The sequence below is a fragment of the Aquarana catesbeiana genome, linkage group LG12 (genome assembly GCF_042186555.1).
Source record: "Aquarana catesbeiana isolate 2022-GZ linkage group LG12, ASM4218655v1, whole genome shotgun sequence".
Lineage (NCBI taxonomy): Eukaryota > Metazoa > Chordata > Amphibia > Anura > Ranidae > Aquarana > Aquarana catesbeiana.
This window is the reverse complement of record NC_133335.1, coordinates 62,637,653-62,700,614: the sequence shown is the minus strand read 5'-3', so window position 1 is coordinate 62,700,614 and position 62,962 is coordinate 62,637,653. Positions and strand designations below refer to the sequence as shown.

The 62,962-nt window shown below is 42.2% G+C and overlaps 1 protein-coding gene across 1 annotated transcript; it reads right to left on the bottom strand.

The window, feature by feature from the left end:
• Positions 1-2,325: 2,325 nt before the first annotated feature.
• LOC141113342 (keratin, type I cytoskeletal 19-like) lies at positions 2,326-20,934 on the bottom strand. The gene is made up of 7 exons (XM_073606402.1): positions 20,446-20,934; positions 15,152-15,234; positions 12,576-12,732; positions 9,471-9,632; positions 6,774-6,899; positions 3,692-3,912; positions 2,326-2,368 (listed from the first exon to the last, which is right to left on the bottom strand). The coding sequence occupies exons 1-7, from the start codon at positions 20,932-20,934 to the stop codon at positions 2,326-2,328; spliced, it is 1,281 nt and encodes a 426-aa protein (XP_073462503.1).
• Between the last annotated feature and the right edge of the window lie 42,028 nt (positions 20,935-62,962).

The following is a 62,962-nucleotide window of genomic DNA, read 5'->3' as shown; positions in this document are numbered from 1 at the left end:
TGTGCCCTCGATGATTAGCTCTCCATGGCAGCAGTTCCCTTTTAGGCATATTCTTGTTATATGTTCAGGTGTGTTGCTAGTGCATGTTACTTTTGTGTGAAGGTTGTATTAACTATAACATGGATATGAGCTGTCCTATGTGTGATTATGTCCATTGAGACCTCCTAGTTTTATTTGTATTAGAGTTAGGGTTTACTTGGGATCTTATGATTTAAAAACACATGTAGTATGGTGATTGCCTGTGATTTGGTCTACTCTGGTGGCCATAAATAGGTTAAAGTATTTGGTTCAATTATGTTTAGGCCAGTGGTCTCCAAACTGTGGCTGGATGTGGCCCTTTGTTTGGTATTATTTGCTCTTGGGGCACCACTCCTCCCACTGTTACCAACAATGGGGCATAAATTGACACCAAGAATGGGGTACTATTTCTCACATTGACACCAGCAATGGGGAACTATTCTTCCCATTGTCATCAGCGATGGGCAGGGCCGGTGCTACAGCTAGGTGCACTAGGCAGCTGCCTAGGGTGCAGCCATGGCAGCCTGTTGGCCTGCTCTGTAAATGTGAAGATACAGTAAAGGGGGAAAAAAGAGAAGCGTAGTGTAGCTTGTAATATAGTTTAATAAGCTCATAATTGTAGCAACTCACATAATGTAAAACACAGGAATGCTCATCAATGATAAAATACATCTCCTCCCCAGTGATGTCACCATGCTGACGGTGCGGTCCACGGAACATTCCAGCCCCTGATCTCGATGACAGACAGTCTTGGCTGTCTCCACATCCCTGACAGCATTGTACATCTGGAGTCCTTCAGCATCCCCCATCGTGCAGTGGTGACCATTCCATCATTGATGAGCCTTCCTGTGTTTTACATTATGAGTTGCTACAATTATGAGCCTATTAAACTATATTACAGTAGTCTACACTTAGAGGCGCTTCTCTTTTTCCCCTTTTGTCTTCACATTAATAGAGTAGCTTCTGCTCTTGACTCAAATTCGATGTTTCAAGTTTTGAAGTTTTATTTTTCTGGGGGGATGCAAGTAGCTGGTCTAGCACTGTCCATGGCGAGGGGGCACTATTCTTCCCCCAATGACAATGATGGAGCACTGTATACTATCACTGATGCCAGGACAATTTCTACTCCCATTCTCCACAGTCCAGCCCACTTAAAGTCTAACATACAGTAAACTGGCCCTTTGTTTAGAAAGTTTGAGACCCCTGGTCTAGGTATAATATAATTTCTACACTCCTTGTGAATAGATTCAACCATTCTGATTAAGGTTAAATAATAATGGAAGGCAAAAAGAAGGGGTGGTGGGAACTGGCCAGCTTGTGTAAGTTATCAGTAAGGAACAGGTCCAAGCTTGCTTAAAAATCCCCCCTCAATGTGGTAAACTAGAGCTTCTCCATTCTGGCTATTGAAAACATTGCCCACTGTCAGTAGGCTTGAGAGCATTTCCGGTTTGGGTTCTTCTGGGCTACTGAACCTGAATATGAGAAATATAAATTATCGCAGTCTACGCAAACCATATCTGGAGTTGGCATTGGAGCCAGTATATGTAAATTAGTGTCATATGGTCTAACAAAAGTCTGAACATATAATATAAATAAACATAGAATGGTGTGCTATAGTTGACAAGGGTGATTTTTAGTCCCTTTCAGTATTGGAATAGGTCATTGTTTTGGCAAATTCATAAAGTAAGAAAAAAAATACTATAATAAGAATATACTTTTACCAACACTACTGGAATCACTTTCTGCAAACTAATATATACATTATAGTCTGGAATTATATACAGTATATACAATCCGATAGTCATAAACTAATGTACACATACACATGAAAATCTTATGTACACATTTATATCCTGTAGCACACCACAGTTAGTGTACAAGGGGTGCTTTATTAACAAGAGAACTTGCCCTGCCTTGGTCAGAGATCCCAGGGGATATAGAGGTTTACAGTTAAATTGTTTCACACAGCATTTGTTAACTTCCTTCTGAGTGGCAGAAAATTCTTTATAGGTGTGGTAGCCAGCCAGTCAACAGAATTCCAGAGGTTATACTGTATAACAGAGGAAGTGTATATTCTTCAAGAGAAAATTTAGTAAAGTAGTCATGTATGTTCACCATAATCTAAGTGACCAGAGGCTGAGTTGTGGAACAACGCTTTCACTCACGTACCCATGAATGAAACCTGTTTCTTCAACTACATATATCACTTTCTGAACCCCTGTATATATTTAGGAAAGGCAAGTGAGGATCGGAAGAACAAGTCTTAGATGTGAGGTGTGGAAGTCCAACAGTTGTACCTTCTTGACATCAGATCTGGTGACCAACTTCTCCAGTAGACCAGAAAGAATGCCTAGAATAAGGCAGATATTTGTGTCAGCACCAGTGGTCAAATGCATCATGGTAGTTTTAGAAGAACAACACGAGAACTAACCCATTTACAAGATTTAAAGCTTTTCCAGGAATTCATTGTATTGCATACTTACAATGATCTAACTTGGCACAATGTAAGCATTCATTATTCATACCGGATAGCAGTGGCGGCTGGTGCTCCATTTTTGGGGGGGCGGCAAACAACAAACCACCCCCCCAAGTCACTCGTCTGTCTGCCCACCACCCCGCACTTACACCATCTAGGTCATCTGGGGCTTTCCCCTGCATCTCCTCCTCGGCGGCTAACCCCCTGCCTCTCCTCCTCGGCGACCAATACGGTAATGTCTGCCTCTCAACTTAGGACCCGCTTCCTGATTGGCCAGGAGGATAAGCAGGAAGACAATAGAGAATACTAATTGGGTGGGTTCAGGGCACAATGCTCTTTTTCCCCCGAGCCCACCCTTTTTTGAAGCCAATTAGAGCCTCAGGCACTAATTATGTGATTAAAAAAGAAAAACCCATTGAAATCCATGCTTCCAGTACCCCGCATGTAGATTAGGGGCCGGGCACATGGATTAGGGGGGTGGCGCCCCTGCACCTCTTATGGAGCGGCCGCCATTACCGGATAGACCATTAGAGAAACTGGAAATCACTGTAGTGGTGGGTGCTGCTAGAGTGATAGCCAGGATTTTACAGGTCCTGCTCAGGTCCTATGTGAACCACTGCCCAATTGACTACCGTGGCAAACTCACTCAACACAGCCGCCATTCACAGAAGGCCTTGCATTTTTTCCAATGAGTACAGGGTGTTTTCTAACTGGATGAGGTGGATATTGTGACATTACCACCTCTGTTCTCCACTTTGTCCAATCAGTGAACATACTGAAAAAAAATACATGGTGTTCTATGAATTGCGGTGGTGCCCAGCAAGTGACCTCTATTTGGGTACACTATTGCACGATCTAGTAATTTTCATTCAAACTATCACATCACTGGAATAAAAAAAAATATATATATATATATATATATATATATATATATATATATAAAACTATGCATGTGTGCACTGCAAAAAAGGATGTTTTAAACATCCAGTTAGAATAGGAAGGCCTCCGACTGGCTGTTTGAGTACTGTACAACTACCAGTCATTGAGTGGTTAAAGCACTTGATTTGTGGGTCAACCTTTTCAAAAGTGAGAAGTAAAGGGACCCATAAATATCCTGGAAATCCTATTGGTACCACACATAGCTATACAAATTGTAATACTGTACATTACAGAGGATCACTTGGCTGTTATACGTACTCAGTGGTCTGTCCATTAAGAAGCTCATTGTATTTGGCTATTTCATTCTCAAGGTAGTTCTTCATATTTTCATGGATTCCATACTCTTCAGATAATTGATTAAATTTAGATTGGATTTCTTCCACCTGATGTTCAACAATATCTAGAATATCTTGCAGTTGTCTGAGTTGGGAACTATAATCTCCATTAATCTCCATCAAATTTGAATTGTAAACTGATGCCTAAAGCACACCAAAAGTGTATAAAAATATGTACAACATGTCAAAAGAGAATCCTCAATCAAAATAAAAACATCACATTTTAAGAAGAGCAGCCTAATCCCTAAGAAGTTAATTTTGTGACTTTGATACTCCTCTACTTTACCACTCAATCCCTCTCCCTTTCGTCTGCAATTTGGTGATCCTAGATCATACCTACTGATGATGCTAGAACACCCTCCTTGCTGTGTCTAACACACACAGAACCCCTGTTGAAAAAATAAAATGGCGGTGTTTAGCAATTTCTTTCAGCCACCAATCAGAGTCAAACCTGCCTTGGAAGTTTGAATGGTACAAAGCACAAGCTTCAGGAAGTAAACTCTTACTGTCCTCTACCCATCCTTTATAGAGGTGTGTGCTGCATGCAGGAGATTGGACAGAATTCCAATTTACATTTGATGTTTCCTTACATATTATTATTATATTATTATTATACAGGATTTATATAGCGCCAACAATTTGCCCACCGCTTTGCAACGTAGGGAGACACTACACCAACAGTACAATTCAAAACAAGAGGATTAGAGGAGCCCTGCTCCTGCGAGCTTACAATCTAAGAGGGTTGGTGAAACAAAAGGTAGGCACTGTGAGGGATGAACTGATAAGGGGAGTAAAAGATTTGGTTGTTAGCTGGAGGCATGATAGGCCACCCTGAAGAGATGAGTTTTCAGGGATCACCTAAAAGTGGACAGAGTAGGAGATAGCCAGACAGAATGGGGACAGTGATTGGATTTGGGGCTGAAAGGACAGAGTCTAGGATTACACCTAGTACCTAGGCATGAGGGGAAGGACTTATGGTTTATTATTGATCTTGATGGAGAAGTCAGGGGGAGGGGCACGGGCTGGAGGAAAAATTATGAGCTCAGTTTTAGAAAGATTGAATTTGAGGAAGTGGTGTGACATCCATGTTTATAAAGTCATAGGAACCTAGGAATGTTTAAAGCTGAACTCCAGACGAACAGCTACATACATAGATGTAATGATTTGCATTTGTGTGTACAGGCTTTCCTGAACCTGGATAGCTTTCGGAACAATGACGGCGGCGCACGTGCAGTTGACATGTTGGCTCGGGCCCACAGCCATATTTTTTACGGGCGCTGCTGCCCACAAAGCGGCCCCAGGGTGGGCGGCTTCGCCGGCCTACTGGCAAATTTCCCACTATCCCGGTAGGCCAGTCTGGTCCTGTTGTTAAGGAGTCAGGGATTCATAGCTGAATGTAAAAGAAAGGTATGGGGTGGTGACTGACATCCCTGACCAAATATGGTCATGGCTATATGTGGTCAATGACAGTAGGCACCATATCTGCCTCTGGGGTTGATTTACTAAAGCTGGAGAGTGCAAAATCTGGTGCAGCTCTGGATAGCTACCAATCAGCTTCCAGTTTTTTTTGTCAAAGCTTAATTGAACAAGCTGAAGATAGAAGGTGATTGGCTACCATGCACAACTGCACCAGATTTTGCAAACTCCAATTTTAGCAAGTCAACCTTTCTGTATCCAACTCACCTGTCAACTCGAGAGATGTCATTAAGCTTGAGCAGCTGTCGTGATCGATCATGATCCCAGTGTGGTCTTTATTTCGGCCAGTCGGCAGCCATCATTCATTGTGATTGACAAGGATCTGCATCGCTGGACAAAGTGATTGCCCATAGATTTATATTGTGTGATTTAAATAAAGGCAAGGTGCTTTGCTAGGACGGTCCCCCTTCCCTGTGTTGAGGCCATATGGCCTAGCATGGTTTAGGATGGAGGTGGCATACCCTTTACCCCCTCCTTTCTTTGCCAGCCATGCTGCAATTTTGTATAAACATCTGGTATAGATTTTTTTTTTTTTGTTGGGAGGGGGCATATCATTTTGTTTCAGTTTTTTGTATGGAATTCCCCATAAAATCCTCAAATCTATAAAATCGCCTATATCAAGGATATGTGTTCTGGTGTAGATTTTTTGGGGGACCCCATTTTCTTTTCTTTTTTTTTGTAGGAAATACTACAGCAAAAGGGACATTTGCCCAAAAAAAAAGCTAAAAAAAAGCATATAAATTGGACATACTTGAAAAATGTCGGCAGATATGGGCCCCCTGGAGGGCCTTCAGGGAATCAACAGGAAACTAAAGGTTTAAGCAGTAACTAGAATAGAACCTAAATATGATCTAATAGGGCTTCAATACAGGATTTATATATGTCAAAGCAAGGAAAAGGGAGAAGAAAGGAATATTTTTTTTGTTTGTTTTTTTTCTTTTTGGTTTGTTTATGTTAGTTTGTATACTGTATTTGTAAGATGTTTTGGTGGTATGACAATACCATTGATGTATGTATATATGTTATTTGTCTAATAATTTTTCAATAAAATTACGATTGAATATTAAAAAAAGCTATTACCAGCTTTGTCCGATATATGATATTTCCCTGCCAGTCTTTTTTTAAGGGTCTTGTATGTGTTTTGGGGTGTTCCCCTTACAATTTTTGACAAAAAAAAAAAAACAAGCAGTTAAGAAAATGTAATTTACCAGCAATTTAAAGGATATTTTTTTCTTTGTAAATTACACTTTTTCTGTACATTGTATATATTGTACATATGCACACCTTCACAAGCAGGTATAGGTCATCCTTAATGTTTCACTAAGCATTATTAAAAGGAATATTCCCTGCAAACCTGCATTTTTACACTTTTTTTTTATTAGTACACAACTCCTAGGTGAGTAACCATTCCCACAAGCCAGTTCCCTGCAAACCTGCATTTTTACACTTTTTTTTATTAGTACACAACTCCTAGGTGAATAACCAGTCCCACACGCCATTAATTTGACAATTCCTTGCCTAAGACTTACCATGGCCATTTGTGCGCTCAGTTCAGCCTCCAAAGTTTTCTTCTGCAATTTTAGATCAATGGTCTCATTACTAAACTGCTGCAGTTGTTCGATACCACTGGACATCTGATTATTCAATTCAGAGGTCTGCAAAGTATAGAATTTTAAGTAAGAAAATTACAAGTACATGGTGATATTGAGTAAGAGCAATACGTTAGGAAAGATCTGTTTAGGCAATCAGTGGACTTAATTAATTGGTAAGGATCTATGACCCTGGTGACCAAAACTTAGCATCTGGGCTGCATGCGGCCCGTTGGTCCTCTAGATGTGGTCCATGATCTGTTTTGGCACCCAGAGTGGAAGTGCCAAGCACTGGAACTGCATCAGTGTTTAAGCTCCTGGCACTAAAAGAGAGACTGTACTGTGGATGGTGTTATCTCTGCATGTATTGGGTAAGTGATCAACAATGGGGTAGGGGTCAACCCTTTCAGTACCATGATCCCCAATACGAGGGGGGTTAACACTTTCACTACCATGACCACCAATATGGGGTATTTACTTTCACTTCCATGATCACCAATGTAGAGGGGGAGAGGGTTAACGTTTGACATAACCACCGATACGGGGGGGGGGTGGAGGTAACACTTTCACTGCCATGGTCACCAAGGGGGAAGGGTTAACTATTATTGCCATGATCTCCAATACAGGAGGGGTAGAAGTTTAACACTTTCACTGCCATATAGGGGGTTAACTTTCATGCCATGGCCAACAATTCAAAGAGGGAGGAGAATAACTTTTACTGCCATGACCACCAAGACAGGAGGGATGGGAGGGCTAATTTGCCATGACCCCCATTTCCGGGGGGGGGGGGGGGGGGATGGGGGTTAACTTTCACTGCCACGACCACAAATGTGGGGGCAAGGGGTTTAACTTTCACTGCCACTGACTGTCAATGCAGGTAGGGTGAGGTTAAGTTTTACTGCCCCTGAACAACCGCAAATGCAGAGGGGTGGGGTAAAATCTCACTCTCACTGACCACACCAATGCAGGGGAGGATGAGTGGTTAACTTTCACTAACACTGACCACCATTGTTAGTTAATGTTAGCAGTAATAATACCAATTCTGTGAGTTATTATTGTGGCTAAAGACACCAATTCTGGGGGTTATTAATGTGGCCAATGACACCAATTCTGGGGGTTATTCTACTCCAACTTCTTCAGTGTGCAGCAGGGCCAAGATCTTTTAGCTTGTGAAAATGCGCTGCAATTGTGTGCCCTCCTGGAAATGTTGGGGGCTTGAGACCCTCTATAATTTTCCAGTTGACCACCACTGATCTAGGACATCTTAGTCCTAGATGTCTTCCCCTCTGAGCACCTTCCCATGAATATAGCTTCCGGGATCTGCTATCAGTTTGACAGCTAAGGTCCTGATCTGTGCAGAACTGCTATCATTGGCTATTTCAGCACCAACAGGCAGAAACAGTTGTTACACTGATACACTGTACTTAGCTGAGACTCTCAGGAACAAGTAGTTATAGTTATGTACAAGTAATTATAATGTGTCTATTTTTACACACTGTAAAAGGACCCTATCATTAGACAAAAGCTGCAGAAGAACCTGTACCTGCAAAAATTGCAAGCCAATACTTACCTTTACCACTGCTCATGGTGCCAGATTGCCATTTCATACAGTAGAAAGCTTTATTTGAATCCTGCAAGTAAACCAACATTTCTGGGTGTGTTGATCTCCTGGGTCCTCTGCAGGAGAGGACTGCTGACCTCTACTCAGTACAGGTTACAGAATACACTTAATTTCTCTTATTAATCTTTGCAGAAAAATACTATGTTGTCCAGTTCCTGGCATATATATTTCCCTATGTACTCCCTCCCTTGCCCCTGACCTCTCATAAATAGCCATTGTATAGCACAAATATCCCCTTGGTTTTCACACTTTTCTACAGGACTAGGTGGAAAGCTTAGAGCAGCCATTCTCAACTAGTTTTCCATGGAACCCTAGCATTTCTTCAGAGCTGTGGCTCACTCACCACCCGTCTGATGGTGCCTAAATACTTCCAGGTGCAACACCACATGGCACGACTGCAAGGGTGACATTCTGCCCACCACTGTAATAGGGGCATTTTTTCAATGATCCCCAATGGACTAATCTTAGTAGAGGTTCCCTGGGACCTGGAAATTCCTTCAAGGGTTCCTCTGGGGTAAAAAAAGGAGAGAAAGGCTGGCTTAGAGTGATCCGTCCTCAACATACTTAACTCTACAACACAGCTAGCAGTCATTTCTGGAACAGGAATAGAGGGGAAATCCTCTTGTTCCAGGACAAAAAGTGAACGAAAGTCCAACATTTTAAGTTGCCACTAGAATGGGTATAGAGGGGGAATTCTTTTATTGAGGACACTTGTTAACTGATAGGATTTTCCTCATTTTGGAGAGATATTCCCTCCCTTCCTCTTGTATCCATGGGACAGGAAGTCGAGAGAAATCTCCCTAATGGCACACAGATGGACTAACAAGGATTTTAACCTAGCCCCAATAAGCACAAAGTGCTGTATTTTGAGAGGGTGGGGAGAGGAAGATTAAAGTAGCAGAATGGTGAAATTATATGTACATGGCAATTACTCCACTTGCTATAAAGTGAATGTCTTACTTTTCTTATTTGTTGGAGTGCAACAATATAGCACGTCATTAAACTTATACATTTACCATCTCATTGAACCTGCTTTCAATATCACTGAGATTTCTCTCCATGAGGCTTTCATATTCCTTCCGAATATCAGATAAGGCTTTATTCAGATCTATAGAAGGAGCCATCTCAACTTCAACATTGACTTTGGTTCCCAACTGGGCTTGAAGGCTCACTATCTCCTATAAAAGTATAATAAATATAATATATATCTTAATAATTTAATCTGAGGAAAGAAACAGTTGTTATAGAAATACAAATTCTACACAAATAAATGTAAAAATGTTATAAGCCTTATAAGGTTCAAAGGCATCTTATGCCGCGTACACACGAGTGGACTTCTCGACAGGACTGGTCCAACGGACCAAGTCCGGTGGGCAATTTGACCGTTTGTGGGCTTCATCTGACCTGCAGCGGACTTTTTCGGTTGAAAATCTGATGGACTTTAGATTTGGAACATGTTTCAAATCTTTACGTCAGAACTCCACCGGACCCAGTTCCTATCGAAAAGTCCACTCGTCTGTATGCTTTAGTCCGGTCGTACGTCATTACGTACAAATCCGTCGAACTTTGGTGTGATCGCGTGCAGGAAATTCCATTTGTTCGGAAAGTCCGTCGGAAGTCCGCCTGAAAGTCTGTCGGATAGACCGTCGGACCAGTCCGGTCGAAAAGTCTGCTCGTGTGTACGCGGCATAACACTTTACAACCTGACCATATGAAGACTGGTTTCCCCACTGTACAAGCCACTGCACTTATCAAGTGCTACTATGTGACAGTGAAAGCCTCTAACAATTGTATCTTCTATAGTGATAGCTTAAAATGGAACTTCACTCTCTCAATCAACATTGACTATTTTTAATCCTTATGCTGCTAGCCTTAGTACATACATAGGAAAGTATATTATATTTGCTTGTTTTAAACCTTTTTTTTACATTTCTTCAGTTACTTCCTGCTTTCCATGCCTAGGCAAATGATGTCATACATCCCAGGAGTCTTCAGCAGGGTAGGAGGGGTTTTCTCTGCTAAGCACACCCTCCTGCCTGCATGCATATGCTAAGGGCAAATGGATTCCAGGAAGTAAATGTTACATTATTATTATTATTATTATTATACAGGATTTATATAGCGCCGACAGTTTACGCAGCGCTTTACAACATTAGGGCAGACAATACAAGTACAATACAATACAGGAGGAATCAGAGGGCCCTGCTCGTTAGAGCTTACAATCTAGGAGGGAGGGTCAAGTTATACAAAAGGGTAATAGCTGTGGGGGATGAGCTAATGGAGAAAATAGTGCAGTTATTAGATGGAGGCAGGATAGGCTTCTCTGAAGAGGGAAGTTTTCAGGGATCGCCTAAAAGTGGATAAATTTGGAGACAGTCTGACAGATTGGGGTAGGGAATTCCAGAGGATGGGCGAGGCTCGGGAGAAGTCCCGGAGGTGGATATGGGAGGAGGTGATGAGGGAGCTAGAGAGCAGGAGGTCTTGGGAGGAACGGAGATGGCGATTAGGTTGGTATTTTGAGACTAGGTTAGTGATGTAGCTGGGGGCAGAGTTATGCATGGCTTTGTAACTTATTGTTAGTATTTTGAATTTAATTCGTTGGGCGAGTGGCAGCCAATGGAGGGATTGGCAGAGAGGGGTAGCAGACACTGAGCGGTTTGTAAGGTGGATAAGTCTGGCAGCAGCATTCATGATGGACTGCAGGGGGGATAGTCTGTTTAAAGGTAAGCCAATGAGAAGGGAGTTGCAGTAGTCGAGGCGAGAGATAACCAGGGAGTGAATCAGGAGCTTTGTGGTTTCATTGGTTAGAAAGGGACGTAGTTTAGAGATGTTGCGGAGGTTGAAGCGGCAAACTTTGGAAAGTGATTGGATGTGGGGCTGAAAGGAGAGTTCAGAATCCAGGATAACACCTAGCACCCTGACAGGTGGGGACGGGTGGATGGTTGTGCCATTGCTCTTGACAGAGAAGTCAAGGGAAGAGGCACGTGGGGGAGGAAATATTATAAGCTCAGTTTTGGACAAGTTGAGTTTGAGGAAGTGGTGTGACATCCATACAGATATGTCGGTTAGTAAGTTAGTGATGCGTGAAGAGACTGATGGAGTGAGTTGAGGGGTGGAGAGATAGATTTGCGTGTCATCAGCATAGAAATGATATTGAAAGCCATGAGAGGCTATTAGCTGACCCAGGGATGATACATGAATCATTTGCCCTTACTCGAGATGGCCACAGGCTAGGGGGTTGTTTTGAATATTAAAAATTAATTAAATAGCATTTTTGGTTTGTGGTGCTCAGATGCAGTGTAGTTCCGCTTTAAATGTTAGCTCAACTCTAGATTTAAAGATCTCCTGCCATTTCTCGTTGTTTTCTTTAAATAACCTCTGTATACCAGAGGAAGGCCCCTCATGGAGAGGCGGAGGTCTACCTGAAAAACATGGAAAGGGGTGTAGCTCTCTTTTTCAAGATAATAACCCAGCAAGGCATCATTAAGAAGTAAGGAAGCTTTGAATACTTTTGGGGTCAATATTATTAAAGCAGAGTTTGGAGGCATGAAGTAGGTAATTCAGAGTTTAGCAATCAGTAGGAAAAAATTAGTTTAGTTTCATTTTGTTTTGATTTGTTAATCTAGTTATTTCGTTTAGTTAAATTCGGTTGATTTGTTAAATTCGGTTGATTTGTTAAATTCGTTTTCGAAATTCGTATTCGTAACTTTCTAATTTTCTTCAAATTTACAGATTTTTTTTTATTCGAAACGATCAAATCGATAAATTGAAATCGAAACAAAAATGGTATATTGTTTTCAATTCAAATGCAGCAAAGTGAACAAACAATTGAAAAATCTTCATCAAATGATTACAATGTCTCCTTTAAAACACCTTTGACTTAACAAAAACAGCATTATTTCCGAAATGGTACTCTAATAACACACACAGTCTTTGATTTCAGCAATATGTGTAGTGAGAATTCGACTGGAGTTCAATGTAAAATTCAATTGGAATTTCGGTCTAAATTTCCGAAAATTCGGACAAATTTTGTTAAGTTATTCGGAGCATTCGGTAAAATTTTTTACATTGTAATTCGGGTATTTGGATATATGCGAATTAATGAAAAATTGCCTTCTAACCTCTTCACTGGTTTTCTTTAGATGTTGTATCTCTTCCTCTAGGTGTTGTATATGTGAGCTGAGATTCTGTCTTTCCATGTTAATGGTTTCAAGTATGCCAATGTGTTCACTCAGATCCTTCTCAACAACTGTCCTCATCTGAAAATCCATTGCTTGCCTTCAACACAAAAAGAAACATAAGATTATAATTTTTAGTAACTGAAATGTAAGTTCATACATTTGAAAGTGAATTTTTTGGTAATAAAAGGAGTCAAATTGTTGAATTACCTATCTGGATACAAGGTAAGTATATAGAGCAAAGGAATGGGGATTTTTAATGGGCTGATTAATACACAAATATTTTTAAAATGTAACAATTTTTTATTTTATTTTAGTTAAAAATATTCAGTAAAACTGTGAATCTCATTAATATTTTGATCAACAAACATAGTTTACATATTTCATGTTGCAATAGAGGCGTCAATCTCGACATGTTTCACCAAACATTTTGGCTTCTTCAGGAGTTTATGCATCAAATTGAATTGTATGGGAAACTATCTGTTGATTTTTTAAAATGAAGGTGATGAAAAAGATATTATCAGTATTTATATCACCAACTGGAGCCACATGTATTGATGATTAAGGCCCCTTTCACACTGGGGCGGTGGGGGCGTCGGCGGTACAACAGCGCTATTTTTAGCACTGCTGTACCGTCGTTCTTGTAGCTGTATTCGGCCGCTAGCGGTGCGGTTTTAACCCCCGCTGGCGGCCGAAAAAGGGTTAAAATCCCTCATACAGCGCGGCTATAGCCGCGGTATTGCCGCGGTATAGCCGCGCTGTCCCATTGATTTCAATGGGCAGGAGCGGTTTAGGAGCGGTGAATACACCGCTCCTTCACTGCTCCAAAAAAGCAGTTTGCAGGACTTTTTTCACCGCCCTGCCTGCGCACCGCTTCAGTGCGAAAGCCCTCGGGCTTTCACACTGAACAAACAGCGGAGGCTGTTTAGGGGCGGTTTGCAGGCGGTATTTTTAGCGCAATACCGCCTGCAAACCGCCCCAGTGTGAAAGGGGTCTAAGGCAGCTGAATAGATGGCCACAGAAAGGACACAAAGTCCATAAAAGGGGCCACAATCTATTAATGAGTCATCACACCTACAAAGTGAGCCTGTAGGCAGGTGCAGTTTACCTTCCGCTCTGTAGGTGGCGCTGTGATGCTGAGCGCTGTACACAAGCAATGTAGGATGAGAGGAACTTTGTTCCTCTGCAGCCTCTGTAGGTGTCATCAGGAGATCAGTGGTCTGACGGGAGATTTCATCCCTGGGTGACCCCAACTGCCATCTTCAGTGGCGGCCAATCGGAGCCTTTGTCTCATGTAGATATGGTTAATTGCAATGGCATACAGATGGAAAAGGAAGTTAGGCAGTAGACCCCGAAACTTAATGGGACCCCATTGTAGGACAGAGGCATGTATATAGGGGACTCAGGAGCATTATTTTTTATGGCAGTCCAAACACAGATTAAGAAACCAATTGTAAATTTTGACTTTAAGCCCTGGTTCACACCAGTGCGTCTTTGAGATTGCGCTACTTCAGCATGATTTTAAATCCGCAAATCAGTGCAATTTACACCTCCCATTTCAGTGTGGCTTGCGACTTCATTTAATAGAAGTCTATGCAAGTCACAATGAAAGTTTTTCAAAGGTGCTGCAACATGAGTCGCGGTGATTTGAACGGTTCCATTGGCAGCAATTGGATGTGACTTGTCATGAGATTTGGAACTGTCAAATCGCATGACAAATTCCACCAATGTGATTTTTTTTTTTTTTTTTGATGCAATAATTTTCCTGCTGCTCTGTACAGGTTCTTGGATAAAGGACCTTTGTTTAAAATTACATGGAGTCTAACGGTTTTGGACAATGTGTTGTGACTGTGTCGTGCTTCTTTGTTAAAGGAAGCTGAGCGATAATAATTATTTGTGATGATAGCATTTTATTTAGGTGAAATTTTGACAGTTTCACAGAACAGCAACCATCTCATTCAGCTCATAAAGGAATTGATTATTTACTATTCTTCCTTTATGATTCATTATTTTGGTATATACTGCCCACAGGAAACAGTCCTTAAAGTGGTTGTAAACCCTTACCTATACCCAGTGAAATGACTGTCCTCAGGTAATAAACAGAGATATAACAAATTCTTCTTTATAAGTTATACACGTTTATCTACAGCTGTCTTTGCCCTACATCCATTCAAAGAGCTGAATTTACACAGGATCTCTCAGCTCTGAAAAGCAGGGGACTGAGAGCTTTGTTCATATTTTGTGTCTGAGGTTTACAACCACTTTTAAAAAAAAGGGACCATTGGGTTATGCCTGCCCCTCCAGGGCTAAAACTTCCCAGTCCTCCCAGCCATTATTTTTTGGAAGTAAGGTTGAAATTTGCATATCAGGCGGTCCATGTTTTAAGGGTCCCAAGTTGCTCAAAATCACATTAGAAAGTATTGTATATGCAGGAATCAGAGTCTCCTATGACTGCAAGAGAAGGATTTGCTGTAGCTCTTCACATATGAAATGAAAGGTGTAAGGGATAACCAGCTTACTTCTTTCTAAATTCATCAGCCACAATGTGGTTATTGCTGATCTCTTTTTCACGACTGGCTATATTTTCTGTAACCAGCAGTACCTGGAAGAGAAAAATAATCTAAGATTAGCACAAGGAGCCTTCCAAAATCTAAAAACAGATATACTTATGCATTTTTATGTTCATGGAGTTTACATGGTGGCAACTGGGCAGGGGGTAAAAAGATGTACAGTATGTATTAACAGGAGTAGCCTGGAAAGAAGGACTCCACATTATGTATACATTCATAAGTACAGGATTGGAATAAATAGCTTCACTGTGCTTTCATATGCATCAAATACAGGCATAGAGATAGTACGTTTGAATGACTACATAATATTTTATGCTGTGTTCTATCAGTGCAAAAACTACAAATATACTGTATATGTAGTGATAGCGGGGAAATTAACTCAGTAACTCACAAATGCGAGCCGGCATGACGACATACGACAAAACGGACGTAGGGTGGGGCAAGGATACTTTTTGACATTGTTTGTGCCAGCTCGCGCTTGTGATCTATGACAGGTCCAGAGGCGAGCGGCTATTGTTAGCTGAGTGTGATACTCCTTAGTGCCAGGCTGGCACTCTTCAAATGTGAGTGGATTACAGAGAAAAATTTTAACTTACCTAAGATGGTTTTATGCTATGGGAGCCTCCTTCCTTCTGTTTTGATTTCCCTATGATTCGCTGTGACCTGTGTAAGGGGAATTTGACCGTAAAATGGTAACTGGTGATCGTTTGAAGATTTTATAGATTCTCTTGCTGGGCTATAATTTTATTAATCCATCGATCTGTTGAGTCCATTTTGGTGAGAGCGGTGAAGGATTCACACAGCGGTGGAGCACTTGATGTACTTATAAATAGAGACGTTTCTTAAAAATTGAATATTTTGTCATATTTTATATTTTTGCTGTTTTTCTTTATTATTAGCTTTTTTTGCACTTTATTGATATTGCACAATATAATTGTTTGTTTTGCACTCTGATATGAACTAGCACTTTCATATGTTACATATATTTTGGCATAAATGCTGGTATTATATATATGATATAATATATATATATATTTTATCATATATATATATATATATATATATATATATATATACAGTATATATATGTACAGAGAGAGAGAGAGAGAGAGAGAGATAATAATATTTTTTTTAATTGTTTTCCACAATAATTAGATTAGCAGCTGTCCATTGAGGCACATTTCTGTGGCCCTGTTATTTTTGACACACTATTATTGTAAAGACTGTGTGCACCTGTACACACACATTGGTGGTCTCTGGCAAAACCCAGACACTGGGCTAGAGGCTAGCTCCATCCCACAACGCTTTGAAGCCTCTGGATTCTGGAACCAATTCGGGAATTTCAACACCTGGAGAAAGCTGAAAAACCACCTTTCTCCACTCAGCATGAATATTCTGGAACCCCGCACTCTGCATTGGTGAGAACTCTGTTGTGTGCTTTCTACCTCCATTTACACAGTGGTAGGACCTCACACTGTCACAATATTTATAGACAAATGCATTATTTGTATTGCATACAAAATATAGTGAATGTATGCATTATTCATACTTGATGAACAGCTGGGGGAACTAGATATCACTGTAGTGTAGCGATAGCTACGATCTTTGGGGTCTTGCTCAGGTTTTATCCAAGCGGTCACCCCACTGCACATTGACCACAGAAGCCACTTGCTTGGCACAACAATCAGAAAACACCTTGTAATTGTTGAAAAAAATACAAGGCGACTATTTTTATCACTATATTTGCTTCATGTGAATGCACAGTGAAGCTGTTTATTCCAAGCGTGTACTCAGTATGGAGTTCCTGGAGTCTATCTTTAAATAAATGAAGGAAAAACAAAACTCATGATGCATACTAATGACCTTTATTTTTTCTATACTGTATGTATCTTTGCAATGCTGCCTCTGAAGGCATAAAACTCATTCCCCAGTTATAGATCTGTGGGACTCCACATACACTATATTACCAAAAGTATTAGGATGCCTGCCTTTACATGCACATAAACTTTAGTGGCATCCCAGTCTTATGCCCCGCACACACGATGGGATTTTCCGACAACAAATGTTGGATGTGAGCTTGTTGGTTGAAAGTCCGACCGTGTGTATGCTCCATCGAACATTTGTTGTCTGACTTTCTGCCAACAAATGATGGCTAGCAGGTTATCAAATTTTCCGCCAACAAAACTTTGTTGTCGGAATTTCCGATGTGTACACAAGTCCGACGCACAAAAGTTCACGCATGTTCGGAATCAAGCAGAAGGAGCTGCACTGGCTATTGAACTTCCTTTTTCTTGGCTCGTCGTACGTCTTGTACGTCACCATGTTCCCACGTTCGTAATTGTTGGCCAACATTTGTGTGAACATGTGTATGCAAGACAAGTTTGAGCCAACAACCTTTGAACAAAAATCCACGGTTTTGTTGGCGGAAAGTCTGATCGTGTGTACGGGGCTTTAGTCTGTAGGGTTTAATATTGAGTTGGCCCGCCCTTTGCAGCTATAAAAGCTTCAACTCTTCTGCGAAGGCTGCCCTCAAGTTTTAGGAGTGTGTGAGTATGAGAATGTTTGACCATTCTTCCAGAAGCACATTTGTGAGGTCAGGCACTGATGCTGGATGAGAAGACCTGGCTCGCAGTCTCCGCTCTAATTCATCCCAAATTTTTTCAGGTGGAGGTCAGGCCAGTCAAGTCCCTCTACCCCAAACATGCTCATCCATATCTTTATAGATCTTGCTTTGTGCACTGGTCCAAATCATTTGGTGGAGGGAGGATTATGGTGTTGTTATTCAGGGGTTGGGCTTGGCCCCTTAGTTCCAGTGAAGGGAACTCTTAAGGCATCAGCATATCAAGACATTTTGTACAATTTCATTCTCCCAACTTTGTGGGAACAGTGGGAGGATAGTTCCTTCCTGTTCCAACATGTCTGCGCAACAGTGCACAAAGCAAGGTCCTTAAAGACATGGAAGAGTGAGTTTAGGGTGGAGGAACTTGACTGGCCTGCACAGAGTCCTGACCTCAACCTGATAGAACACCATTGGGATGAATTAAAGTGGAGTATGCGATCCAGGCCTTCTCGTCCACATCAGTGCCTGACCTCACAAATCACCTCCTCCCATATCCGCCTCCAGGGCTTCTCCCGAGCCTCGCCCATCCTCTGCAATTCGCTACCCCAATCTGTCAGACTGTCTCCAAATGTATTCACTTTTAGGCGATCCCTGAAAACTTTCCTCTTCAGAAAAGCTTATCCTGCCTCCATCTAACAACTGCACTATTTTCTCCATTAACTCATCCCCCACAGCTATTACCCTTTTGTATAACTTGACCCTCCCTCCTAGATTGTAAGCTCTAACTAGCAGGGCCCTCTGATTCCCCCCTGTATTGAATTGTATTGTAATTGTACTGTCTGCCCTAATGTTGTAAAGAGCTGCGTAAACTGTTGGCGCTATATAAATCCTGTATAATAATAATAATAATGGACTAAGACTGGGATGCCATTAAAGTTTATGTGCGTGTAAAGATAGGTGTCCCAATACTTTTGGTAATATAGTGTAGCAGTAACTAAAAAAATATGATTGTGAATATGTAGTGTTTATGCCATTTCTACCCCAAGATTTATACTCACCACTGTGTGGAAAAAAATTAGGCTCCTTTAACCTCCCTGGCGGTCTGATTTTTGAATGTCAAAGCGGTACAATGTTTTGCTTGGAAAATTGTTGTTTTATATTGTAGGCCTGTAATTCCTAGGAATAACTCACTTAAATCTGTCCAATCAAGAGTCTAGTAGACATCTCGGGTATGATAAAGTTTGAAGCACGAAATGATAAATTACAATATAAAAAATAACTCAAAATAATTATAACAAATAATAATATAATAATAATACATTTTATTCAAAACAGCGAAATTTGAGGTAGAGGGATGCTTTTTGGATGCCATGGACGTTCTCGAGTTTCCAGGCAGAAAGAATGGCAGAAAGAAAAGTGCAGGCAGGGCACTAGACAAAGCACTAGGGACAAAACGGAGTTGAAATGATTTGCTACAGTAATGTAATCCCAACAGATTACAATGTATTGTGTGTGTTATGTTTTGTACTTTTTAAAATTTTTCCGTCGCGACGCTCGCAGGGAACGGAACCCGAAACACTGATGCATTAGGCGGAGGATACAGCGGGAGGACATTGCGGGATCCTATGGACAAGGTAAGTACAAGGACACTGTGGTGTAATCCCGATTGTGGCTCGGGTTACAGCTTTTGGTACTGAAAATTAACCCTGAGCCACACTCAGGTTGGCTGTTTACACTGTTTCTGAAACTCGTATGCCGCGTACACACTGTCAGACTTTTCAGCTACAAAAGTCTGACAGCCTGTCCGACAGACTTTCGAAGGACTTTTGGCGGACTTTCGACGGACTTTCTAGCGACCGGACTTGCCTACACACGATCACACCAAAGTCTGACGGATTTGTACGTGTTGATGTACGACCGGACTAAAATAAGGAAGTTGATAGCCAGTAGCCAATAGCTGCCCTAGCGTCGGTTTTTGTCCGTCGGACTAGCATACAGATAAGCGGATTTCTGGGTCCGGCGGAGTTACGACATAAAGATTTGAAGCATGTTCCAAATCTAAAGTCTGTCAGATTTGCGACTGGAAAAGTTCGCTGAAGGTCCGGTGAAGCCCACACACGATCGGATTGTCCGCCGGATTTGATCCGTCGGACCAGTCCGGTCGAAAAGTCCGACCGTTTGTACGCGGCATTAGTTGTCTGGCTGGCTTTGTAACTGTTTTTGCACTCTCCGGTTTTAGTAAATCAACCCCACTGATTTACAGCCAGTACTTGAATAAGTCAGACTTTCCCCTAATTTCCCTGTATTTTTTTAGGTCTGAGGCTGAAAAATATTAAACCAAGGATGTGATGCCACTGCCTCACCTCTCCACCTTGTCAAACCTGAGAATGCCTTGCATTCAATGAGAAAAATACAAGGTGTCCTGTGATTGGCACCTGTGCCAAGTAAGCAATCCCTATGATCATTATGCTGTAGTACAGCTGCCCAAAACAGGACCCGAAAGACAGCAAAGATCGCTGTAGTAGTGGTGACTACTACAGTGATTCTCCACTTCCACTGGCAGGTATGGTCTATGCATATGTACGTATATTTGTCCAAGTGGGACCAATGTAACTATGCTGAACAATCTATGCCATTAAATCCATGGAATTCAGCTTTAAATTACACCAAAGCATTGTCTTACCTGTTCCTGAAGATCAGTAATCAATTGGAGGAATGGACCGAAGTCAGTATGGACCTTGCTATTATTTTTGTCATACCATTCACAGATCTTCTCCTCTAGCATCACATTTTCCTCTTCCAGTTGTTTCACATTCTCCAAGTACGATGCCAGGCGGCCATTCAGTGACTGCATGGTTTTCTTTTCATCAAAGTTGAACAGATTGCCATTGGTCCAGCCAGCGTGGCTTGCAGACCTTCTTATCTTGTGATTTCTTTTAAATCCATATGCAATTCCAACGCCATCTTTCGGACCAGAAGATGAATGTCTGATATCTAATCCTCCAGAACCTCCATAAAATCGGTGTATTCTGTAGTACGGTACATTATGAGCAATACATGGGTTTGTTTTTGCTTCTGATAAAGTTTTGTGACTTCTGTACACGGGATAACCCAAATATTCCCCACAAGTGCTGTAAACCCCATGAGGCGACTGGACAGTGTTGTAACTCATGGTGCTCCCACAGCTCACTGGAGAAGCAAGAACAATACACAGGTCAACCAGTCCTTCAAATGATTTAGCTACGGCCCAAGAGTTGCATTTTATATGAAGTGTGAGCTAAAATTAGGTCATATTTTATGTGGCTTGAGCAAGAAAATATTTTCAGCTTGTCTGGTGTAACCAGATGAATGTTTATGGATGGAATGAGCAAGCTTAAAAGAAGGCGGAATGTCTGGACATCACCTTGATTTCTCACATTACATAACACTTAGCAAAATAGTTTACATGATAATAATTCTACAATGACCTCTAAAAATACGTAATACCTTATTAGCCATCAATAAAACACACCATGTATTAAGATGCTACTCATATTGTTTGTGTTATAAATTATCTTTAAAACTGTTTAAGATGAATGTAGCCTTATTAGTACATTTGTAACAGTACTCAACAGTGTTTTTACAATATGCAAATCTTAAAATCATTGGTTTCTCCTGGATCCTTAAAGGAAACCCTACCTAAGGCCTTGTGGACATTAGGTTTAAAAAATATTGCTTTTACAGGCGTTTGGGCAGGGCAAAGTGTATAAATGCATCAAACACAGAGATACAATGCACCCACAGCCACACCCCCGTGGGTCGTTTGGGTCGGGTCACCAGCACCCCACCCCTGGTCGGTCGATAAGCCCCGCACTTAATCCCAGGCAGCGCTTCCCTCCGGGTGGCGGCTTCGTCCTCTGCTTCTTCACGTCTCCTCCCTCCTCCTCTCTCCTCGTTGTGGTCCAATAGGATTGCCGGGCATTTTGGCCAATCAAGAATAGGATCTCAGGACCTGCTTCCTGATTGGCAGGGAGGAGATTCAGTGTGAAAATAGCAAATATTAATTCGCTATTGTCACATAACTGGGTGGGCTCGGAGCGCAGTGCTCTGCGCCCCAAGTCCACCCTTTTTTGAAGCCTATTAGAGCCTCTGGCTTAAAAAAACTACCCCCCATTGGAATCCATGCATACGGCTCCATGAATGTAGATTAGGGGGCCGTGCGCATGGATAGGGGGGCGGCTGCCCTGCGCCCCTAATGGATGGACCGCCACTGTTAGTGGCCATTAGAGAGTTTGTTAGAAAGTGTCCCTTCCAGGTCCCATTAGAGACTACAAAGGAGTAAAATGGGACCTGGAGGGGGCCTCTTTCTAATAAAATGTACAATGAACTCCTTCTTTCACTCTGGTGCTCACGGGACCCCATCCTTGTGCCATGACTCTCACCCCCGCCCCAACCTCTCACAAAGTAGATATAAAATTGGCACTGTGTTGTGGCTGGCTCCTGAATCCTCTGTGGCTGGCTGGCACCCTGGCCCTGCTGTGGGTTGGTCACTGTGGCTAGCTGTCTCCTGTGGGTGGCTGGCTGGCACCCTGCTGTGGCTGGCTGGCTCTCTGGTGTGGGTGGGTCACCTTGGGTAGCTGGCTGGCACCCTGGCCCTGCTGTGGGTGGGTCACCGTGGGTGGCTGGCTCCTGTGGTTGGCTGGCTGGCACCCTGCTGTGGCTGGCTCCCTGATGTGGGTGGGTCACAGTGTGTGGCTGGCACCCTGGCCCTGCTGTGGGTGGGTCACCATGGGTGATTGGCTGGCACCCTGGCCCTGCTGTGGGTGGGTCACCATGCCTGGCTGGCTCCTGTGGGTGGCTGGCTGGCATCTTGCTGTGGCTGGCTCCCTGGTGTGGGTGGGTCACCGTGGGTAGCTGGCTGGCACCCTGGCCCCGCTGTGGGTGGGTCACCCTGGGTGGCTGGCTGGTACCCTGCTGTGGCTGGCTCCCTGATGTGGGTGGGTCACCATGGGTGGCTGGTTGGCTGGCACCCTGGCCCTGCTGTGTGTGGGTCACCATGAGTGGCTGGCTGGCTGGCACCCTGGCCCTGCTGTGGGTGGGTCATAATGCCTGGCTGGCTCCTGTGGGTGGGTGGCTGGCACCTTGCTGTAGCTGGCTCCCTGGTGTGGGTGGGTAACTGTGGGTTGCTGGCACCCTGGCCCTGCTGTGGGTGGAACACTATGGGTGGCTGGCTGGGACCCTGGCCCTGCTGTGGGTGGGTCACTTTGCCTGGCTGGCTCCTGTGGGTGGCTGGATGGCACCCTGCTGTGGCTGGCTGGCTCCCTGGTGTGGGTTGGTCACCATGGGTGGATGGCTGGCACCCTGGCCCCGCTGTGGGTGAGTCACTGTGGGTGGATGGCTAGCACCCTGGTGTGGCTGGCTGACTCCACGGTTTGGGTGGGTCACCATGGCTGGCACCCTGACCCTGCTGTGGGTGGGTCACTGTGGGTGGCTGGCACCCTGACCCTGCTGTGGGTCACGGGTGGTTCACTGTGGGTAGCTGGCTGGCACCCTGGCCCTGCTGTGGGTCACAAGTGGGTTACTGTGGGTGGCTGGCTGGCACCCTGGTCCTGCTGTGGGTCACGGGTGGGTGACTGGCTGGCACCCTGGCCCTACTGTGGTTCATGGGGTGGGTGGCTGGCTGGCACCCTGGCCCTGCTGTGGGTCATTGTGGGTGGCTGGCTGGCACCCTGACCCTTCTGTGAGTGACGGGTGGGTGGCTGGATGGCACCCTGGCCCTACTGTGGTTCACGGGGTGTGTGGCTGGCTGGAACCCTGGACCTGCTGTGGGTCACTGTGGGTGACTGGCTGCAGTGGCTGGCACCCTGCCCTGGCCTTGCTGTGGGACACTGAGTGGCTGGCTGCAATGGCTGGCACCCTGCCCTAGCCTTTCTGTGGGATACTGAGTGGCTGGCTGCAGTGGCTGGCACCCTGCCCTGGCCCTGCTGTGGGACACTGAGAGGCAGTGGCTGGCACCCTGCCCTGGCCCTGCTGTGGGTCACTGTTGGTGGCTGTCTGCAGTGGCTGGCACCCTGCCCTGGCCATGCTGTGGCTGGCTGGCATATCCTCTGACTCCTGTCCTCTTCTCTTCTGTCATTCTGGGCAGGCACTGTTTACCGAGGCGAGGCATGGGAGGGACTCGGTGGTATATCTGGGTACACTAGAAAGTTTGCAGCAGTAGGTGAGCAGGCCCAGTGTGAGGAGCAACACGTCATGACATTGCATGGGCGTGCCCCACGGCTCCGTGCACTGGGCCTGCTCACCTGCTGTAAAGCATCTTCTACCCGGGCTGGGCCGAGCTGAGTCCCCTTCCCTTCCTATATGATCATCATGCGCGCTGCTGTGGCACGGCTGGGCCCAGAAAAGATGGTCCCTGCCGCCGCGGGCCTTGCTGAGAGAGTAAGTAGTGACTGGACCGGCTCAGTGAGTTCCAGCAGGCGGTGCCGGTGGGCCCCCTTCTGTGGCCGGGATTTTACAGCTGCTATTTTTTGCATCAGACTTTTTTTCTGCAGCTAGTAAACTCCCCAGCATGTTATCCTATGTTTCCATGCTCACATAGGCTTTTATCAGCAGTTTTTGGCAGGGACGTTTTCTGGCTGGAAAAAAAAACAGAACTAATGGGTCTGAAGAGTTTTTCAGCTGTAAAAATGCTCTAGCTCTCAAAAAACACTAAAAAACGCAGAAAGAAGCTGTAAAATTCCTTTATTCTGCATTTAAGAGCATTTTTGAGCCATAAGCTTTTGTGGTAGTAAAGTTTTGCAGAAAAATACAAATGCTTAAAAATGCTAATGCAAAAATGCTGCAAAACGATAAAAACCGCAAGTTTTTAACGTAGCATTCTACAGCTAAATCTACTTACATAGTTACATAGTAGGCGAGGTTGAAAAAAGACACAAGTCCCTGGAATGGTTAACACTCTCTCAATTCAAACTTATGATCCAACTAATAATGGCTGCAAAACAAACAGTGGCCAAGGCATGGAAATCTCCTACATTGGTACTAGCAGAAACAATTCACAGAATGAATAATACAATGTCCCATGCTAAGATGGTAGCCATCGATCAAAATCAAATTCCAAAATTTAAAAAACTTTGGCATCCTTGGATAAAACAACAGTTCCTGTCAAACTTCAATGACTCGGTCCTGTTGCCATGGTAACAGATTAAATGACTTACAGAGACACCCATTCTAAGGCTTCAAAGAGAACTAAAAAGAATAATAAACTGACGAGCGGGACAACCTTGTGGACCATACCTCTACCTTTCTACCCTTTTTCTTCTTTCTCTTTCCTTTTCTCCACCTTACGATTAAAGCTCATTATCAGAATCTATTTGACCTATATACACTCTACCTGTAAACAATATGTATAGTAGGTATAAATCATTTAATTACCTACAAAAGTAACTAAAGAAATGATATATATCTTTAATTTAGGTTTACGTGAACCCAATGTTTAATATTTGAAATTTCATGATATTTACCTATATAAACCCTACTGTAAAACAATGAGCTTACTTTATAAATCCTTGTAAACTTACTTTATGTATCTTTATAATATTGTATACTCAATAAACTTCTTTTGACAAGGAAAAAAGACACAAGTCCAACCTATGTGTGTGATTCTATGTCATTATTACATTGTATATTCCTGTATGTTGTGGTCGTTCAGGTGTTTATATAATAGTTTTTTTTAAATTATCGATGCTCCCCACTGAGACCACCACCTGTGGAAGGGAATTCCACATCCTTGCCGCTCTTATGCCCCGTACACACGGTCGGATTTTCCGACGGAAAATGGGCGATCGGAGCGTGTTGTCGGAAATTCCAACAATGTGGGGGCTCCATCTGACTTTTTCCATCGAATTTTCCGACACACAAAGTTTGAGAGCTTGCTATAAAATTTTCCGACAACAAAATCCGCTGTCGGAATTTCCAATCGTGTGTACACAAATCCGACGCACAAAGTGCCACGCATGCTCAGAATAAATAAAGAGATGAAAGCTATTGGCTACTGCCCCGTTTATAGTCCCGACGTACGTGTTTTACGTCACCACGTTCAGAATGATCAGATTTTCCGACAACTTTGTGTGACCGTGTGTATGCAAGACAAGTTTGAGCCAACATCCGTCGGAAAAAATCCTAGGATTTTGTTGTCGGAATGTCCGATCAATGTCCGACCATGTGTACGGGGCATTACACTAAAGAACCCTCTACTCAGGTTAAGCACTTCCCGCCTGGCCTATGGCAGATTGACGGCCGGGAAGTGGTTCTGTTATCCTGACTGGACGTCATATGACGCCCAGCAGGATAACATGCCGAAGCGCGCCCGCATGGGCGTGCAGCGCGGCGATCGCGAGTGCAGCGTGTCAGTCTGACACGCCGCATCTCTGATCCTGGCAAGGAGCCTCTGACAGAGGCTTCTTACCATGTGATCAGCTGTGACCAATCACAGCTGATCATTGCGTGAACCAGGAAGTGCCAGTAAACGGCATTCCTCGGTTCACGCTGACAGGGAGGGCCGATCGGCGGATAATCAGCACATTGATCATTAGCACAGCCCCCATCAGATGTGCCAATCAGCTGCCTATCAATGCCCAACAGCTGCCAGTCAGTGCCCCCTCAATAAAGTCTCTCAGTGCCCACCACATTGCCAATCAGAGCCCACTACAGTGCCAATCAGTGCCCATCACAGTGCCAATCAGTGCCCAGCAGTAACACCTGTCAGTACCTTATCATCAGTGCTGCCCATCAGTGCCACCTATTAGCATCCATCAGTGCCATCTGTCAGTGCCAATCAGTGCCCATCAGTGGCATCTGTCAGTGCCAATCAGTGCCCATCAGTGCCACCGGTCAGTGCCCATCAATGCCACCTGTCAGTGCCCATCAGTGTCACCTGTCAGTGCCCATCAGTGCCGCCTCATCAGCACCCATCAGTGAAGGAGAAAACTAAATTTATTGACAGAAACTAAGAAAAACCTATTTTTTTCAAAAATGTTGGTCTTTTTTAGTTTGTTTAGCAAAAAATAAAAACCCCAGAGGTGATCAAATACCACCAAAAGAAAGCTCTATTTGTGGAAAGAAAATTATAGAAATGTAGTTTGGGTGCAGTGTTGTATGACCGCACAATTGTCATTCAAAGTGCGACAACGCTGAAAGCTGAAAATTGTCCTGGGCAGGAAGGGGGGGAAGTGCCTGGTATTGAAGTGGTTAAGGTTAAACCGCTTTTCTTCTAATTTTAATGAATTAATGAATTTTTTTAACATAAAAATGTTATATTTTTCAACATAAAAATAAATGTTAATTATGGTAATTTACTTTGATATTTTAAGTACCTTACTTAATTTTCATTAGTTCTTAAAATGCACCTTTTACATTTACAAAAATAATGTATAATATTGAGTAATCTAGACAAAACTTTTGAGGGATGTGCATTTCAATATTCTAATTGAGTTACATTTACTTAAAAAAAATTATTTTTCATTTGACTGAAATTGCGGGACGCATATGTTTACCAAACGTGCAACAGCACAAGTTTTGATGCTGTATATTTTAAAGAGTTTGACGTCTTTTGTAACTTTGAAAGCCTGCGCAAGGCAGTTCCCATACATTTGAGGCCCATCAGGACAAAAGAGCGCCACCAGTGACATGAATTTTTCCAAGTCACTACAAAGCCATGCAAAGCCATTGAAAGGTAAGAGTGAACATTGAACAAATTATTATTCACATGCTTTAAATGTTGCTTAACATATCAACCAAAATGTTTATTTTATTTGCAGATTAAAATATTTATAATAAATGGACATACGTCCGTTGTATACACCTATTGGGACTCACATGTGCGCACGCAAAGTTTGCGCTTACTACATGCGGCAGAATGCAACCAAGATGCAGGGTGAGGGACCGCCAGCTGTTAAGCTTAAAAACTATTTTGTGCCACAAAAATGAATGTTTTAGCCGGTTCGGTTTTTGAGATATTGGAATTCAGATAATGTAACATCAAGCCCCGCCCACTTTGCACCCAATGTTATTAAAATTTAAAGAGAGCATTAGTTTGCACTGCATCTGTGCCAATTTGTGCTGCAAAAACAAACGTATGGGCTGGTTTGGTTTCCGACATATTGCGCATTATAGTTGATGAAACCTCCCCCACTTTGCACCACATTATTACATTTTAAAAACAATTATACAATTTTTTGTGCTGTGTTTGTGCTGATTTGTATCACAAAAACAAACTTTCTGTTTGTTTGGTTTTTGAGATATTGGACATTCAACGTTAGATTATGTAACCTAAAGCCCCGCCCACTTTGCATTTCAAAAACAAATTTACCGTATTTATGCTGCATTGGCTGGAGAAACAAGCATATTAGGATCGCGGTATACAGAGGCAGAATGGGGATCTGCCTATGTAAACAAGGCACTTCCCCGTTCTGCCAGATGACATGTCAGAGATCTTCAGTTCCTCCTTGAGGACTCGGTGTCCACCAGCGACCCACGATCGCGATATACAGAGGCAGAACGGGGATCTGCCTATGTAAACAAGTTGCTTCCACATTCTGCCAGATGACATATCAGAGATCTTCTGTTCCCAGTGATCGGGAACAGCTATTTCTGTCATGTCCCTGGTAGCCCATCCCCCCTACAGTTAGAACACACCCAGAGAACACACTTAACCCATTGATCGCCCCCTAGTGTTAACGCCTTCCCTGCAAGTGTCATTTTTACATATTCAGTGCACTTTTATAGCACTGATCAATGTAATAATGTCACTGGTCCCCAAAAAGTGTCATTTGGGGTCAGATTTGTCAGCCGCAATGTCTCAATCCCGCTAAAAATCGCAGCTCGCCGCCATTGCCAGTAAAAACAATAAAAAAAATTAAAAGTCCCTAAAGCTATCCCATAGTTTGTAGACGCGATAACTTTTGCGCAAACCAATTAATATATGCCTATTGTGATTTTTTTTAACCAAGAATATGTAGAAGAATATATATCGGCCTAAACTGATGAATAAATTATTTTTTTATATATTTTTTGGGGGATTTGTATTATAGCAAAAAGTAAAACAATATTGTGTTTTTTTTAAATTGTCGGTCTTTTTTTGTTTATAGCACACAAAAAACTGCAGAGGTCATCAAATACCACCAAAGGAAAGCTCTATTTGTGGGAAAAAAAAGGACGTCAATTTTGTTTGTGTACAGCATCGCACGACCGCAACGCAGTTAAAGCAACGCAGTGCCGTATCGCAAAAAATTACCTGGTCATTAAGGGGGCAAATCTTTCCGGGGCTGAAGTGGTTAAAGTGCAAATTACTTACTTTTAGTTGAGAAAGAGGCATTTTTTAAAAAATGTTTTATGTTTACATTTACATTTGATGCTGCTTTAATAATATTACATTTGTAACACTTTATAAATAATTAATGTTAATTTGTTTTGAAAGCCTGTTTCATGAGACTATTCCTTTTTTTTAAAAACATATTATTGTATTATTTTTATATAAAAACCTTCAAACATATATCAACTACATTTGGAAAATAAGTTTTACCAACAAAAATGTAGTAAGTTACAAGTTAATATCACTAAAAACAAAGTAACTAAGTAATAGGGCAGCACAGTGGTTTAGTGGTTTGCACTTACACCTAGCAGCAAAAGGGTCCCTGGTAGGGATGAGCTTCGAGTTCGAGTCGAACTCATGTTCGACTCGAACATGGGCTGTTCGCAAGTTCGCCGAACAGCGAACAATTTGGGGTGTTAGCGGCAAATTCAAATGCCGCGGAACACCCTTTAAAAGTCTATGGGAGAAATCAAAAGTGCTAATTTTAAAGGCTTATATGCATGGTATTGTCATAAAAAGTGTTTGGGGACCTGGGTCCTGCCCCAGGGGACATGGATCAATGCAAAAAAAAAGTTTTAAAAACTGCCATTTTTTCGGGAGCAGTGATTTTAATAATTCTTAAAGTGAAACAATAAAAGTGTAAAATCCCTTTAAATTTTGTACCTGGGGGGTGTCTATAGTATGCCTGTAAAGGGGAGCATGTTTCCCGTGTTTAGAACAGTCTGACAGCAAAATGACATTTCAAAGGAAAAAAGTAATTTAAAACTACTCGCGGCTATTAATGCATTGCCGGTCCGACAATACACATAGAAGTTCATTGATAAAAACGGCATGGGAATTCCCCACAGGGGAACCCCGAACCAAAATTAAAAAAAAAAAAAAATGACGTGGGGGGTCCCCCTAAATTCCATACCAGGCCCTTCAGGTCTGGTATGGATATTAAGGGGAACCCCGTGCCAAAATAAAAAAAAAAACGGCGTGGGGGTCCCCCCAAAAATCCATACCAGACCCTTATCCGAGTACGCAACCTGGCAGGCCGCAAGAAAAGAGGGGGGGACGAGAGAGTGCCCCCCCTCCTGAACCGTACCAGGCCACATGCCCTCAACATTGGGAGGGTGCTTTGGGGTAGCCCCCCAAAACACCTTGTCCCCATGTTGATGAGGACAAGGGCCTTATCCCTACAACCCTGGCCGGTGGTTGTGGGGGTCTGCAGGCGGGGGGCTTATCGGAATTTGGAAGCCCCCTTTAACAAGGGGACCCCCAGATCCCAGCCCTTCCCCCTGTGTGAAATGGTAAGGGGGTGTACCCCTACCATTTCACTAAAAAACTGTCAAAAATGTTAAAAATGACAAGAGACAATTCCTTTATTTAAATGCTTTTTTTTTCTTCTTTCTTCTATCGTCCTTCATCTTCTTCTTATTCTGGTTCTTCTGGTTCTTCCTCCGGTGTTCTCGGCCAGCATTCACTTTAAGCATTATTAAAATCACTGCTCTCGAAAAAATGGCCGTTTTTAAAACTTTTTTTTGCTTTGACCCATGTCCCCTGGGGCAGGACCCAGGTCCCCAAACACTTTTTATGATAATAACTTGCATATAAGCCTTTAAAATTAGCACTTTTGAATATTCATGTTCGTGTCCCATAGACTTTAACGGTGTTCGCGTGTTTGAACAAATTTTTTGCCTGTTCGCATGTTCTGGTGCGAACCGAACAGGGGGGTGTTCGGCTCATCCCTATTCCCTGGTTTGAATCCTGACCACAACCCTACTTGAATGTCACTTAGGGATCTTAGATTGAAAGCTCCTTGAGGACAGGGGCTGATATAAATGTAGAATGTATATGTAAAGTGCTCCATAAATTGACGGTGCTATATAAGTACTTGAAATAAATAAGTTAATGTATGTAATGTTCCTAATGTAAAATGTTCTAGAAACTGGAAACATTGAGTTGGCTTTACTTGAACCTATGGTCTATAAACTGGAAAAATTGATTTGGCTTTACTTAAAACTATAGTTCCAGACAAGTTAAGGTATGTATTCCTAACTTCAAAACACTATGGTCTGTAAACTGAAAAAATGTAGTTGTCTTTACTTAAAATAACAAAGTTGAAAACATGAAAAGTCTAACGAGTCAGACAAAAATAAGTTTAGTTGACAGTACTTAAAAAGCTGATGCAAATAGTTGCCTCAATTTTTTTTTAAAGACCCAGCACAATATTTTTTACAGTGTAATCTCCTCTAGTCCCTTTATTAGTTTTGTTGCCCTTCTCTGGACTCTCACCAGTTCCAGCACATCCTTCCTGAGCACTGGTGCCCAGAACTGGACAGCATACTCCAGGTGAGGCCAGACCAGAGTCTTGTAGAGTGGGAGAATTATCGCTTTATCTCTGGAGATTCCCCCAGAGTTCTCCCCCCAGTAAGTAGATTGCATTCATATTTTTGCCACCCATCTGCGTTATTTAAAATTTTTCCACATTAAACCTCATTTGCCATGTAGTTGCCCACCCCATTAATTTGTTCAGATCTTCTTGAAATGTTTCCACATCCTGCAGAGATGTTATTGCCCTGCTAAGCTTAGTATTGTCCGCAAATACAGAGATAGAACTGTTTACCCCTCCTCCAGGTTGTTTATGAATAAATTAAATAGGAATGGTCCCAGGACAGAACCCTGGGGGACCCCACTTTCCACCCCTGCCCATTCTGAGTACTCCCCATTTATAACTACCCTCTAAACTTGCCCCTATACCCCGTTTTCAATCCATTTACTCACCCAATGGTCCATGCCAACTTACCTTACTTTGTATAGTAAACGTTTATGGGGAACTGTATCAAACGCTTTTGTAAAATCCAGATACACCACATCTATGGGCCTTCCTTTATCTAGATGCCAGCTCACTTCCTCATAGAAGGTTAATAGATTGGTTTGGCAAGAACGATTCTTCATGAATCCATGCTGATTACTGCTAATGATACAGTTGTCATTGCTAAAATCTTGCATGTAGCCTTTTATCATCCCCTCCAAGAGCTTGCATACAATTGATGTTAGGCTAACTGGTCTGTAATTCCCAGGGATGTATCTTGGCCCTTTTTTAAATATTGGTGCAACATTGGCTTTCCTTCAATAATCTGGTACCATTCCAGTCAGTAGACTGTTCGTAAAAATTAGGAACAGTGGATCTGGCAATTACTTGACTGAGTTTCTTAAGGACCCTCGGGTGCAAGTCATCTGGTCCCGGTGACTTATTAATGTTAAGTTTTTTAAGTCTATTTCTAATTCTGTCCTCTGTTAGCCATGAGGGTGCTTCCTGTGACGTGTCATGAGGATAAACATTGCAGTTTTGGTTACTGAAGCCCTGTGATTCCGGCAGAGGAGAAGAATAGATTCAATACCTTCATCATCTCTCGATCCTTAGTAACCAGATTCCCTTCATTATTCTTTATGGGACCAATATGATCTGACCTTCCTTTCTTACTATTTATGTACTTAAATAATTTCTTGGGCTTTTTCTTACTCTCCTCCACTATGTGCCCTTTGTGTTCTATTTTAGCCACCCTGATTGCACCCTTACATTTATTGTTGCATTCTTTGTAATGTTGGAATGCTGATGATGATCCCTCAGCCTTGTATTTTTTTGGAGGCCTTCTCCTTTGCTTTTATATGCATTTTTATGTTGGAGTTAAGCCACCCAGGACATTTATTAGCTTATTTAAGTATATTTACCATTGGGATGCACTGGCTAATGCCCCTATATTATGCTCTTAAAGCATACCAATTTCTCCTCCCTGTTCTTTGTTCCTAAGATTGTATCCCAATTTGCATCTTCCAGCAAGGCTCATAGTTTAGGGAAGTTGACTCTTTTGAAATTCAGAGTCTTTGTATTCCCCTTATGTGTCCTATTAATGTGATTTATACAGAAACTAATTGACCTGTGATGACTGTTTCCTAAATTGCCCTGTATTTCTACATCCATGATCAAGTCTGTTGATAATCAGTAGGTCTAGTAATGCCCCATACACACGAGCAGAAATTCCACCAGCAAAAGTCCGATGAGAGCTTTTGGTCGGAAATTGCGACCATGTGTATGCTCCATCGGACTTTTGCTGGCGGAATTCCCGCCAGCAAAAGATTGAGAGCAGGTTCTCTATTTTTCGGTCGGAAAAAGTTCCTATCCGAAAATGTGTAATGCCCCGTACACACGGTCGGACATTGATCGGACATTCCGACAACAAAATCCTAGGATTTTTTCCGACGGATGTTGGCTCAAACTTGTCTTGCATACACACGGTCACACAAAGTTGTCGGAAAATCCGATCGTTCTGAACGCGGTGACGTAAAACACGTATGTCGGGACTCTAAACGGGGCAGTAGCCAATAGCTTTCATCTCTTTATTTATTCTGAGCATGCGTGGCACTTTGTGCGTCAGATTTGTGTACACACGATTGGAAATTCCGACAACGGATTTTGTTGTCGGAAAATTTTATAGCAAGCTCTCAAACTTTGTGTGTCGGAAAATCCGATGGAAAATGTGTGATGGAGCCTACACACGGTCAGAATTTCCGACAACAAGGTCCTATCACACATTTTCCATCGGAAAATCCGACCGTGTGTACGGGGCATTAGTCTGTATGCAATTTCGACGCGCAAAAAATGACGCATGCTCGGAAACAATTCGACGCATGCTCGGAAGCATTGAACTTCATTTTCTCGGATCGTCATAGTGTTGTACGTCACTGCGTTCTTGACGGTCAAAAGTTCAGAGAACTTTTGTGTGACCGTGTGTATGCAAGGCAAGCTTGAGCGGAATTCCGTCAGAAAAAAATTGGATGGTTATTCCAACGGAATTGCGCTCAAGCTTGCCTTGCATACCCACGGTCCCAAAAACCTCCTTGCTACCTCCTTGCTACCCTCTGGAATATGCTCCGCGTTGACTATCTCTACCTCTGGACCCTCCCCTCATCGCCTAGTTTAAAAGCCCCTCTAACTTTTTGGCCATCTTCACTCCCAGCAGATCTGCACCCTCTTCATTTAGTTGCAGTTCGTCCCTTCTATTAAGCTGGTGATCAACTGAAAAGTCGGCCAAGTTCTCCAGGAACCCAAACCCCTCCTTATTACACCAGCTCCTCCGCCACTTGTTTACTTCCCTAATCTCCCTCTGCCTTTCTGGTGTGTCTTGAGGTACCGGTAGTATTTCTGAGAATACTACCTTGGAGGTCCTTTTCCTCAATTTAGCTACTAAGTCACTAAAATCGTTTTTTTAGGCCACTCCATCTTCCCCTGACTTTGTCATTACTGCTATCGTGCAGCATGACAGCCGGGTCTTCCCCAGCCCCTCCCAGTAATCTGTCCACCAGATCCGTGATGTGCCGAACCCGAGCGCCCGGTAGACAACATACAGTTTGGCGCTTCAGGTCTTTGTGACAGATTGCCCTCTCTGTCCTTCTAAGAATTGAGTCTCCTACCACCAGGATCTGTCTTTCCCTTGGCTTTACTCCCACCATCACTGGAGGAGTTATTCCCCGGCAGCTAGGGGAGTCACTCAGCTCCAGCAGTGATGGTCCCTGACTGGTTTCATCAATGTCACTCAACTGGGCTTACTTATTGGGATGTTCCAGCTCAGGACCGGCCTTCCTGACTCTTTCCCCTCTACCCTTTCTGACTGTCACCCATCTACTCTGCTTTAGTCCCTGCCTCTCTTTATCTCCACCCGCCTCTGTGCTGGCCCCTGCCAGCACCTTCCAGGTATGATCCCAACTCTCCTTTAGTGTGGAGGGTCTTCTCAGTGTTAACAGTTGCTTCCCTAGATTCAGAACCTGGGCTTCCAGGGAAACAATGTGCTTACATTTTGCACCGCAGTATTCACCCTCGATCGGATGATCAAGGAACGCATGCATGCCACAAGATGTACACCGTGTGACATCTCCACACCCATCGAGCATTGTACCTACTAATTTGATGAGGGGGATTGAGGATTATACCCTGTCCAACTTAACTAACAACTAGCTTCCTGACACTAATACCCAACAATAAACAGGTACTCAACAATACAATACACAGATACTCAACAATACAATATACAGGTATTCAACAATACAATACACAGGTACTCACAGCCCATGTGCACTCACAGTCCATGTGCACTCCCAAAACACACATTACTCCACTACTAACAATACACACACACTACACAGGTAGTCACAATACACAGGTGCTCACAATACACACACAATACTCAGGTACTCACAATAAACACACAATACTCAGGTACTCACAATACTCAGGTACACACAATACTCAGGTACTCCCAATACTCAGGTACACACATTACTCAGGTACTCCCAATACTCAGGTACACACAATACTCAGGTGCACACATTACTCAGGTACACACAATACTCAGGTGCACACATTACTCAGATACTCACAATACACTGTCAGTCAGGTTTTGAAGTTTGTGTCTCTTTGTCACTCTACACAGCCTCCCCTTGTAATCTGACACTAGCAGTCAGTCACCTTCAGTCCCGCCGCTTCACTAATCTGTCTTACACACTCTCTCCTGTGGTCTGCACTTCACTTACCTGCCGCCTCACCCTGTCAGCCTTCCACCTCCCGGTCCCGTTGGATGACCTCCCGCCTGCTTTGTCCGAATCTGTGGGTGAATCTGTGGGGTGATACTGTCCCTAGTACACATGCTCCCGCTCCCCGATGTCCTGCTCTGCTGCCGCTGTAGGTCCCCGATTACCCGCTGCCACTCTCGGTTGTGGGGGGGTCCGGTCCACCGTGCTGCCATTCTTGGGGGTGGGGGGGTCCTCTGCTTGCTGCTCACACACTCCCTCTCACACCACACTGTCACAGCACCGAATTCCACGCTAAAAAGCTCTGCAACAGCACTACCGAGCTGCAAAAGGCCGTTTTTATAATGCCCAGTGTGCATGAGGCCTACGGTTGCAATACTTTTTGTCTAGTATCCCTTACTAAACTTGTAGGAGAACTCTGTGCTACACTTACCCTTTTGATGAACAGCAGCAGTGTTCACCCTGCTTGTCAGGACACCACAAGCACACTTTACAGCAGCCTGTTTATAAGGATACTTCAAATACACCACTAAAGAGCAAGCTGAAAACACAAAGACCTTCCTTTCTTCTGAGAGACTACAATTTATCCCCCCCCCCCCCCACAAGGTATAAAAAACCATTGGTGCCATAAAGGCCCATACCTCTACCCATCATTCTGATTACCAAAAGAGCGGGACTAAAGACTTAAGGGCCATATTATTTGAAATAAACCAAATACAGGATTTATATGGTCCTTTGGGACTGTGGTGTCAGGGGACTGAAAAGTGTGGTCTGACATGAATATGGTCATTCCTTTGCCCATTTTCTGCCTGTATTCATAGCGCTCAATCCAATCATAATTTGTTGGTTCTGTGTAAGTGTTTATACTATACTGTAATCATCTATCAATGTTTTGACTGTTTCTGCTTTCAGGGTTATTTGTCATATTAAACTCCCTGCAGGTGATGAGTTTTTGTGGCTGAATGTCATTGCTATTAGTCTTTCAGTAAATAAAAATGCTTAAAAACACAGTCAAATAAAGCAGTTGAATCTGGTAACCACAAGAATATCGGAGCCCAGAGTGTCAGAGGTGTCGGAGGACTTGCAAGGTCAGGGCAACCAGTGGAGCACAGATCCTTTAAGCGGCCCTCACAAGGGTAGCGCTACATTTGGGAGCTTATCCAGGATACCCCTCAAGGGATGCTCAAGCAAGTCATATGACAAGTTCAGGACTGAAGAGAGAATGGACTCAGCTACCACCAACAAATGGGGCCGAGAGGATGGGGGTTCACTGGAGTTGATTACAGTGGTGATAATGCCAGGAGTTGAATGTCAGCTGGTGAGGAAGGCTGTACCAGAGCAAAAGGCCTACCTCGGATATGACAACCGAGTCTAATGCAGATTGTACCTATGCCCTGTTAGCGAATATACTGTCCAAGTTTCAGAAAAGTGTCGTGAGTTTGGCTGAGGAGCTAGAGGCACAAGTTGTATCACTGCTGCCAGCAGGAGACCCAGATGAGAAATTTTCCCAGTGTAGGTCGGTAAGCCCAGCCTCAGAAGAAGTTGATGTCCCGGCTGCGGGAATGCCATGCGCTTCATTCTACGTTGACATGATTCAATCCATTGAAAGCCTTATAAAGAACATTATCATTTCAGCCTATCAAGGGTACAGAGAGCTGCAATTCTTCTTGGGAAGCATACCCACCCCAGGGGGAAAAGAAGGGTTTGAGAGTTGGATGAACCAATCCCTGCAAGCAGTGGAAGAGTGGAGCATGCCTGAAGTGGTGAAGAGACAGAGGATATTCTCCAGAGCTCTTCTGATGCTCCTTCCTCCATCACAGCTTTCCTCTAAATACTTGGTTCCATACTGGTGTTCACTGATGTTGAACCTCAGACAAAGCAGTTAAGAACTCCCCCCTCTGTCAATTGGCAGTGTTATGTGATCCACTCCTGCCTGAGCATTGCATTACGGGATGGGAGGTCACATGCTCCCCCATACCAGGAAGCACTAAGTATTTTGTAATGATTGACACAGATTGACACAGAAGCAGTAGTAGAGATCTGGAGAGGTGAATATAAAGTGGTTGTGGGTTGACTTTACACAACACAGTTACTTTGCCCTGAATAGATAAGGTGACCATGACATTTTACGGGACATTAATGACATCCCCTTAAAGTTGACTTGAACTGACAAAGTGAAGTAAGCAGTACCTCAACAATCTACCTTTTTAAAAAAAAACAGTACTGAATTTACTGTGCCTAGGCACAAATGTGCCTTGAGCCCCGTAGTTGTATGTCTGCAGTGTGAGATCATCGAAGATACTGTACTTGTGAAAAAGGGAAAAACAGAGGGGGGAGAATTAATTCGGTACCAACATAACTCAGTCAAAAAATTATCAAAATAGTACATTTTATTACAAAAATATCAAATACATATAATGCACACATAAATTGCTAATCAAAATAAAACATTAAAAGGGGAGCACATAAGATTTCCTAATAGCCATGTTGGTAAGGGCCTGTGTATAATTGCGGGTCAGGTCTTCCCTACATGTTTCGCCAGACATTGGCTTCCTCAGGGGAAAAAGACGTGACCATAATAGGGAAATAGCTCTATAATGAAAAAAATATAACATAACATAAGTACAAAATACAGTATACAAATGTAACACAATGAATACATGATGTGTGAAATTGAGAGTTAAAATAGCAAGGCATGACAAAACCACCCCTCTCACAACACAGGTGGGAATAAACACCCCAATGCCCCAAAAGATCCCATACCTACCCCAATTTGCCCAGCTGGCAATGTCGGCAGGGGATCCGCCAGATATATGGTTGGGGTTAATTATTATTCATTTATGTATTATTTATTTATGTATTTATTATTTATGATGATTTTTAGTTATTTGTGTATTTTTTTATATTTATATATTATTACTTTTTTTAAATGTTTTTATTTGTGCAGAAAATAGCGCAAAAACTTGCAAATATGGACAAGAATGAGCAAATGGCGTATTTCCATTAATTTCTATGAGAATTAAAAAGCTCCAGAACTTTTTTGAGCTTCAAGCATTTGCCTTCATATGACTTGGAGTGGAGATCTGAACCAACTCCATCGAGAATAATTGTTTTTTTCTCCTCCAAGCTTCGAGCTCCAAGCTACAAAATGCTGAAAGCGTGCAGGCTGGTGTGAAGTCCTCATTGTTCTTTCTGGTCTTTTTATACATTGACAGATCCTACCAATGTGATACTAATCATTAGAAAACATTTCTTTATCTTCAATCTCTAAGCATTATCTTTCTCCAGAAAATGGTGGCTCAAGTTGCTGTCTGCAACAAAGAGTGGATGATTGTATTATTGTTACCTAAAGTGAAAATAAAAAGCCAATATCCCTGCTTAGAATAGTGATAGCCAGTGCCTGATAAGGCTCTAATTTCTCAGTTACTTGGCTTGCACTAGACAATTCAAAGAAAATTGAGTACTGTCCGTGATACTTTTTTTATTTGCACTAACATACAATTTTTCAGGACAAGCTTTCGGGGTATGTCCCCTTCTTCAAAGTCCAAGCAGTACTGATTCACAAATTTTTAAGCAGAATGTTAAAGAAGAAAAAAAAATAAAAAAAAATAAAGATAAAACCAAACAAATACAAATCAATGGTAATAAAGATAGCAGCAGAGTTAGTGAGATAAGACAGAGGGAGAGCTATAGAATGCAGGGGAGGGATACTGGTCACAGAGGGGGTCGTAAAACTTTAGCATAATGTGTAAGGAAACCAATATCTAAATTCAGGCCATTATTTTTCGTGTCAAAAAGAAGCATCATTCTTAGTTCAAACGTTTTCCTTTCCTGGATAGTTCTGAAATTACCTTTAAGAACTAAAACATTGAGGTCTTCTATAGTGTGGTCTGGTTGTGAGAAATGATGTCCCACAGGTGTGCATAAACTGTCTTCTTTATGTTCTTTTATGGTATGTCTGTGCAAATTCATCCCCGCTTGCAACTTCTGTCCTGTTTCACCAACATAAGATCCTTTGCTGCACCTTTTGCATTGGATGAGGTACACAACATTACTGGAGGTACAGTTGTAAGATCCCATTATATTGAAGGTCCCATTTGTGTGTGTAACACTTTTGGATAGATTGATCTGGTTGCATAGTTTGCAGCGTTTTTTATTGCAGGGTTTGCTTCCATTATTTGTGACTTCATAATCAGAGTGAAGTTTCCTGCTGATTAGTTTGTGTCTGAGGTTGGGTGGTTGTCTGAAAGCCAATAATGGGGGTTGTTGGAATATTCCTTTCAGAGTTTCATCCTCTGTTATAATGGGTTGTAAATCTTGGTTATTTGTTTTTTCTCTGTGTATTGGAGGAGATTTTCTCTTCAGGTTTTCAAGACTGTGTTTATGCTGTTGTTGATGGTTTTGTCTTTGTAACCTTTCTTATGGAAGGAGTCTGCCAGTGTTCTGAGATGTTTATCTCTGTCTTCTGGGTCTGAACAAATTCGGTGGTATCTGATGGTCTGGCTTTGTATAATGGCCCGTTTAGTGTGTTGGGGCTGAAAACTCGAACTATGAAGATTGCTGCATCGGTCAGTCGGTTTTCTGTATATCGACGTGTGAAGCTTGTTATCCCTGATGTATACTGTAGTGTCCAGGAAGTTGACATGTGTGTTTGAATAGTCCATTTTTAGTTTGATAGATGGGTGAAAAGTGTTGATCAATGAGAAGAATTGGTTTAGATTTTCTTCACCTTCAGGCCATATCATGAAGATATCATCAATATAGCGATAATATCTGTATGGCTTTTGTTGTATGCTGTTCAGAAATTTGTCCTCCAGGTCAGCCATAAATAAGTTTGGGTATTGGGGTGCCATTTTGCTTCCCATAGCAGTACCCATACACTGGAGATAGATGTCATTATTGAAAGTGAAGTAGTTGTGTGTAAGAATGAATTTGATGAGCTGTGTCACATCCTCAGCCGTGTATTTGTGGTTTGGTGAGGATGATAAGAATCTGTGACATGCTGTCAACCCATCCTTGTAAGGGATGTTACTGTACAGAGATTCTACATTCGTAGTGACTAGAAGTGTATTTGGTGGTAATTGTTGTATATTGTTAAGTTTGTTCAGAAAATCAGTGGTGTCTTGCAGAAAACTCGCAGTGTTCATGACTAAAGGTTTTAACATGTTTTCTACAAGGCCTGAGATATGTTCGGTAAGTGTATTCATACCTGTTATAATGGGTCTGCCTGGATTTCCTGGCTTGTGAATCTTGGGCAGCATGTAGAGGTCTCCAATTACTAATACGGCTACAATCAAATTGACTAGACAATTCATATTTTCTTCATTATGCACATTTTACAAGTGTGAAGCCAAGCTAAAGGCAATTGAATTTGAATTTCTCATAAAAAATAATTAAATTAAATAGCATCTCCAGGCAAAACAGGAAAATGAATCAGCGAACTGTTTATTTTATTAAGGAAGCAATACAATTGCACTAATTTTAGAAAGCGCCTTCAAGTGGGTTTGGTAACTGTGGCTAAAATAAAGTGGCGAACTGGACTTTACCTTATAGATTAGGCATCCCTAGGTGCCATCATGCCCATATATCCTGTAAAGTATGCCACAGCCTAAAGGACCGAGGCTATGTAAGCTGCAAATATCATCTCCTCCATGGCTGCCACCTTTGAAAAGTGGAAACTCTCAGTTTGTTCTATATTTATTTAAATGCTATCATTTTTGGAGAGGGGTGTATTTAGGGCAGTTTTTTATCGTTCTTTTAGTATTCATAATATTTGTGTTTAATTTTTTTTTTTTGTGTGTGTTTGGTTATTCATGTACTTTCACTTTACAATTTTTTTTGCTTTTTTTTTCTTTCTGGAAAAAAAAAAACCCTTACAAATAATTTAACAAGTTTAACAAGGGGCCATTTTTTCACCCAAGAACAGGCCCAGGATAGTTAAAAGGAGCTTCTATAGTATTTTATTTAATAATTCCACCCATAAAAATTCGATGGCGAAATTTTGTGATTTTTGGCTATTTAAACTGCAAATATCATCTCCACCATAGCTGTCACCTTTGGAATGCCCCTTTATTTTTACCTTACCTTTAGTACTGGCTTGGGAGAGTGGAATATTTTTAGCCAAATTAATTTGCAGCCCTCCACCAGTATCTCCTCAGTGCAAGACACATGAAAGCCCGCATGGAGTTTGCTAAAAAAAACACCTGAAGCACTCCAAGATGGTGAGAAATAAGATTATCTGGTCTGAGACCAAGATAGAACTTTTTGGCCTTCATTCGAATTTTCTTTGTGGAGAAAACCAGGCACTGCTCATCACTTGTCCAATACAGTCCCAACAGTAAAGCATGGTGGTGGCAGCATCATGCTGTGGGGGTGTTTTTCAGCTGCAGGGACAGGACGACTGGTTGCAATCGAGAGAAAGATGAATGCGGCCTAGTACAGGGATATCCTGAATGAAAACCTTCTCCAGAGTGCTCAGGACCTCAGACAGGCCGGAAGGCAGGAAGGTTTACCTTCCAACAAGACAATGACCCTAAGCACACAGCTAAAATAACAAAGGAGTGGCTTCACAACAACTCTGTGACTCTTCTTGAATGGCCCAGCCAGAGCCCTGACTTAAACCCAATTGATAAAGGATGGGGTGAATGGCGCTCCCTTATTTAGGGGGTATGTGAACTTAATGTGCAACACCAATACTACCAGAACCACTGTGATGATATACACATAATATAAATAACCCCCTGTAAACATATGACTAGTTCAAACTAATCATTCAGTAGAAAAAATCAACAATTAAAATTACAATAAAGCAGTTGGAAGTACGAATCAGGGTGATTAATTAAACCATCAAAAAATAATACATGGCACCAGCATGTAAACTAATGTGATCTGCAGTGCTAAGCTATTGTGCAGTACGTGCAAAAAAAAACAGCAAAAAAGAATATGTTGCAAAAAGTTCCAAACAGTCTGGTGACTCTTGTGCTCAGAAATAGACTTCTGTGCTCCCGCTATGGCTCCCCACTCACCAGCTCCTTATACCCCTACAGGGGTGACAGGCAATATGGAATATCATAGGAAGTCTCCATAGATGGTTCCCTGTGGTCCTTTTAGCAATGGCTCCTGCTTTCACTATCCCACGACATCGGGATCGATCATCTGTGCATCACAGCCTGTCACCATATCCAGGAAAGGGATCTCCAGGGATGAGTCAATTACTGGTTTTCAACTTCTGGTTACTTGAGGCATTGGTGATGTAACCCAGGCCTCACAGCTACATTCTGGGAAGTTTCTGTCATATGTCTTATAGAGATTGATTCATCTGCTGTCAAATGTCTCCCCTCTGTCTGTTATTAGAGTCGAAAACAAAAAAAACAAAAAACCCAAAAAAAACAAAAACATGCTCAATTAGGTTTTTGTTAAACCCAACCGAGCATCTCTGGAGAGACCTAAAAATGGCTGTCCACCAACGTTTACCATCCAACCTGATAGAACTGGAGAGGGTCTGCAAGGAGGAATGGCAGAGGATCCCCAAATGCAGGTGTGAATAACTTGTTGCATCTTTCCCAAAAAGACTCATGGCAGTATTAGATCAAAAGGGTGCTTCTACTAAATACTGAGCAAAGGGTCTGAATACTTAGGACCATGTGATAATTCAGTTTTTCTTTTTTAATAAATCTGCAAAAATGTCAACAATTCTGTGTTTTTCTGCCAATATTGGGTGTTGTGTGTACATTAATGAGGAAAAAAAATGAACCTAAATTATTTTAGCAAATGGCTGCAATATAAAAAAGAGTGAAAAATTTAAGGGGGTCTGAATACTTTCCATTCCCACTGTATACCTGGTTTGACGGCTGGTGTGAGGTGTGTGTTTTGACTGCTGTTCTTGATACCCACCCACTTCAGAATTGGAGCTCATGGGATGAACAAGTGAGGTGCAGGTTATCACTCTTTATGTGTATGAGGTTGTTGGGCGACATATGGTTTTAGATATGTTTTTTCTTCCCCCTTTTTCTCTTCGTTTGCTAATATTCTATGTGGGTCAGATTGAACTTGTATACAATTATATAAGTTTTTTTATAATTATCATTATGGTTCTTTTGTAAAACTCATAAGAATTTATGACACTCATTTGAGACCATAAAAGTCACGTGGAAGTGGATTATTCCATGAAACGTGTAGACTTTGGCTTTCAATTTATGTAGTCTATATATTCATATCGGAGACACTGTCTTGTCAACTTCCCATGTGAGATTTTATCTAATGTATAGTCAGGATGACATGATCTTATTGCCCCATTGGCTGATTTTTATTGAAATTGTGTAATAAAATATATCATTATTTTATTGGATTGCCTGTGTGTAAGTTTACTATTTGAGGTATACTGTATTTATTGGCGTATAACACTCACTTTTTCACCATGAAAATCGGGTGCAAATAGCGTGTGCGTGTTATACGCCAATATTTCAATTTCAGCTGCCTCTGAGGCAACGGGGGGGGAGTGCCATCAGATTACATACAGTGAGAATCTCTTGTTTACTTGGCGGCCTCTGTAATAGGAAGTCAATAGATGGCAATGGCGAGGCTGCTGCATTGATGGCAATGGCGAGGCTGCTGCATTGATGGCAATGGTGAGGCTGCTGCATTGATGGCAATGGTGAGGCTGCTGCATTGATGTGGTCTAATAAGGCTGCATTGATGGCACTTGTGAGGTTGCAGGTGGGCATTAATCAGGCTGCATTGATGGCAATGGTGAGGCTGCAGATGGGCACTGACTCTTATTTTGCTTCAAAGTTCCTTATTTAAAATTTAAGTTTTTTCCTGAAACTTCCCTCTTAAAATGAATGTGCGTGTTATACGCCTGTGCGTGTTATATGCCGATAAATTAAAGACCACCTTTTTTGCATACTATAGGTTTTGTTTCACAACATTTTGGGAACAATACCTCCTCTAGTGCTACTAGTTTTATTAAGCCCAGCTTCTTTCTTCTTCTTTTTGTTTGTTTATATATGTATATACAGTATATATTTATGTGCATTTGATTATTTGTGTATTTTCACATCATATTTTTTCTTTTCCTTTTTTTTTCTTTTCTTTTTTTCTTTCTGTGAAAAAAATGTAAAATAATTAATAAAGGTTACTGAGGTTGTTTCACATAAGAACAGGTCCAGGATTGTTAAAAGGAGCTTCTACATTTTTTTAAATGCTAATTCCATCCACAAAACCACCAAAAACCACCAACATGGCAAAATGCCACAATTTTTTTTTTCATTTTTTTCTCATTCCTTGTACTGGCTATGAATGTGATTGAGGGACTTGCTAATCAATTTTGAGACATTTGATTTAAGAGCAATGGACAGAACTGTCAAACAGAAAACATTACATCTATCAGAACACCCCAGTTGTTGCTTGTTCATACATGGCCTGCACCCCCTACAGTCAGGGCCATCTTTAAGGCAGGGCAAAAGGGGCAGATGCCCAAGTCCCATCATTGTTGTGGGGCTCAAAGCAGCTGCCTCATAATTGCCAACTATCCCAGGTTAAATTCCCTTGTCCCTTGAAGTTTTAGTCCTATGCTGTGTCCCGGTATCTCAGTGTGATGTTCTGTAACTAATGCTGCCCAGCTCTGCCCTATTGCTGTGTACAGATGACTCACCCACAGACCCTGTGTTTACATGTGAATAACCTGGATTGATATGTACATGCCGGCGGCATTCATATGTATATCATGCCCCCCTGAGGTCATATTCACCATCACGTCTGCTGTATTCTGTCCACTGGGGAGGTAAAAGGGCATGCTGGAAAGTTTTGCCTACAACTGTGGTCATTAAGCCTAACATCAGCTTGTTCTGCAAAGGTAAGCAAATTGCAGGTGGAACCCTTTTTCAAAATAACATGGTGCCACTGCACCCTGAATTTTGGTGCATGAAAATGCGCACATCTCGGAAGATGCATGAGGGTTTCATTAACAATTAATGGCACTGCTGTGTATCTGCTAAAGGGCACATTTCTGTGGTGTCAGGAAAGTGATTTTGCATGCATTCCCAACACACACAAATGTGAACGCAGGCTAAATGTTTCAGTTACATTGGTGGTCAGTGTAAATCTTCTCATTACATTGGGACTTGGTGTACAATCCTTTCATTTACACTAGTGGCCAGTGTGAAGGTCCCCCTTACATTGGTGGTCAGTGTAAATCACTCCTTATATTGGTGGTTACTGTGAATGCTCCTATTACATTAGTGGTCAGTGTAAACCCCCATTACATTAGTGGTTAGCGTAAATCCCCATTACATGGGTGGCCATGTTGTAAACTCTTCTTTATATTGATAATCAGTAAAAAAATCCAAACTTGCATTTTTTTCAGTTTCAAATCCTCCTTTACATTGGTAGTACATGTAAAAGCCCCCTTTAAATTGGTGGTGAGTGTAAATCCCCCTTACATTGGTGGCCACTGGCCAGTGTAGAAATCCCCCTTTATTGGTTGTTGAGGTAAAATCCTCCATTACGTTGGTTGTCAGTGTAAATTCTTCATTACATTGGTGATCAGTGTACATTTCCCTTTATATTGGTGGTAAGTGCAGAATTGCTCTTACACTGGTGGTCAGTGTAAATCCCCTTTACATTGGTGGTCAGTGTAAATCCTCCCTAACATTGGTGGTCGGTGTAAAAGTGTCAACTTACATTGGTGGTCAGTAAAAATCTCCTTGACAATGGTTGTCAGTGTAAATTCCCCCTTACATGGGGTTCATTGTATATTCCCCCTTACACAAGGGTTGGTGTAAATGCTCATATTACATTAGTGTCTGTGTAGAAATCCCACTTTATATTGGTGGGTGGTGTAAAATACCCCCTCACATTGGTGGTCAGTGTAAATCACCCATTACATTGGTGGTCAGTGTAGAATCCTCCACTATATACTTGTCAAAGATTTCCATCTTTGCTCTACATGATTCAGAATTTGCCACAGTGTACTGCCTCCTAATTAATCCCATTCCCCCACCATTGACATTGCTGGGTCCCCTCACCTCCCCAGTCCATGGTGTGCAGTGAGGAGTCAGGAGATGATGTGCTGTAACCTTTAGCAACCAATCAGTGAGCAGTAATGATGTGTACTAACCTCTTGCAACCAATCATTGAGCAGTAAGGACATACAGTAACCTCAAGCAACCAATCGGTGAGCAGTAATAATGTGCAGTAACCTCTAGCAACCAATTGGTGAGTGGAATGGATGTGCAGTAACCTCTAGCAACCAATTAGTGAGCAGTATTGATGTATAGTAATCTCTAGCAACCAATCAACAAGCAGAAGTCATGTGCTGTAACCTCTAGCAAATAATCAGTGAGCCATAATGTGTGCTGCAACCTCTAGAAGCCAGTCAGTGAGCGGTAATGATACACTGTAACCTCTGGCAACCAGTCGCAATTGCTGCCTGATCTGATTCAGGAAACTGACTTTGAGTTTTGCTGCTTTTTTTGTATGTCTCAGAGCAGGTGGAGAGTGAAATTGCATGGAAGGGGGTCCAAGAAAATGTTTGCCCAGTGTCCAATCAATATTAAAGATGGCCCTGCCTACAGTACCACAAAATCCCTATTGAAAACTAGGGATTTCCAGGCATGGTGCATAATTCTCCCTACCTCTAACAATGCAATTAGGATGAGGAAGCTTTGTTATATAACTGGCTGATTAGGTAGCGCCATGTGATTTGATATATGTGCATAAAATGAAATTAAAGATTAACCAAAGACTAAACACTTCTCATATTGCCAGGCATTACCTTTTTCAACCAGGGTTTTATGGAGCCCTGGGGTGCCTTCTAGGTTCTTCTCAAATTGCACAAAAATTGTCAACAAGCTGACAGGTGGATCAAGCCTGACATTTTTGTTACATAAATCCAAAGGTGTTGATTGTGCAGCATTACAACCTTAGGCACCATGTAGGCCAACTGTCGGCATTCTAACAAGCATCGGTTAATAAGGAGGACATCAGGCACCTGATGATGTCCTTGTTTTCTCTTCTCTATCAGCACTGGGGTTACATTAGCTGAATGAGGGAGAGAAACTGAGGCAGAAGAGAAATGCTGGCGTATGAAAAGGTGTGTAACAATAAATCATCTCCAATGTTGGGTGTCCTACGGGTCTTGATGCCGCTGATGCCATGGGTTTTATGTAAAACTATTAGTACATTAAGGCGTTTTGACGTTTCGACTTCAGCTTTTGACTAATCCCTGTGGATCAGAGAGGCTGCTAGAAGCTTATATTTCTGTGATCCCCAAAGAAGGAAAGGATCCTACGAATGTCGCTAGCTACCGCCTGATCTCTCTTCTTAACGTGGATGTTAAGCTCTTTGCCAAAATCCTTGCAACTCATCTATCATTTCACGTACCTGCATGGGTCGGTCTAGACCAAGTAAGGTTTGTCCCTGGTAAAGAGGCCAGGGACAACACTAATAAAGCCCAGGAACCTGCACCACTGGCTCATGTCTACCCAACAAGAGGGCTTCTTTCTGGTGATGGACACGGAAAAGGTGTTCGACAGAGTGGCTTGGGACTATATGGACGTGGTTCTGGGCTTCCTGGGGCTCGGGCCATGTATACGAGCCTTTACTATGTCCCTATATGCTAACCCTAGTGCGAAAGTCAAGGTCAATGGTCACTTGTCGGATGCCTTCTCCATCCAGAACGGAACCAGACAGGGCTGCCCTCTCTCTCCCTTGCTCTATATCCTCGCGCTTGAACCCCTCTTCCGGTGCATCCGGGCCAATACAGACATTAGGGGCATACATGTGCAGGAGATTGCAGCTTTTGTGGACAATGATTTCCTCTTCCTTTCCTCGCCATTAATATCTTTACCTAACCTCCTGCAAGTTCTTGAACGCTTAAAAATGCTCTCCAACTTGAAAATTAATTAATCTAAATCTTTTGCCCTAAATGTCTCTTTAGCCTTAGAGGTGGAGAAACAATGCCAACAGCTTTTCCCCTTTCAGTAGAAAGCTGATGCCATTACGTACTTGGTATCCAGCTCCCTGCTACTTTACAGTAGAAACTTCCTGGCTGAGTTGCAGAGTATACGTCAGGATCTCCAGAGGTGGGACAAGTCCACCATCTCCTGGTTTGGACGCCCATCTATCGTTAAGATGACGATCCTCCCATGTGTGCTATATAAAATTCAAACATTACCAATCCGCCCACCACCGTCCTTCTTTGGGCTATACAGGTCTATCTGTAGGACATTTCTTTGGCACAATAAACCTGCTTGAATACACTGGACGAAGTTGGTACTGCCAAAAGCATGTGGAGGTATTGGCCTTCCTGACCTTCAGCGCTATTATTGGGCGGTCCATCTTACATGGATTGTTGACTGGAAATTACATGTCCAATGCAAAGGCTGGGTGATCCTTGAAAACCTGATCTCGAACTCCGATTTACGCTATGTGCCATGGCTATCCAGGGAACATGTATCCCTAAATGCATTGACCCATCCCCTTATTGCTGCCACTCTTCACGCATTTGATAAGGCTTGCGCCATACATTCAGTTTCGGCTAAAATCTGCTCCATTACCGCAGTTAGGGGCAACCCGGACTTTCCCCCCAGGCCTATCTGGGGCCTTTGCGAAACCAGAAAGGCCGTATACGGAGATGTTAGCCAAACATTTTTTTTGCAGAGGCCATTTTATGCGGCAAACCAAACTTGCAGAACTCTTAAACACGGTCTCCTTTCCGTTTTGCTCTTACATGCAACTTAAGCACTTCGTAGATGTCCCGTCCCGTAGGCAAGGTTTCACCACACCCACTACAATGCTGGAATCACTTTGCTTCCGCATGTCCCCCTAAAACCATATCATATTGACACTTTATGCCTTATTGTTTGAAGAGCTCTCTGTACAACTTCATCCAGAGGATACCTACTGGGAATCCGCTGTGAGCACAGATATAGACAAGGAAGGCTGGGGCCTTATCAATCTTTATATTCACAAGGGATCCTTGAATGTCTCGATACAGGAAAATGGCTATAAACTGAAACACATTGGTATAGAACCCCCAACTTGATCCACAAGTTCTCCCCCTCAGTTTCTGATTGGTGCTGGCAAGTGGCGATGTGGAGGAGAGGCGGGCACATTCCTCCATATCTGGTGGAGCTACCCATCCCTCCAGCCATTCTGGCATAAAGTGCATGATGTAATTACGAAGGTGTCTTCTCTTCCGCTAAAGTTTTCCCCAGCACAGTTTCTGCTACATCGGTCTAAAAATCTCTAAAAAGCGATACTACAAATCGGTTGCAATGCATATGGTTAACACTGCAAAGATGTGTGTACCAGTTCATTGGCAGTCCACATCCCCACCCCACATTTCCGAATGGTTTCAACGAATTTACCAGGTGGCGGAGATGGAGGAGCTGATCCACATTACTCTATATAAGATTTCTAAGTTCGCTGCCATATGGGAACCGTGGACAACCTTCAAAAGCTCTCAACTATACAAGGAGCTTACACGAGATGCGACATGACTTATCATAGTACTATTTAACCACTGACCCAGTGGGTCACCTTTGTGTTACACTTTGGGTGTGACACACCTTACTGTATGACCTGCTAGACACTGGAGAGGACAGCTGGTGATGTCCTCACCCCCTCTCCCTTATCTGTCCATGTCCTCCTTCTCACCCCTCGCTCTGCCCCCCAACCTCCCCTGCATCTTCTCTACCCCCCTTTTTTGTTTACTCTCTCCCACCCTACCCTCAGAGGAGGGTATTATTATTGGTTAGCACGGGTTCATTTGGTCTTTCATTTTTTTTTTTTGGTTAAGTTTCTCCTTTTCTTTTTCTTTTTTCGGTTGTTCACCTTCTGGACTTTCTCAGTCAGAGTGCCATTGTTATTGCTTGCACTTGCACTTGTGACTTTGTCAACTACATGTAACCTTTCTTTCCTGTGTGTTATTGTGAGAATTCAATAAACTTGTGTATGCAAAAATGTTTAGTTTTTTTACATATTAGAACGGGGTGCCTTGAGATGTGAGTAATTTTAAAGGGTGCCTTGACTGAAAAAGGTTGAGAAACACTGATCTAGAAGTCTACTCTAGGGCCATAGAAAATTTTGCAGATAGGCTGTATTGAACAGGGCCAAAATCAGGAATATTTTAGGGGGAGGCACACTTAAATTTGCTTTATTGTTTTACCACCCTTCATTATTATGATGAAAAACAGGGGGGTGCAAACTTTGGAACATTTTCTTGCATGCTTGCAACCAATTTGCTTCAGATGTAATTTCCTCATTCAGTTTTTAAAATGAAACATATGGCAACAAGATATAATTCTGATTGCTATGGGCAACATATATCATTCTGACTGGATTACCAGCAATCCAACAAGAACCATACATGCCATACTGAGATGTAAGGGATACTGTCCATGGTCATTTCAGCATCTCCTACCACTAGGGATGAGCTGAACACCCCCCGGTTCGGTTCGCAGCAGAACTTGAGAACAGGCAAACAATTCGTTCGAACACGCGAACACCATTAAAGTCTATGGGACAGGAATATGAATAATCAAAAGTGCTAATTTTAAAGGCTTATATGCATGGTATTGTCATAAAAAGTGTTTGGGGACCTGACAATACACATAAAAGTTCATTGATAAAAACGGCATGGGATTTCCCCACAGGAGAACCCCGAACCAAAATTTAAAAAAAATGTGTGGGGGTCCCCCTAAAAATCCATACCAGACCCTTATCCGAGCACGCAACCTGGCAGGCTGCAGGAAAAGAGGGGGGGGATGAGAGAGTGCCCCCTCCCCTCCTGAATCATACCAGGCCACATGCCCTCAACATTGAGAAGGTGCTTTGAGGTAGCCCCCAAAGCACCTTGTTAAAATGTTGATGGGAGAAGGGCCTCATCCCCACAACCCTTGACCGGTGGTTGTGGGGGTCTGCGGGCAGGGGGCTTATCGCAATCTGGAAGCCCCCTTTAACAAGCGGACCCCCAGATCCCAGACCCCCCTGTGTGAATTAGTAATGGGGTACAAATGTACCCCTACCATTTCACAAAAAAAGTGTCAAAAAGGTTAAAAAACACAAGAGACAGTTTTTGACAAGTCCTTTATTAATTTCATCTTCTTTCATCTTCTTTCTTCTGGTCTTCCTTCGGTGTGATTTTTCTTCCTCCATCTTCTTCTTCTTCATCTTCTTCTTCTTCCTCCGCTCTTCTCGTTCCGCATCTTCCTCCAGGCTTATTCTCCGCTCCGTCTGCACGATCCGCCTCAGTGGGAGTCTTCCGCCGTGTGACGCTTCTTCTGACATTTCTTATATAACGGAGGGCGGGGCCACCCGGTGACCCCGCCCCCCTCTGACAACACGGGGAAAGCCGCAGGGAAGTTTCCTGTGCGTCAGAGGAAGGCAGATTCACTGGTTACGTAAATGGGTGACGCCGCCCCCCTTTGACAACACCGGGAAAGCCACAGGGAAGTTCCCCATGCGTCAGAGGAGGGCGGGGTCACTGGGTCAATGTCAGAAAAACCGAAGCGTCACACGGCGGAAGACTCCCACTGAGGCGGATCGTGCGGACGGAGCGGAGAAGAAGCTGGAGGAAGATGCGGGACGAACAGAGCAGAGGAAGAAGAAGATGGAGAAGAAGAAGATGAAGAAGAAGATGGAGGAAGAAGAAGAACACCAAAGGAAGACCAGAAGAAAGAAGATGAAAGAAGAAGAAATTAATAAAGGACTTGTCAAAAACCGTCTCTTGTGTTTTTTAACCTTTTTGACACTTTTTGTGAAATGGTAGGGGTACATTTGTACCCCATTACCAACTCAATTGGAGGGGGGATCTGGGGGTCCCCTTGTTAAAGGGGGCTTCCAGATTCCGATAAGCCCCCTGCCCGCAGACCCCCACAACCACCGGCAAGGGTTGTGGAGATGAGGCCCTTCTCCCCTACCTACCTACCACTACCTCAAAGCACCCTCCCAATGTTGAGGGCATGTGGCCTGGTACAGTTCAGGAGGGGGGCGCTCTCTCGTCCCCCCCTCTTTCCCTGCGACCTGCCAGGTTGTGTGCTCGGATAAGGGTCTGTTATGGATTTTTGGGGGGACCCCACGCCATTTTTTTTTATTTTGGCGCGGGGTTCCCCTTAAAATCCATACCAGACCTGAAGGGTCTGGTATGGATTTTGAGGGGGACCCCCACGCCATTTTTTTTTAAATTTTGGGGAGGGGTTCCCTTTAATATCCATACCAGACCTGAAGGGCCTGGTATGGAATTTAGGGGGACCACCACGTATTTTTGTTTTATTTTGGTTCGGGGTTCCCCTGTGGGGAGATCCTATGCCGTTTTTATCAATTAACTTTTATGTGTATTGTCGGACCGACAATTCATTAATAGCCGCGAGTAGTTTTAAGTGACTTTTTTCCTTTGAAATGTCATTTTGCTGTCAAACTGTTCTAAATGCGGGAAACATGCACCCCTCTACAGGCATACTATAGACACTCCCCAGGTACGGAATTAAAAGGAATATTACACTTTTATTGTTAGACTTTAAGCATTATTAAAATCACTGCTCCCGAAAAAACGGCCGTTTTTAAAACTTTTTTTTGCATTGATACATGTCCCCTGGGGCAGGTCCCAGGTCCCCAAACACTTTTTATGACAATACCATGCATATAAGCCTTTAAAATTAGCACTTTTGATTTCTCCCATAGACTTTTAAAGGGTCTTCCGCGGCTTTCGAATTTGCCGCAAACACCCCAAATTGTTCGCTGTTCGGCGAACTGGAGAACGGTCAATGTTCGAGTCGAACTCATGCTCGACCCGAACATAAAGCCCATCCCTACCTACCACATAACAATGACGTTACCATAACCATTAGCTAACATTAAGCTCTTTCTAACATCAAGAATATCAAATCTTTTAATTTGTTAAATATTTAACACTTGATGAATAGAAAATATAATGAGAAAAAAACATTTAGTTTAATTACTGCAAATATGAGTAATGCACAGTTATCAGTAGGAACCAATTCATTTAATCCTTTTACATAGAACATTCAGAAATAATAGTCAATTAATGAAACACACATGATGATCAGTTGTTTTACCTTTATTGTATAGTACTTTGCTCTTTGTGTTTTTGTGTTATTACTCAAAATATCAAATACATTTAAGACATACTTGGACTTTTCAGGTGCTACAGAGATGCATTATGCGTCTCTCAAGGTTGGAGAACAGGTGATGAATGACCCTGATTATGATTATCAGTGTGAACAATGTCCTGGCAGCCTTAATGGTCAAGAGCTCTCTTTTCCTCCTGCAGACACAACGTGGGAGAAAAGGAATGCCAATAACCGGCAAGTCTGTTTACATGTCTGTTTACATCAGCTATGACTGGACACAGCTGATCACATGGTAAAGGGCAGCTGTGATTGGCCTTATACCCCAATCTGTGATCAGCTGTGTCAGATGGCCTGTTGCTCGCCGCAGGAGGTGTGCAGGGTGCAGAGTTCTGGAAGGACATCTATTGATGCCCTCCCAGAACTGAATGATCGCACTGTAGCTGGCTTTTGGCTATAGCACAGTTGGCAAGTGGTTGAGCTCTGATTATTATTTGATTCTGCCTGCTGCTAGGGAGTGCCCTTGGTAAAAGTGTTGAAAGCTGCAATAATCTGAGTTATTAATATTTTTATTCTCTTTTGTCAACTAATAGGAGGATTATTGTCAATAGTGCAGGCTGGTAGAAGATATACAGTAAATATTCAGGCATGGCCTTGGAAATTAAGTCTTCCTCCTGGCCTCCTACCTGTAGGAAAAAAGCCTGCTTCCTGAAAAGGGTGACCATGTGAATGGATAGATGCCTGGCTTTGAGGCCAAAATGCTGAACAAGGGGATTGAAGCACCTTTAAGAGACTTCAGTCTAAAAGGGGTTTTGGAGAATTTGGGTAGAAGCTTGGTAATGACTTAGAGTTCCACTTTAATTGTTTGTGCTCTTTTCTCTTCTGTGTACGTATCAATCTGTATCTAGATGGAATTTGGAACTGCTGAATAATCATTACATGTTCGCTGATAAGAGACTCTTTGTACCTTAACCTCATTTGGTAATGCCGATAAGATTACTGCTTTTGGAACTGCCTATAAAAGAAGTAAAGGGAGCAGTTCTCTCAGGCTCAGAACTGTGATACAGACATACCTGACTCCTGGTTATGTTTCTTATAGAAGCAATAATTTGACAAAGCAATATAAACTTATTTAAAAGTTGAACCTAACATTTTGGCGCCCGAACGAGGGACTCACCGATGATACTACAAGAGGTGGATGAACGCGGCTGACGGAACAAAAAGGAATAGGCATTCCGGGAACCACAGATCAAAAAACCTGGCCAGGTAAGAAAAAGCTTTATTTTTCTTATATTCTGTGCTCCCCTGATTTGTGCCTATCCGTTCTGTCAGTTATGGTTCTCCTGGTTTTAAAACACCAGCCTCTGTAGTGGTGAGTCTAGAATTACTGCATATTTTAGTTTATATTGCTGGAATTATTTGTTTGTTTTTGTTATCTGTGTTTGTCTTGTCTGTCTTGTTGAGAAAGTGAATGAGCCTTGTCAAGGATGGTATGAGTTAGAAGGGGATTGCCGAACTAAGCAATGGAATGCGCCTTACCTCACATGATTGGGAACCTGAGGGCTTGTGAGCTTGGGGGTCTGACGCTTATGCTTAACCTCACATCTAACTCATAAACCATAGACGGGTTGAGAGTATAAGCCCTGTCTGCTCCATAAAGCAGGGATAAGAGTGTATGAGAGGGATTCCCAGATACGGGGAGGGTAATGAGGTCTCCATAAAGCCCGGAGATCTAGTCGGATACCTGGCCACTTAAAGGAATGCTTGTATATGTTGTAGCCGCATTTTTGTATATGTTGTAGCCGCATTCTGGTTTGTTATTGGGCTAGCATATAAAGTAATTATTTATTATTGGGCTAGCATATAAAGTAATTCGATTTCAGAAATCTCATTCCGGAGAGGTTTTTAGAATTCTAGCACCCTAGGAGGAAGGCAACGAGGAACTAGAGTAACTTAGCTGGTTTGTTATTGGGCTAGCATATAAAGTAATTATTCATTCTTGTATATGTTGTAGCCGCATTATATTGTACACTAAGTGTCCCACACGCTACCTAGGCAGGACTGTTAGAATGGGCCAGAGGAACACAAAACCCCGTCAGGGAATTGTGGCGCACTATACGGTGCCACAGATAATTAAGAACATTTATGGGAAAACCGAAGCACAGGACTTAAAGGATGTCCTTCGTAAATTTAAGGTGAAAGGAGCAGCGGGTTTAGACCCGGATGTATGGAGTGAAATAAAAAGGGACAGACAAGGAGAGGTGTTAGAGAAGCAATGGATGCGTCAGGTTCAATGCTTAATTAAGGTCTCAAATAGAGCGAAAGAAGAGGGGTGGAAATATAATCCAGATTGTGATGGTTGGGATATGAAAGATAGAAGAACAAAAAATGTCGAGGCTCCCAGCTCAACCATCCCACCCCCATACACTGACATAGAACGTAAACCACACAAGATATATCCTGTACTTAAGGGTAGAGAATGTTTTTTTTCAGGTTTGTGGAGTATAAGAATTTCATTCAGAAACTGTAGCCCCCGTACGCACTGATACATGCATTATAGTAAAGCCAGCTGTTTTCTGTAGATTTGTGACACAGTTAATGAATACACATGAAGCGACCTGGCAGGATGGGGAGGATCTATGCAGACACAAAATGACTCTGACCCTGTTTAACCAGTTTATGACAGAAATAGGTCCACACAGACCTGCAGGACAAGTTGATGGGGATGGCAACCTGGAGGCAGGACATGTCAGACATATAGACTCAAGGGCCCCTTTTATTGCTAGATTAGAAGCTTTTTGTCAGGCAAAACAACAGAAGAGGGGGTCCATATCACCCATGAAGCAAATGCCAGGACAGACTGTATCGGAATTTTACTTATCTATGGAAAGTATGATGGCAGATGAGGGATTGGATTTGGCTCTGCCAGTCACGATCCGAGCCTTCAATAGACAGTTTATGGAAGGATTAATTCCACAGATAAGTGAAAGACTGAAAGCTTGCACACCACCCTTAATTTGTTGCGATTTTTGGCAGAAAAAGGTTGCAAGGTTAATAAGAAAAAGTTACAAGTGTGTCAGGAAAAAGTTATCTTTTTGGGACATTGTATATCACAGGGTACGAGACATCTCACTGAGGAGAGGGTTCAAGTGATAAAGGGAATGTTACCCCCACGGAATTTCAAACAATTGCGTATGTTTTTAGGTATTGTGTCATATTGTAGACAGTGGATACCACATGCTAGCGCTTTGATGCAGCCATTATACGATTGTTTGAAAATTGTACCGTATGTGCTTACAGAAGTAGCATATGAGTCATTTATCACTTTGAAAAAGCTATTAATTTCTGCCCCGGCTATTGGTATACCAGATTACACCAAGATATTTAATCTGTACATTGCTGAGATCACTGGACACGCCACAGGTGTTCTGACACAGGCACATGTAAAACAAAGACCAGTCGCTTACTTTTCAGCAGCATTAGATCCAGTATCTAGAGGTTCACCGTCTTGTGTACGGGTGGTAGCTGCAGTGTCAATTATCATAGATAAGTCATCAGAGATTGTTCTAGACAATCCAGTCGTAGTGCATACCACACATGACATACATGCAATCTTGTCTCAGGTACAGCCCAAACACATTTCAATGGCTAGGCAATTAAGGTTACAGTGTACTTTACTCTTACCTCCAAATGTCACTTTTCAGCGCTGTACAACCTTAAATTTGGCCACCTTTTTGCCTCTTCAGTCACCAGATTTGGCAAGGGGGAATGATAGTGCTAATAGTACTAGTGAGAAAAGAAATGAGGACACTGACACTCTTTTTTTGTTTAAAGAAGTAGATCAGCACGATTGTTTTCAGCTCATGGAACAGGAGACAATGGGATTCCCACACGTTACAGATACACCAATTTTAAACGCTGAGTACACCTTGTATATAGATGGTAGTAGGTTTGCTGATGACAAAGGTAAATATCACACAGGGTATGCTGTAGTGACTGATACCCAGGTAATTGAAGCACAGCCCTTACCAGCCCACATGTCAGCACAGGAAGCAGAATTAAAAGCTTTAGAACAAGCCTTAGAATACTTAAAAGGATGAGAGGGAAATATTTACACTGACTCTGCCTACGCTTATGGTGTAGCGCACGATTATGGCCACATATGGAGGGCTAGAGGTTATCTGACAGCAGCAGGTACACCTGTAAAACATGGAGAAGGGATTAAAATCAGCTACAGCTAAAGCCACAGCTAAGAAACTGATCACTGAGTTAATACCTAGGTTTGGTCTTCCTGAAACCATAGAATCAGATAGGGGAACACACTTTACAGGAGAAATCATGCAGAACGTGATGACCATGTTAGGGGTTCAACAAAGTTTTCACACCCCTTACCACCCACAGAGTTCAGGATCAGTGGAGAGAGTAAATGGGACAATAAAGTTAAAAATACAAAAAGCCGTGCAAGAGTTAAGCAAGCCTTGGCCAGAATGCCTGCCTCTGGCTTTATTCTCTATAAGGTACACTCCAACAGGAAAAACAGGATTATCCCCATACGAAATACTTTTTGGGAATGCACCTAGATTAGGTTTATACTTTCCACAGAGTATGCAATTGCAATGTGATAGTTTGACTGCATATGTGATACAATTACAACAACGTCTAACTAAGATCCACAAAAGTGTGTATTCTTCTCTTCCAGACCCTAATTCAATAACAGGTACACATACGCTGCTACCAGGGGATTATGTATATGTAAAGAAACACACCAGAAAGACATTGGAACCCAGGTTTGAAGGTCCTTATCAAGTACTCCTGACCACAGCCACTTCAGTAAAGCTGGAAGGAAAGCCAACCTGGATACATGCATCGCACTGCAAGAAACAACCTAAGAAAACTCCATCATGAAAATGCTGTTTCTCTATAGTTTGTTTGCACTTATCACCTTACAAGTATATGCATGGACTCCTGGTATTAATGTACTTGAAGTAGAGGAAACAACAACTTTCGAATGGGCTATAGATGATCCTAAAGTAGCAAATGATTATTGACAAAGGTAGACTAGTACATCTTTCCCCACAGATACAACAGGATACTGCACCACATTGGTGGGATATATTTAGTGGAATGTCTTCTACAGCAACCAATATCTTTCACTGGTTGTTAAGTCCAATGGTAATTATTATTCTAATATTAATATCACTTACAATCACAAATATATGTGTATACAGGAAAATAAATAGGAAAAATTAGGAGAATAGACAGGGCATACTGATAAATGTGTATTGACATCACCCTACTCCTATAAAACTCCTCTTCTTGAATTTTAAGATGTTGGTAATACCTAGGGGGATGGGTTCTACCCCTCTGACAACTCGCGGTCAGGGAAAGGACTCTGGGGAAAAACTGACTAGAACTTATTCATGAGGACCCAGGGGGAAGGAGAGGATGATGTCAAAGGGGGAAATTGATAGGGTTGAAATAATGACTTAGAGTTCCACTTTAATTGTTTCTGCTTTTTCTTACCTGTGTACGTATCAATTGTTCTATTTAAATTGTTTGTGCTCCTTTCATACCTGTGTATGTATCAATTGTTCTATTTAAATTGTTTGTGCTCTTTTCTCTTCTGTATACGTATCAATCTGTATCTAGATGGAATTTGGAACTGCTGAATAATCATTACATGTTCGCTGATAAGAAACTCTTTGTACCTTAACCTCATTTGGTAATGCCGATAAGATTACTGCTTTTGGAACTGCCTATAAAAGAAGTAAAGGGAGCAGTTCTCTCAGGCTCAGAACTGTGATACAGACATACCTGACTCCGTGTCATGTTTCTTATAGAAGCAATAATTTGACAAAGCAATATAAACTTAAAGCAACTTATTTAAAAGTTGAACCTAACAGTCAACTAATAGGAGGATTATTGTCAATAGTGCAGGCTGGTAGAAGATATACAGTAAATATTCAGGCATGGCCTTGGAAATGAAGTCTTCCTCCTGGCCTCCTACCTGTAGGAAAAAAGCCTGCTTCCTGAAAAGGGTGACCATGTGAATGGATAGATGCCTGGCTTTGAGGCCAAAATGCTGAACAAGGGGATTGAAGCACCTTTAAGAGACTTCAGTCTAAAAGGGGTTCTGGAGAATTTGGGTAGAAGCTTGGTCCTTGACTAATGTGTGGTGATCTTCCCCCAAGGAGTCGGTAGCTGAACCATCCAGCGCATGGCAGCCAAGAGGTGAAGTCGCAGAATGCTGGGTTGGCCGAAAGGTCCTCTATGTGTAAAGGCTGTAAGTATTTTTAATCCCACTTTTGGAGTCTGCACATTTATGAATATCCTGTGACCTAAGATTCTCTCTCAGAAATTTGAATTGTTTTTGAATTTGAATTGATCTAAGAAGCTCCTTCCTTGTTCTAAAAATTGACTTCTGTACACATTACTCCACTACTACCAAAGCTCTGACCCTATGGTGAAATGCTAGCTCACCCTGCCTCTGAGGTTCCTCATATACCTTTGGAGGTCAGGAGCTGCTACATTGAGGATGGCAGAGAAAGGTGTCTCATGAGTGGTCATAATTGCAATCCAGCCCTGATCCTGTTCCTATGAAGCACATTGAATGCACACAACAACATGTTTGCTTTGTGCAGAAACAAATTTATTAAGAATAAGAGTATTACAGAGCTTCAGAAAATAATTTTTCAATCAAAAATATTGTGAACAGATAAGTGAACTGAAATTCTGTCATAAATTAAATCTTTACTGAGGGAAATATGAGCGACTACCATTGCTGACATCTCCTGAAAATATCACTTGCCTGTTTGGCACACTGATTTGTTGACTTCAATACTATCTGATGGACTGCTAAAAACAAAAACAGATTGTAACATCTTATTTACATGTGACTTAGCAGTCCTTTAAAAAGTAATTCTTAACTCTGCATCAAAATGGATTGGAAATGCGATCAGCACAAATAAAGATTGAAGGTACATCCAAGGAAAGGTAAAGCTGTCACCAGCATCCGTTCCCTCTACCTCTTACCCTCCAATATGGACCTCCACCAAGGAAGGTCAAACATGCAGCTTCCAAAGCAATACTGAACTGGCGTTCTTGGAGATGAATTACCATACTCTTCTTGCTGGAACACTTCTTCACTGCCCATGGCTTCCTTAATTTCTCACAAATGGTGTGAGGAAGAATAGAAGGAACGTAACATAGTGTAGCATTTTCAATAGAAATTTAATAGTAAAAATGAGTACACTCACTTCATTGGAATCACAAGCAGGTTTAGGAATAAAGCTGAGGTTTCTAACCAACAAAATGGCAGCCGCATCATGATGCGCAATGATGTCACACATCACGACTTCCACCTACATGTTTCGTCATCAATGACATTGTCAGGGGTTCCCCTGAGGTCCATATTGGAGGGTAAGAGGCAGTGTGATGGCTTTACATTTCCTTGAATGCACCTTAATCTCTATTTGTGCTAATCGCATTTCCAACCAATTTTGATGTAGAGTTGAGAATGACTTTGTAAAGGACTGCTAAGTAATATGTAAATCAGATGTTACAATCTGATTTTGTTTTGAGCGCTGCACCTATGATGTAAATGTTTTACTCACGTTGTTTTTACAGCAATAACGTGTCAGCAACTTTTTTATTTGTTGTATTTAACCTAGCGCAGACTAATAATAATTATTTTGTGTGTTTCACTGCGCTTAGGATTCCAAAAATTCACATATAGCGTTATATATTTCAGTGCTGCTACTTAAGTAATAGATCCCCAAAAAATATGTGACATTAATATCAGTGTACCAACCAATAATCAATTCCACAGTAGCGCAACCACTGCTACTATGCAGTGAACAATAATATATTTGCAAGTGATATAATCAAAACGTGAAAATACCGGTAATACAAAATATTTAAAAAATTCTAAATAAATAAACTCTGAAGGACTTTCTGAAGGACTTTCTGAAGGACTTTCTGACTGAGTTCCAACGGAGTTTCGCTGAAACTATCTTGCCTACACAAGATCACAACAAAATCCGACCGTCTAGAACGCGGTGACGTACAACACGTATGACGGGACTAGAAAAAGGAAGTTCAATAGCGAGTAGCCAATAGTTGCCGTCTCGTACTTGCTTCAGAGCATGCTTCGTTTTTGGTCCGTCGGAACAGCATACAGACGAGCAGTTTTCCCGATAGGAACTGATTCCGTCGGAAAGATTTGAAACATGTCCTATTTCTAGGTCCATCAGAATTTTCGAAAGAGTCTGAAAATGAAGCCCACACATGATCAGAATGTCCGATGGAATGATTCCGTCTGACCTTTTCTGCCGAAAAGTCAAGTCATGTGTACGCGGCATTAATCATACGAATAAGTCCGTACAACTGTCAAAATAACATTGTATAAATCAAAAATAAATCTTCAGAGTGATTCAATTCAGGAAAGTTTGTGATTAATAGTCAACTCTCTATGTGAATAGAACCAGGAATAATACACCTTATACCCACCACCAGTGCGATTAAATAGAGCCATCTCCCCTATGGTAATGCACTCACCAGACTGACTTGCCTTTCACTCTAATGAAAAGGATTAATGGGATTAATGCACTATTGGAGGCTTTTTGTTTTCTCTCACACACATGCGATGAGATGAGACCTGCTGATTGTGGAGTGATACTACCAGGTGGATATTGACCCAAAAGCTTATTTGCCTTTTCAAGAGAGTGAAAGGCAATTCAGTCTGGTGAGTGCATTACCATAGGGAAGACGGCCCTATTTAATCGCACTGGTGGGGGATATTAGGTGTATTATTCCTGGCTCTACTCACATAAAGAGTTGACTGTTAATTACAAACTTTCCTGAATTGAATCACTGAAGATTTATTTTTAATTTATATATGGTTATTTTGACAGTTGTATGGACTTATTTGTATGATTTAGAATTTTTTTAATATTTTGTATTATTTTCAGGTTTTGATTATATTACTTGCAGATATATTATTGTTCACTGCATAGTAGCAGTGGTTGTGCTACTGTGCAATTGATTATTGGTTGGTACACTAATATTGTCATTAATTATTGTTATGTGATGGACTGATGTAGATGCTGAACAAAGGTTAAAGCCTAGTACATACAAAGAGATTATCGGCCGAATGATCGTCCATATCAAAAACAAATATTTACTAAAGTACAACA

Coding starts and splice junctions, on each gene's coding strand:
- LOC141113342 (XM_073606402.1), bottom strand. CDS start 20,934: ATGAGTTACAACACTGTCCAGTCGCCTCATGGGGTTTACAGCACTTGT. Junction 12,733..15,151: donor GCTGATGAATTTAGAAAGAA/GTAAGCTGGTTA, acceptor TTTGTGTTGAAG/GCAAGCAATGGATTTTCAGA. Junction 3,913..6,773: donor TGAGCGCACAAATGGCCATG/GTAAGTCTTAGG, acceptor GGTGTGCTTTAG/GCATCAGTTTACAATTCAAA.